The 72,089-nt window shown below is 37.1% G+C and overlaps 2 protein-coding genes across 2 annotated transcripts; both read right to left on the bottom strand.

Annotated features, from left to right (window-relative positions):
* Nucleotides 1-14,452: 14,452 nt before the first annotated feature.
* Nucleotides 14,453-45,853, bottom strand: RBM46 (RNA binding motif protein 46). Its single transcript, XM_090288824.1, has 4 exons — nucleotides 45,703-45,853; nucleotides 44,286-44,753; nucleotides 43,003-43,785; nucleotides 14,453-14,652 (listed from the first exon to the last, which is right to left on the bottom strand). The coding sequence occupies exons 1-4, from the start codon at nucleotides 45,851-45,853 to the stop codon at nucleotides 14,453-14,455; spliced, it is 1,602 nt and encodes a 533-aa protein (XP_090144950.1).
* Nucleotides 45,854-64,032: 18,179 nt separating this feature from the next.
* LRAT (lecithin retinol acyltransferase) lies at nucleotides 64,033-69,242 on the bottom strand. The gene is made up of 2 exons (XM_090288892.1): nucleotides 68,703-69,242; nucleotides 64,033-64,586 (listed from the first exon to the last, which is right to left on the bottom strand). Exons 1-2 carry the CDS (start codon nucleotides 69,240-69,242, stop codon nucleotides 64,434-64,436), a joined length of 693 nt encoding a protein of 230 aa, XP_090145018.1. The 3' UTR covers nucleotides 64,033-64,433.
* Nucleotides 69,243-72,089: the final 2,847 nt, after the last annotated feature.

The raw sequence follows: 72,089 nt of genomic DNA, 5'->3' as shown, positions 1-72,089 counted from the left end.
TCACCACGTTATGGCACTATATGTGGAGGAGGGGTCCTAGAGGGAGCAATGCCACCTGCCCAGCACTTGCCCCCTTTCCAGGCACCTCTCCCACTTCTGCACTGGACTGGCGCCCCTCTAGCTGCTTCCCTGGCCGTCGTTCTCAGATTGGGTGGGTCCGTGGACGTTCTAGGACCACGGGGGCCCTTTAAACAAGCAGACTCTGCTGAGACCAGCAGTTTCCGCCTCCACCCCAACCCCCACTGGTCTACACAGTCAGAAGCAATGAGGCTTGATTTTCCCTGATGCTGGGACTGTGAGCTGTGGGGCCTAGTCAGGAGCTGGGAACATTCCACCGGTGTCCCTCCTGACTTTTTAAAACATGTGACTGCGTTTTCCACTGGCCTGCTGCTGCTGCTGCTGCCACACCACACTGTGTCATCTCCGCCCCGTCTCTGCCCCTCCTACCTGTCTGGGTGAGTATTTCTTTTTTATATCTTTGTTTGCTGGACTTCCATGCAGTTTGATTTTGTGGAACTTCTGGTTGTTTCTAGTTTTGAGATAGTTGTGTTCCTTCTTAGTTGTGGAGGGAGACACAGCATGTCTGTCTACGCCTCCATCTTTGCCAGAAGTCCTAAAATTCTGTCTTTTGTGTCAAAAAACTCATGGATGATTAAGTTGATTTTTCCAGTTAGCACACCAGGGGGCTATTAGAAATTACAAGTAAGTGAAATAATAAGCCTGACTCTCTGAATTGTAAGAATCTAAAATAATGGCATTATTCTATCAAACTAGAATGTTCTTTCATTTTGTGAGTAGTGTATCCATAGACATTAATCCAAATCTGAATCTGGTCTATGAAGTACTCCCAGGAAGGGAGATTTATGTATTGTTATAAAGAGGCAAATATTTGAAGTGAAAACAAGGCAAGTGGTCCTCAGACAACAAGAGCCTCCAAACTTGCTGGCTTCTGGAAGCTGCCTGGAAAAGTTACAATCAGAGCTGAAGCAGAACATAGTAGAATTAAAAGGAAAAAAACTTTTTGAAAATTGTATTGCTAACAACAGCACTGACATGGCTGGTCCTAGCTGTCCCGAGTAGTTCTCGTGGGAAGAAGGGTAACAGCTAATGTCTCGGAGGACTTGGGATCCTGGCCCCCCAGAGGCATTCAGGCAGGTGATCAGCAACATCAATAAGCATTAAAGTATGTAAAATGCAACAATAAATGGCAAAAATTAATGGGTTGGTCACCCCCAGAAGACTAAACTTGACAAGGGACTGAAACAGGATTTATGCAACAGAAGAACCAGAGCCTTTGGCTTTTATCACTTCTCTGAAATGTATTTACCATGATGAAGGGGAGACAGGGGTCCTGCAATTATTTTTTTATTCACTGATTCCTCTAATCAATAAACATTTTAAGACCATGTGCCATAGTCAGAGCATGACATACACAATCTAATGTTCACTCAATCTTTTTTTTTTTTTGTCATTAGTTTTAATACTCATACCTCCTTTCCAGAGAGCACAGTCCAATTTGAGGAATTGCCTCTGCAGTCCAAAGTCTCAGTGGTACAGTAATTCTGCCTCTGGACCTCTTTCCCTAGACAGAAAAGGACCAAACATAAAGATGCAAGTACAAGAAAAATGGATGGCAGCCTTGTTTATAGGGCAAAATCCAAAAACAAAAGGAATATTTATCAGTGGGAGAGTATATAGATAGATTATGATTTATCCATGACATAAAATAGTATGCAACTTTTTAAGAGTGAGTTCAATACCACTTAACTTAAAGGAATTTCTGCAACTTACAGGTGACTTACAAAAGCAATGTGGAGAGACATATATATAATAAATTTCAGGTTTGTAAAACACTGACTTCAAAAAGGGCCCTGTTGTGAGTGTTTATATGCATAACTTGCATTGAGAATGATGTGGGGAGATGTACACCAGGTGGTTAAAAATGACAAGGGGGGAAGGAGGACATAAAAACAAAGATTTAAGATGTCATGTGAGAAAAAAATCCAATATATATCATATATAGTTTAAGTAAAATTTAAGGTGTGTGTTGAGTAGGCATAAAGCGTTAATGGTAGTTATCTCTGGGTGGTGGAACTTTAGATGACTTTCATTTTCTTCCTTATGCTTTTAAGTGTTTTTTAAAACTTTACAGTCTTTTTAAGACTTGAATATTACAAAATTTAAAACATTTTTATAGTGAGTCACCAGGCCCCAGGTTCCCCATACTAGAGTCCCCCCCAAAAGTCCTAAACACTGGAGTGCTTTCCATATTTTCCTCCCCCAGCAAGATGTAGGCTGATGTCGCTGATGCTGATGCTGATTTTGACACTGGACATGTGACTGCAATATTACACCACCTTCTACCCACCCTATTCAATTTCACCTTAGCGCTTGCTTGGACTTAATTTCACTATGGAAACCAATGTATTCATTAGATTTTATGTAAATTTTAATCACAAAGACTGGAAGACATCTTGCAGTTGTTTTCCCAGACCTTGTAGCCCCTAAGTGATCATTCTGCCAAAAACAAGCCCAATATTTATGTCCCTCAACCCCTGCCCTATACCTCATAGGACAATGTAATGGCAATCTCCCGTTGATAGTTCTGAAGATCTCAAGGACCTCAGCTAAGCATGCATATTCCAATGGTCATAAATTAACCAGGACCTGATTAGCTTTGCAGAGCAAAGTGGTAGAAAGTGTCATTTATTTTGTTCTAAAAGAAAGAATTAGACATAATGATAATAAAAGCTTTTTATAAATGTTAAAGGGAACTTTAGCTTTTCATAAACATGATATAGGGCAGAGTAAAGAGCTTAAACATTTACTCAGACTCTTCATACTGGATATAAACCAAGTAATCCAAATAATTTCCCACCAGATAGGGCCCTGGAGGTGTGTTTCCAGGGATTTGAAATGCCCATGAATACCCAGCAGTACACCAGAAATAGGAAGGACTTTAGCATTAGACCTCATTGGTTCTGTTCCAAGAGTAAACAGTTTAAAACTCAGAGGCCAAGTGGCCCCTAAGGTAGTCTAACCCATGAAAATTTACAAACTAAATGACCTATCTTGCTTTTTAGTTTTCATGGCACTTTTGTGTACATCATCCTCCCCTGACTTCAACACATTTGTTGAATATTTAACTGTGCCCTAAGTATTTCTTCTTCACAACAGCCCTATTTTATAGTTGACGACACTGAGGGAGACAGGTTTACTAACTTATCTAAGTAAAACAGCTGATAAGGTATATCCAAATTTGTTGTCTGTGTGACCTTTGCAGAATCTCCAGAATGCAAGCTCTGTGTGGGCAGTGTTATTGTTCATTAGGTTCACTGATCTGTGGCTAGTGCCTAAAACACTCACCAGCACCTGAGAGGCCTGCGGTATCTGTTGGGTAGATGAATGACTCAGCCACTGAATGACTCCATCCACAGTATTGTCCTTTACAGTCTATTAAAAACTTGAAGAAAGACTATCAGTATGGGCTGTCTAGGGTCTACAGAAAGAAACGCAGAATAGATTAAATCACTTATTTTTAACTCCAACTTCTTGAAATGCAAACATTTCCCACTGATTAGAAGACAGAGTTGTAAAAAAAAGATGACACATTCATTTTGATGAGATCTTCTATTTGACCTCCTTGTGCACATATCTTTATAATAATTCTCATAAGGGAAAACTGCGGGGAGTCCCATGGCAACAGGACCTAAGCTTTGTCAAGAAGAGATGCAGGTTTCAACATCTGGGGATTTAATTTACCCATGAAGCAGAGAAAAGGAACTACAGAAAAAAGTTTAAAAAAGAAAAAATCAGAGGAAGGCAAGAACACTCATTATCTCAGTGAATCACTGATGTTTTCTGGGTGGATGCATCCATGAAGTTAATAAATTGGGAGGCAGGCTTGATGGATCGCCTGCTTGCCCACTGCCTCCCACAGTTTAATCAGTGTCCTGCATTTTCCTGCTGCAAGCACGGTGAGACACTCTTCCCAGCCCAGGCAACTCCCAGTGCTGCCCACAACAATGCCACCTCGCTGAGCGGTCACAGTGGCCTTTGGCTTCTCTTTCTAATCTCCCCAGTGCCCTTCCTGTCTTTTGGTCATTGCTCCCCGGCCCATCTGCCTCCTTGTCCTCTAAATGCCTTCATCCTCCAAGATACCATCACATATCTCTGCATCTGCACCCCAGTTCCCTGCCCAGGGATCTTACCCATTGCCATAGCATCAACACTTTCCAGACCTGGATCTCTGGCCCCACCTCTCTCAAGGGCCCAAGGCATGACATCTTCCAAGAATGGAAGGTAAACCACAGATCAAATGCTGCAGAAAGGGGCACAAAGGGAGATCTGAGGTAACATTACTGGTTTGGGGATCTAGGAGGTCACTGATGTGTAGAAAAGCATTTCTGTAAAGTGGTAAGAGAAGCTATATTAGGAAGGTATGTACTGTCCACCCAGCCATAAAGAAACAACTTGCCTAACTTATTTTTTTTCCTTAATTTTGTTAGGTTGATTGGGTGACATTGGTTAATAAAATTATATAGGTTTCAGGTGTACAGCTCTATAACACATCATCTGTATATTGTATTGTGTATTCACCACCCAGTTGTCACCTTTCATCACCATATATTTGATCCCCTTTACCCTTTTTTATGTCCCTCCACCCCTCTTCCCTCTGGTAACCAGTACAACTGTTATCTATATCTACCAGTTTTCTGTTTGTCTTGTTTGTTCATTTGTTGCTGTCAGACTTTTGTAAACAATCAGTACTTTTAACTCGGATTCACAGAGCATCCTTTGTTTGAGTAAAGGGAATCATAGAAGTTGTGATGCTTCCAAAGCCAAATATTTAGTAAATATCAGATCTGATAGCAGAAGTCAGGTATTCAGACATCCAGTTCAAACCATTAATGTGTGCTCTCTGATTGTGCCATTGGAAAAAGATCCCCACAATGGGTTCTCGCAGTTGGCTCCAGCATACCAGTGAGTCCTTCTCTATTGGCATTTAGAGACAGAGACACTGGTCAAAAATCAGAAGAAAGGGCATTTTATCATTTATTCTTCACCCATGTGTGAGGCATTACGCTAAGTGCCCACCCACATGATGGAGGGCAATCTGCTTTACTCGGTCTGCTGCTTAAATGCTAATCTCATCCAAAAATGCCCTCACAGACACACCCAGAACAATGTCTGACCAGATATGTGGGCAGCCTGTGGTCTGCTCAAATTGACTCATAAATGAACCATCCCAGTATTCAATTAGGAGAGATTGTGATGAAGAAATTGTAGTTGGCAATCAACACTTGAGTCATTCCTGGTTTATTGAACTAATTGATTTTTTAACTTATGAAAAAAAACACACGCTGGACTCACTTTCACATAATAAGACTTACATTCATGTCCATCATAAAACATTGAAACATTGTTTCAATACAGAAGAACTAAAGGCCATTGAAATAAATTTCAAAGAAATAAATTTCACTTGTAAGAAATAAAAGAGCATATATCCCTTCTAAAAATCAAGTATCTGCAACCAGCTTCTGGTTGCTTGCAAACCAATTTTGTCAAAGATGACTAGTACTTAAAAAGCAATCCACTCATAAGAATAAGTAAGTCACAGAAAATCTGAAAACTTTCTCCTTTGACTTCTCTGTTGGTGATTCTTATTTCTTCTCTGCTCTGACTTTTGCTCTCTTTCCTTCTATTTCTTTTATTTTCCTGATGTTTTAAGAAGCTGAACTCATAGCTTCTTTCTAGCATCTCTACTTTCAGGCAGACACACACACACACACACTCTCTCACTCCACTCTTGGGTGGAGAATTGAAAACATTTGTCCACAACAACTTGTATATGGGTATGTATAGTAGCATTATTTTCAACAGGCAAGAAGTAGGAAAAACTCAAATGTCCATCAGCTGACAAATGGATAAGCCCAATGTGATAGAGTAGTCCCTTTCTATATCGCGGTTCATTTATTGCAGCCTCACTGTATTGCAGAATTTTTAAAAATATTATATTTATTTATCACGGATTTTTCGCTATACCGCGGGATTTTGTGGTACTGTATATGTATGTTGTTAAAGTTACGTAGGTTTAAGAGTGTAGAATATGTTTAAGAATATAAGTAGTGTTTATAAAAGTGTGGAAAAGATTAATAAGGGAGTGGGAAAGGTTTAATAAGGGACTGGGAATGGTTTATAAGTGTGTGGGAAGGGTTGATAAAGCCTTAAAATATATATAAATACTAAAATAAATGTAAGGTTCCTACTTCGTGGATTTTTACCTATCACAGGGGTACCTAGAATGTAATACCCATGATAAGTGAGGGAATACTGTACATCCATACCATGGAATATTATATTATGTTATAAAAAGAAGTGAAATTCTTAACACATGCTACATTGATAAACCTTAAAAACATTATGCTAAGTGAAAGAAGCCAGACAGAGATGGTCACATATGCTATGATCCCATTTACTTAAAGTATCCAGAAGAAGCACAAATATAAAGACAGAAAGTAGACTAGTGGTTGCCAGGGGCTGGAGGGAGGGAGGATTGGGGATTGACTGGTAATAGGATTTCTTTTCAGTGTGATGAGTATTCTAGAATTAGATGGTGGTGATGGATATGCAACTTTGTGAATATGCTAAAATCCCTGAACTGCACACTCAGAAGAGTGACTTTTATCTCAATAAACCTGTTATTTAAAATATAATAATCTATTGTGCTTGCCCTCCTTAGAGACATTATGCACTTAAAAACTTTTAAATATAGAAATAATTTGAGGAGAAACAAAGATTCAGAACATCAATCTCCCACCTAAACTCCAATCAAGTATTTCTAAAAATATTAATAAATACATCTAAGGAACAGTGTGGGGGGTATTAAATTTTGTTTTGTTTCATGTTCTCATTCTTAAAGGAGACTCAAAGTTTAATAAAATTCAAAGACTTCAGGGTCAGACTGACATTAATTCAGTTTTTAAAAACTCAATCTTTGTTCACTGAAAATGTAGCACAATGTGGTAAAGAGCATCATGGCTTCTGAGCCTCTTCTAGAAAGCAGTAGTGAGTGGGAAACTTACCTCCCGGCCCAGGGGCGGGGACTGTGCTACTTGGCAGATGTGAACAGGACTGGTCACTTTATTAGAAAGGCTGTCCTTTCCAAAACTTCAGTCCAATTTCTGAGGTTGAACTATTGAACTGCTGAACAGCTCCGCATTTGGACTGAAATGCCTTATCTTTGGAGAACTGCCCCTTATCCTCGGTCTGGGCAGAACGAAGGAGACACAGAAACAGGACTCACATCTGATCAAGGACATGCAGTACCAGTCCATCCACAGATGCAAAAGGAATTCTGTTTTTAAAGTGCTTTTCACTAGTGCTTTGCAAAATCTCTTACTTCTCTGAAATAACCAAATCTATAGGTTTTCACTAAAAACATAGAGCCTTTATTTCTCTCTGCTAGGGAGGATTATGTGAAAGGCTTATACTACTGCTTCATCGGCAGCCGTCCGTCTCGAGAGACGATGGTGTAGCTTCTTAAGAGTCTATCTGCACCGCCGAGAATGGCTGTGCAGTCCGACTCGGGAGTGACACGGTATCTGTCTCCTCCCGTGTTGAATCGACATCTTGCGATGACGCTGGAGTGTCCTCTCCAGTGAAGCTGAAGCTACAGAGCCTGGGCAGGGTAATATGGAGGGTCTGCTGTTGCCCATGCAGCAGACCCCCCCTCTCTTCGCAGCTGAAGGGTCCAAGGGAAAGACGAAGTCGATACAGCTTGGCTTCAGGTGCGCCGCAGGAGTTGCCGGTGTTGACTACAACGTCAAACCGCCTTAGGGACTCCGGCTCCGGATTTTCTGTCGGGGTTTACTCCCTTAGCCTTTCCCCTGAAGAGGTATGCTGCAAGGCAGCGGAGGTTTTTTGGAGTCAGAGTTTTCCTTCTCTGATGTGCCCTGACTGGAAGATCGAACCAGCGACACTTAGCTCGCAGGCCGACGCTCAATCTACTGAGCCAAACCTACTGCTTACTTCTACCATATTTGTTCATTTGTCCTCATTTTAATGATGTGACTAATGCCTCAAAAATAAGAGTAAGCATTACATGTGATTTCTTGCTTTGTGGGCATATATTCCTTTTTTTCCCCATTAAAAAATAACAAAAAGACCACTGCTCTGTTGTGGCAGTCCCATTTGTGTCATTAACTAGTTCTGTGACCTTGAGCAGGTCACATATACCCTCTCTAGGTCTGTTTCCTTTGCCATAAATAATGGACATTGGCTAGATGCTCGCTAGTTCCTACAGAGTACAATTTTAATTCTGCATTTTGTCTCAGTGGCTGCACACACTGGTCCAAGCCACGTGGCCTGTGGCCTGCAGGAGGGAGATGTGCTTTTGCGTTGCTTCTAATCACCAATGCTTTTGCTTTGTAGTGTGCCTTTCAGAGCGTGGCAGCAGTGAGGCAGTCACAAGCAGCAGCAGGCCAAAATGAGCAAGTTTTGCATGTGTTTTCACGTGTGAAGTTTTTTCTTTCATTAATTACTTAGCAGCTTAGAGCCTTATCTGTTCTCCAAAACGAAGGCCTCAGAGTTGGCCTTGGCAAGAGAGAGTATGGATCCTGTCATTTGGGTAGGGGGTAGGACTCTTTCTATGGAATTAGGTAAAATTTAGTGGAGCAACTTGAAGAATTGCTGTGAGTGTTTCTGAAGCCACAAGAACCCAGATCTGACATCCCAATTACTGTTGAATCGCCCCTTAACAGTCTCATTCCATCTCTGAATTTCCAAGCAAGTTTGAATTCTGTAGTTCCAAAGGTCCATTTGCTTAGGGATCCTTCTAAGACCTCAAATTCAACATTCCAAAAACTGAACTTATTTTTTTTCTCCAACACAAATTCGTTTTCCAATCCTTGATGTCAGCGCTTGCACACACCATAATCACAGGTCTCTCCTCCCCTCTCAAGCCCTTCAACGCTCTGCTATTCCTGCCTGCACTGCCCACCACCTGGACTCTAGCACAGCTTCCTAGCAGCTCTGTCCCCACTGTTCTTTTCTTCTTTCATCCTCTGGCCATAACCATCTACCCAAAGCCTAACTTTGATAATGCCACTCACTGTAAACCCACCCTCACGAACTACCAAAAGTATACCCGTCTCTGCGATCCTGAAGTTGCACCGCTACCTGGCCTCAGGCTGCTCCTGCAAACCACCCACCTTCACTGGAAACACCTAAGGCTGTCGGGCTCCTCACCTGGAATCTCCCTCCCCTCTGTCTCTAGAAACAAATGGCCTAGCCTGTTAGTCTCTTAGATTTTTACTCTTCCTCACAGCTAAAACTAAAATCTCCCTTCTCTGAAATCCCATGAAACCTTTTCCATTCTGGTCTTCTGTGGTATGTTATTCAACCATAAAAAATAAAGATATTTGCCATTTGTGACAACATGCATGAACCTTGAGAACAGTATGCTAAGAGGAGTAAGTCAGAGAAAGACAAATACCACATGATCTCACTTAGATGTGGCATCTCAAAGTAAAACAAAACAAAAACAGGGACTGAGAGATCCAAAGGACAAGTTAGTCTTTGCCAGAGATGGGGCGGGTTGTAGTTAATGAAATGTGTAAACGGGCCAAAAAATAAACTTATAGCTATAAAATAAGTAAGTTATTAAATGGAACGTACAGCATGACTAGTTAATATTGTATATTTGAAAGTCGCTAAGAGAATAAATCTAAGTTCTCATCACAAGAAAAAAATAAAATTTTGTGTGGTGATATTAACTAGATTTCGCGATCCTTTCATTATTTATTGAATCTATAAGTATTAAATCATTATGTTGTAACCCTGAAACTAAAGTTGTATGTGAAATATATTTCAATAAAAAAAACTTCTGGAATTTGATGTCCATATTTATTTTTACTTAAGGTGGTTTGCAAATTATACTGTCCTCTAGTTATGCTGACGCTGTGGATCATGTGTCACCTTATTTTTTTTCTTGTTCTGTATAGCTTCTGGAAAATTTTGTAAAGAAATTTAGTTTTTGGTGACTTCCATTATCCTTAGGGTACCAGGTCCCCATTTTTTCCCTCAGCCAACTGATTTTAGGAACCTCCATGATACAAGAAACTGAGTAAGGGGTGGGAGGATGGTACAGAGTCTTCTGGAATGTCATAAACCATTTCCACTTGATAGGTGCTCCTGGACATGCTCAGCTTTATTTGGCAATCAAGCAACACCCAATTCATGAGGGCCAGTCTCCATTAAGCCTAACTGCTGGTAAGAGCTGTTTCTCTGAAGGAAGTGAATTATTTACCTAAAGGAACATGACTTTGTTCCATATAAGAGATTATACATGCGTCATACACACACATCACAACTAGTGACACATTTCAAGTCCTTTGGCCCGTTGAGCCAATGTGGTGATGTGCATGGCTGTTTGCATCGCTGCATTTACCACTAGGGTTTATTTTGCCCAGGATCCCTGCTCAGAACCTGTGAACTTTGGAGTAAATAGATCAGCATAGGTTTCCCTAATGGGCAATTTGGTTCACTAGAGATCTTCATTTTGTATCCGAGAAGTTGTATCTTTTTACTTAAAAATTTCTACATAGGCTTATCATTGCACTGTGGCTGGAGTAAAGAGAACTTTAAAGTGTGATCTCAATTGCTTTCCTCATAATCACTTAGGTCTTTTTGTATATCCTCCCAGTTTTTGTTTGCAAATATATGCACACACAGATATTTTCTACTTCTTCATCCAAAATATGGCATAGTCAGTCACACACATATTCCTGAACTTGGCTCATTTTCACTTAATACTTATCTCTTTCTATATTAGGAATAGTGTCCTTATTCTCTTTTGTATAACTTTTTAGTATGCACCAATAAATGTATTAGTTTAATTAGTCCAGTCAGGGCACATCAGAGAAGGAAAACTCTGACTCCAAAAAACCTCCGCTGCCTTGCGGCATACCTCTTCAGGGGAAAGGCTAAGGGAGTAAACCCCGACAGAAAATCCGGAGCCGGAGTCCCTAAGGCAGTTTGACATTGTAGTCAACACCGGCAACTCCTGTGGCGCACCTGAAGCCAAGCTGTATTGACTCCGTCTTTCCCTTGGACCCTTCAGCTGCGAAGAGAGGGGGGGTCTGCTGCATGGGCAACAGCAGACCCTCCATATCACCCTGCTCAGGCTCTGTAGCTTCAGCTTCACTGGAGAGGACACTCCAGCGTCATCGCAAGATGTCGATTCAGCACGGGAGGAGACAGATACCGTGTCACTCCCGAGTTGGACTGCACAACCATTCTCAGCGGTGCAGATAGACTCTTAAGAAGCTACACCATCGTCTCTCGAGACGGACGGCTGCCGACGACGACGAGTCCCAGAATGATGGTTATATGGGTTACAAACATGTTTTCATAAATACCCTTTTACATAGATATCATACACACACATGCAAGTGTGTCCCAGAAGTAGGATTGCTGGGTCAAAAGTTGGAGTATTTGTAATTTTGGATAATCGGTGGCCAATTGTTCTCTATGTTATACCAATTTATAATCCCATTGGCAATATGAGAATGTATTTCCTTAAAGGTTTACTGCAAGTTTGTCAGAATTTTAATTTCTGCATCTCTAAACTTTTAATTTGCATTTCTATTATGAGATAAAACATCTTTTTATACTCTTAAGGACCATCTGTCATTTGCCTATTCATACATTTTATCCAATTTTGGTATCTGGAAATATTAGAGATTAGCCCTTTGTGAAATGACTTCCAAATATTTTTCATGTTTATCACTTGTCTTTTGACATAACCTTTGGTTATGCCATTCAGGCTTTTCTTTTTAAATTGGATCTACCAGACTTCTCTATTATAGCTTCTGGAATTTAAGTCATAGTTAGAGAAATCTTTTCTACTCCAACATTGTAAAAACAAAAAACTGGAGCCTTGGCTGGTGTGGCTCAGTGGATTGAACATAAGCCCAAGACCAAAAGGTTGCCAGTTTGATTCCTGGTCAGGGCACATGCCTGGGTTGCAGGCCAGGTCTCCAGTCAGGGGCATGCAAGAGGCATCTGATAGATGTTTCTCTGGCACACGGACATTTCTCTCCCTATCTCCCTTCTTTCCCCTCTCTCTAAAATAAATATTTGAGAAAACTGGAGAGATACTTTATAAAGTTGCACAAAGACTTTGATAAAGAGCTGTCTTTAGAATTGTTTCCCTGCCCGATGAGCTACATCATATAGCTAAGAGACATCAATAACAGTTTGTGACCAACGGGCCAGGGAAGCTCTCATTTGAATTAAAGGCCTTTTATACATCCTAGGCTATAACATTTAAAGCTGCAAATAACTAGTACCTACATTCACAATATCATAAGCAGTATGACAAAAATTAACTGCTCAACCATAACTTCATTGAAAGGGACAGTTTTTGACCTGGATGTAGTAATTTCTGTATTTCTGGTTAAAGGGAACAGAAGAGATGAAAAACTGGTACAATTAAATGAATACTGCTTTATACAGGGTGAGGCCAAAGTATGCTTACAGTTGTGAGCACACAAAACACAAGAGTTTATTCTTGTATTATTATTAGCTATTGTATTATTTTCCATACAAACAACTGTAAACCTACTTCTGCCCCATCCTTTGTAATGATACCAAAGTAGTATTGGCTACCACTTGAGTGCCTTCTATCTGGCAGGTGAGTCTCATCATTTTACAGAAGACGTAAAAATATGGCTCAGATATTAAAAATTGTGTGCAAGTCTAAGAGCTGTTACTTGGCAGGAGTGGTAAGCAAACCTGATATTAAAGTTTCCTATCACATTACCATAAATCTCCTCAGTACACTGTGTAGTTGATAAGCCCTCTCAATGGTTTGAGTTATTTTTCAGTGAAAAAAGCTATATGGGACTTTGTAATTATGATTTGCGCCATTCCCAACATCTTTTAAAAAAAATATAATGGAATAATGGGTCTTTTTCTTTTGATTTGGAATCTGAGTCACCTCTGTATCCTGAAAGTATTACCACAGTAACTGAAAAAATAAACACTCGATGTGCATTTGCTGAAGGAGTGATGTGAACCTGAGTCACGACAATTAAATTGCAAAATTTATGCAATTCACACAGCAAAAAAATTAATGTTGATTAATTATAATACCTATGCTCATTTAAATTTGAAAAATCTATGGCAGTAATCTGGAAAATTAAGTACTGCAATGGTTATATGGAATGAACTTTCCTTAAAGAATGAAAAAAAAAGAGACTAATTTACTCTCCATATAACTTCTGCTAGAAACTTTAAGTAGAAATATTTGTAACCATCTAATATTCTATGTATGAAAATCCTGTCATACAACTTACACAATGAGTTGATCAACAAAGTTAATGTCAGCATCAAGAGTGAATTTTTGTCTCAATTATGTAACCATCATTAGAAATTCATAATAATTCATTAATTATTCATACGTAAAAGGGGGAAACTTCACTGGGTTCATCAACAAAATATTTCTATTGGCCTTTGAGAAGGATTTTTATTACTATGCTTCATAAAACTAACAGTTTTCTGCAATATCCTTTGTTTTGCTCCCATGAAGACCCTGAGCCTATGGCTGTATATCCAGGAAGGGAAACTCTTCTTAAGAGAAGGTCAAGCTGATTATGAGAGCTATGTTTTTTTGTGTGCAAAGTAATAAGAAAAATAAAACACATGCATATTAGAAACATCACATATTTAATGTTAAAGAATTTGAATTCAAGTACAAAAATTAAACAACACATGATTTCAACATTAAAAAAACATAACTTATTACTCAAACAAAAACACAAATGAAGCATAACTATTAAAACCTTAAATACATTAACAGCAAAATTATAATTTATTTCTATAACAAATAATTAGCTAAAATATTTATAGCTATTTTCAAGGACCACAATGGTAAATTTTTTTTTCTCTAGTACTGAGTAAAATTTGTATCTTAATCATTTTGCCCTTCATTTCTTTCTACATAATAGTTAGATGCTTCTGATCATATAACTGTTCTAATCTCTAATACAGTTAGTGATCCTTGGTAATCTAATCCAGTGTAACAATTGTCTGCAAGTGCTTTATACTGTGAAATCCTATATAGCAAACTTATTATGCAAAAATTTAACATAAACTACTGGGTTCTGTAGCTCACTCAGGAATTAGAAGTAGTTAAAGTTCCCAAAGTTTAAAAAGAATAGTAGTTTGTAATACCTTTATCAAGAGAAGCCAGAGTAACTTTTTAAATTTACCATTTTTACAAGTTCGACAACTTTAGTTTATTCTGAATTATGGCTGATGTTTATTTTACTATGTTGAAATATATAATTTTAAAACCAAATGTGCAAACTCAATTCTAAAATAAAACAGTATTTTAATTAGCATGCTTTACGAAGGAACTTTCATACTCATGTTTACAGTATTTTCTTCAGAAGAATGAGGCCTGATTGGAGATATATAGTCGCTGTCCAACATGGCTGCCATTAGGAAGTGATACTGTTGTTGACAAGGGATAGCTTGGATAAGAATAAGGCCTTGAAGTATAAGGAAGCACGCTGGGAATCCCAGAAGAGAGAGCAGCATTAACAGGGGAAAAACTATTTATTGAGCTGCGATGGAAACTGTAGTCTGTAAATAAATACATGAACAATTATGCTGTACATCTTTATGGATACAAATTTAATTCAAAGAGACAAAGCATTAAAACTATAATCACAGTTTAACATAATGTTCTAACATTCAAAAATCCTGGTAATACTCTATTGCTGGTAAAGACTGGGTCAGTATTCACTGAGAGGCAAATCCTGACAATTTTATTAGTCAGTATTACATTGTTTTTTTTTTTCACTGACAATGCTTCACAGATCTTCCTAAAGTGCATTGTTGAATATCTATTTCTTGGTTATCTATTAATTGTTTTGTGTGTTTTTTTTAATCACACACAAAAAATACTTCTGATTTAGCTTGCTCCACAATGAAGCTTCTTTTAAATTTGCTTCTGATGCTAAGGGGTAGTTCATGAAGAAAAGATGAAACTCAGCAAATTCATACCAGCAGAAACATCCACCCCTGGACTATAAAAACTAACTTCCTAATATTTCATTATTTAAATATTAATATAAACATTTATATAACTCAATATACCAATTTAATATTAGCATCCTACTGGTACCATAAAACAGTAAAATGGATAATCTTTATAAAATAAACTTCAAAAAAACATTATCAACTGAAAGGATAGAAAAATCCAAAAAATAATCAAATTTTTAAAAATTACATTTGAAATATTACTGTTCTACAATAAGCAACAATTTCCTGCTTCATTTGTTGTAATATTTATAGATGCATGTGAATATTTAAGACCAAATTTGCAAATCCCATATTTTCCAAAAACTCAACTATGTTCTTTATTGTAGAATAAGTCATAGGTGTGGCAATAACGATTAAATGATTATTTATAAAAGTTATGGTGTTTCTAAGAATGAACAAAAAGGAATAAGGTCATCTAATGTACAGGTATGGTTATTTTTTTCTATATTTTCCTGGAAATAAAACAAATGAGCATTGACTTAATGTTGTCATGGGACTTAATATTTGGCCAACAGGAATGAGATCAACTGCAGAGAGTAAGTTCAAGCAACATCAGAAAGGACCTAGTTAAGAAAAAAATAAAAATCAATTAAATACAGGTGTCATTTTCAGCATTATAAAACTCTAATTAGAATAATTTTATAACCTTTTGTGTTTTTATCAATGGTGCATAAGATTAATAAAAAGGAGTTTGTTCCAAGAATATATGATTACATTAAAAGCATCAAGTTCAAAATATTTTCAGTATTTTAAAAATGGTGAGGAATTACTTTGATACCAAACTAAGAAACTCCAGGTATCACACAATACTTCTCTGAAAGGATCCACTTTGCCTGAAGGGTTATGGTATTACAGTAGTCCCTCTCTCTATCATGGTTCACTTATCGTGGCCTCACTGTATCGTGGGATTTAAAAAATATATATTTAATTATTTATCGCAGATTTTTCGCTATATTGCAGGATTTTGCAGTACTGTATGCATACATTGTTAAAGTTACGTACGTTTAAGAGTGTAGAATAAATGTAAGGTTCCTACTTCGCAGGGGGGTGTCTAGAACATAATACCCGTGATAAGTGAGGGAATACTGTAAAGGGTTATGGTTGGTATTAAGTACAAACAGATAGTTAGTGTTCCCATTAATTCAAATAATTGCTTTACAAAAGGATCTGGTTCTCTCCTCCTAAAGATGATTACCCCAATACAGCCGATTCCTTTTAGACATGTCTCTATGGCACAACTGGCTCTTTCAAATTTCAACAATGTAGTCATAGACAGCAAGATTTAGAAGAGTAGATCTTTAAAGAGTTATACTTCTTTGGATGGGAAAATGTTTTTCAGAGAAATCACTTTCACTTTGGATTTATATCCATCCAAGAATTACTGCAGCCTATTCATGAAATATGGATAGAGAACTATCTTCACAGGATGGTTTCACAAAGACAGCCAGACAACTGGCTAATGTCATAGTGCTTAGGTCTGAAAATGTAGGTTCCTGATAGTACCCTACTGTAAACCTTTAATTTAAAAATATACTAATCAACTGTTGTATTCTCACATTTAAAAAAAATACTTTATTGATTATGCTGTTACAGTTGTCCCAATTTTTTTCCCTCTGCTCCCCTCCACCCGGTGGCCCCCTCCCTCCAGTTGTCCCCCCCTTTTAGTCCATGTCCATTAGTTGTGCATATAGTTCTCAGCCTCTTCCTAACTACTCCATTCCCTCTTGCTATGCTTCATAACTCCTGTACCATCTCCCTCCCTTACCTCCGTACCCCTCCCTGCTGACCTCCCCCCAATATATTCCCCATACCTATAGTTCTTTTTCCACTCTCGTTGCCTATTTAGTTTGCCTTTGTTTCTATTCCCTAGCTTCTATTGTTGGTGCTTGTGATGCAGTTTTCATTTTAATTTCATAGCTTCGATCCTCCTTCTTCTAAACCAGTCCCTTTAACATCTCATATAACAGTGGTTTGGACCTAATGAACTCCTTCAGTTTTACTTTGTCCTGGAAGCACTTTCTCTGCCCTTCTATTCTGAATGACAGTTTTGCTGGATAGAGTATTCGTGGTTGTAGGTTTTTGCTTTTCATTACTTTGAATATTTCTTGCCAGTCCCTTCTTGCCTGCAGGGTCTCCTTGAGAAACCAGCTGATAGTCTAATTGGGACCCTTTTGTACATGATTCTTTTCTTCTCTCTTGCTGCTTTTAAGATTCTCTTTAATTTTTGACAATTTGATTATAATGTGTCTTGGAGTGGTTCTCCCTGGGTCCAGTTTTTCTGGAACTCTCTGTGCTTCCTGGACCTGTAAGTCTATTTCCTTTCCCAAGTTCAGGAAGTTCTGCTTCATTATTTTTTCACATAATTTTTCAATTTCTAGTTCTGCTTCTTCGCCCTCTGGCAATCCTATTATTCGAATGTTCGTTCGCTTAAAGCCGTCCCAGAGGTTTCTGAGCCTCTCCTCACTTTCCTTACTTTTTGTTTCCTCTTTCTGCACTGGTTGACTGTTCCTTCCCTATGTTCCTGTTTGTTGATTTGATCTCTGGATTTTATTTCCTCACCACTTGTCTCGTATGTGTTTTCACTTGTTTCAGTATGAGTAGCTTTCATTCCTTCCCTGTCTTGTTCCAAATATTTTGTTAATTCTGTAAGCCACCTTATAACTATAGCTCTGAATTGAGCCTCAGAAAGGTTTTCTATTTGTTCGTCTGTCAGGTCCTGCATCTGTTGCCTGGTGAGCTGCGTCACCGAGATTTCAATTGTTGTCTCCTTCATTCTGACAGACTTGTGTTTAGCTTTGCTTCCTGGGCAGGCTATAGGGGGCGGAGCCCCATGTACTCATCACTACCCGGTGACTGGTGGAGATCAGCAACCTTTTTTGCCACACTGTGGCGCTTTGTGTGGGGGTGGGTGTCCAAGATGGATTTCTGCCGTTACTCTCCACTGAGAGACCGGGATCCGTCCCCCTGCCCTCTGAGCCTCGCCATCCAAGGCAATGGGGGGACTGCCTTTCCCAGTGTTGGAATTGCAAGCTGCGGGGTCTGGACTGCAGCCAGGATTGCTCCCCTGACATTTCTCGCAGTCCCGCCACTAACTCCGCTGTTACCACAGACAGGACCGCGGTTTCTCGCCCCTCCTACTCGTCCGGACGAGCACCGCTGGTTTATAACTTCATACGTTGGGCTTCAATGTAGTTTTATTTTCTGGAATTTCTGGTTATCTTTTGTTTTGAGGTAGTTGTATTCCTTCTTAGTTGTAGAGGGAGACCGAGCGTGTCAGTCTAAGCCTCCATCTCGGCCGGAAGTCCTAAAATCTATTCTCACATTTTTAAGGAGACTAAATAAAAATACAAAATTAGAAACTGACACTGATTACTCCATTCATATAGGATAAATCAAGAGAAGAAAAATTTCCCCAAATACTACAAATATTAGAAAATAAAAAGCCTCAGATGTTTGTAAAATTTACAAGTACTTCATAAAGTTGTGCAACCAACACCATGATCCAGAACACTTTCCTCACTCTAAGCAGAAGATACTCGGTAGCTATTAGCAGTCACTCCCCATGCCCTCTCCCCAGTCCCAGCAACTACTAATTTTTGTTTCTATAAATTTGGCTATTCTGGACTTTTCACATAAATAGAATCATAAAAATTATGTGGTCTTTAAAATTTTTTAAATTTATTGTGTTTTTTTGGAGGGGGGAGAGGAAAGGTGGGGGAAGGGGAGGGGGAGAGATGGGGAAGGGAGGGAGGGAGCGGGAGAGAGAGAGAGAGAGAGAGAGAGAGAGAGAGAGAGAGAGAGAGAGAGAGCAAGAGAGAGGGAAAGATATCAATTAGTTGTTCTACCCACTGTTTGAATCTTGTATGTGCCCTTACCAGAACGGAACCCACAACCTTGGTGTATTGGGACCACGCCCCAACCAACTTCGTAACTGGCCAGGGTTTTACATAGTTTTTTAAAACTGATTTCTTTCTTTCTTTTTCTTTCTTCTCTTTTTTTTAAACTGGTTTCTTAGCAGAATGTTTTCATGATTCCTCCACGTTGTTGTATACATTAGAACTGCTTTAATTTTATATTCATTGTATGTATATACCACATTCTGTCAAAGATCATTTAGGTTGTTTCTACCTTTTGGCTATTGTAAGTAATGCTGCTAAGAAATAATTTGTACAGGATCTTGTATGGACATATGTTTTCAATTCTCTTAAGTAAATACCAAGAAAAGGAATTACTGGTATATATGGTAAGATTATATTTAACTTTTTGAGGTACTACCAACTATTTTCCAAGGCAGCTTATACTACTTTACACTCCCAACACCAACCTATGAGAGTAAATAAAGCATCTGGTATTTTGATCTATGCAATATATTTCCCATACTTTTGATACATATTTTAACCACTTCTTTAGATTTTTATAGGATATTATAATTTTTTTAAAAACTGTCATTTCACCATTTTATTATTTCAATTGCTAACATTCAAATAGCCATGACTGAAATAACTCAATAGCTTTCCTTCACTGAACCATTAAATTTCATCTGCAAAACAAAGTTGTTTTTTTAAATAGCACTGTATATACCCAGAACCTAAAATATAGCTAGGTTCAAACATGAAGATTAAAAAAGAAAAACTTCTATATTAAAATATAAATAGCATTTATCATGTATTTGTACTTTCATTCCTAGTACAGAAAATCAAAAGCTAAGTGTGAAATAAAAGAATTTTCAGAATTGCTACTTATTAAGCAACTTAAAACCCATGAAATATTTAAAAATCATTAACTAGAAGTTTTCAAGTGATATTTTTGGCTGAAATACGTAATATCAAATTCACGTGTTTTTTTAAAAATCTCATTTACTTCCCCTATGACTATTAAGGACAAAACTTAAAAAGGTATTTTTGTTCTCTACTTAATTTTTCCTAACAGGCAATTGACAGCAAAGGGCACAAAGTAGATAAGAAATGACCAGCGTTTTTTTTTCCTAAGACTAGGCCCCACAGAGTAGCTTAAGCCAGTCTTTCTGTTTTAAGACGATTTATAGGAGACTTTGAGTATGCTAATCTTAGTAATGGATGACTGGATAAGAAAGAAAGCTGTTGTTCATAACTGCTTCCTTACAAAGTTCTAGTTGGTTAATTCTCTTTTTATTAGTGTGGTTATATTTTTCAGATTCAATTTCAGGAAAAAAATCATGTTTTTCATTTTAACTAAATTACTGTTTAAATTTGCAATATACTATCCCATGCAATTTTGAAAGAATGATTTGGGTTTTAAATTTTTACTATGAAATTTTGATGATTTATAACAGCTATCATAAACATAAAATCTGTCAGATATCTGTATTTTTATTTTTAATAAATTACAGCTGTTTCATCTTAAATTAGCTGAGGATTATAACTTAAAACTTCAAAAGCAAGGGTTTGAAATTCCAGAAAATACAAACTACAAACTAATCTATAGTGACAGCAATCAGATCAGTGGTTGCCCAGGAAAGAAAGCAGGAGAAATGCATTACATTCGGAGTGATGGAAATGTTTGTTTTCTTGATTGTGGTGTCATTCCACGGGTTAATACATAAATCAAAACCAATCAAAGCGTAGATTTTAAATATGTGTATTTTACTGTATTTCTCTGAGTTAGTTTCAGTGTTTCCCAAACTACATCCCATATAATGGAAATACCTCAAAATAAGAATCTCTTAACCAAAAAAATCTTGGGAAAAACTTAGGAAAGATGAGTTTAACAGTTAAACAGGTTGCTACTACAATTATTCAATATGCTAAAATGAATTATGATTTCCCAAGGGGAGTGGGCAGTATTTCCCAAACTTGTTTGACCTTAGAAACAGTTATTTCACTGAAGTACTTTATAAATCGGTTTGGGAAGGGCTTTTAATGGAAATAATATATAGTATGAAAACTTTAAAAGCAAAACAGAAAAATTCTTGAAATATGTTAAACGGAGAGGTAACACACTCAGATGCCTTCACAGGCCACAATGTAACAAATGAAAAAAAGAACTCAGAGAGAACCAAATGGAAAATAGGTATCTAGCCTATTTGTATTGAAATTAAGCCTCGCTGCTTTCCTCTCAAAAAAGTTTAAGAGACTAAACAAATCATATCTAGAGTTTTCAGCCTGCTACCTTTGTATAAAGAGATTAATTATGTCAAATTTCTTTTAATGCTAGTCCCTAAACCACTTGGAAAGGAAGTGATAGAACAGCGTCCTACAGGAGAAAAAATTATGATCTGTACTGCTAGAACCCAGGCTTTAGAATAGCTTGAAAATTGTAGCTCACTAGAAACACTATCTAGTCAAAAGTGAAGAGAAGATAAAAGCCTGTGTAAGATAACTTTTAAAATTTCATTTCTATCAGTAAAATTAGTCCTCATAATTCAAAATTTCAAATATAAAAACTTGTCAGAAAAGGTAGTTCTGAGAATAGCATCACATATTTGAATTTTAATTCTAAGATTAAGATCTATAAAAAAAGTTATGTCTCAATCCTAACAAATTTATTTTAGATCTGCAGTTGAGTTATATTAATAAAAGTTAATAATTATTGAGCACTAAGTGCTAAAAATAACTATAGACAATCAACACTATTTAATCCTTACAAGATAAGTACTATTATTTGCCTCTTTTAACAGTTGAGGCACACAATGGGGGGAAAATGGGGACAACTGTAATAGAACAACAATAAAAAAATTTTTGAAAAAATAAAAGAACTGGTACATGGTTTGCTACCCATAGGACTACAACATTCCTTTTGCCTTACATGTAAAAAGGAGTTTAGATAATCTTTACCCAAACTATAAACTATCTTTAACTTCCTACAAAAACTTATCCTAGTTCTCAGTACCATGTTAAAAAACTAAACAGTGAGTCCTCATAAATGTAGTTTTTATTTTAAATTGTATCAACAATAATTTTGGATTAATAAATTTGAATAAATTTGAGTTCTATTTTCAGATTAGTTTTAGAAATGCTTGATAATCTATATACATAGCATACGCACTCCAACTACATCTACCTGAAAATACAGTTTACCATCTTGATGGTTTACAATGTATACTACTATCATGTTAAAAGTTTTGAGAAGACCTAAAATATAATAACAAGTTTAACTTCTTAAAACTTTGCTTAATGAGTCTATAATTAATAAAACTATAATCAAAATATTTCACAAGGTTTTACTGGAAATTTTTAATTACTTATAAGAATAATAATTTATAACTGGCTTTCTGAAAACTAAATATATCACTTAATTTTCCTAAGAGACTTTTTCTTACCTGTTTATTTTCTCCAAATCCTTCTACATAGGTCCTGGCTGAAGAGATTGTGTTCCCTGTCTGTAAGCAGTGAAGACAGAAAGAAATTGAGTCTTTAGATTGATGTTATCCCTATCTTGGGAGTGCATGGAACCCTTGATAACTTTAGTTAAAGACCTTTTGATCATAAATAGGAAAATAAATTTAGAGAAAAGGAAATAAGTGACAAGTAGTTATCATTTCTGAAGCTATCATCTGCAAAGATAAAGACAAGTACTTTGCTATTTGAATTAAAATTGAGTTAATACATTATCAGAAAAAAAACATATCTTTCTATACAAATTAAGCCCTTCCTATTTGGTTTTTCTAAGGAAGACTACTCTAGTAATAAAATAGAGAAAGGATTTTTTAAAGCAAATGAAATTACTCAGTTTCTGATAAGCAAAGAGCCAAAGACTCTTAGTGAATTTTAAAAATATTAATATCTTTTGCTTCTGTCTTAAAAAGAGATAGATGACTAAATAAACACTAAGCTTAAAAAAAGCATTTTGCTTGTTAACAGCTAAACTTACCTACCTGAAGCCTAATTTAAGCATATACAGTAAATACAACTCTGGATATTATCCATTTTAGTCATTCATCTCTTTATGTGACTTAGAGCTTTATGTTAGAAATGTGTACCCAACTCTATGCTACAAAACAGTGCATAAAAGTATAAACAAATAAAAATGGTTGATGATCTAACATAAAACTGTAGATTTTTATATTGCCATCTTAAAGATTACTGTATATAACTCAGAAAAAAGTAGTCACAATATTTTCTGATTTTTACATGATCAGACAGGTAACTAACTAATCAACCCTCCCAGTGATAACTTGAAAATGTAGACGCTTACTATAAAAGCAAAAATATCTATCTGAAAGCATTGAGAATGAGCACAACAGTGAAGAATAATGGGATCGAGATCCATAGACAAAGGAGGAAACTCAGAAGTGTGCAAATCTTTGAGGGGAGCGTTTTCCCTAGAACAACTGGCAAATTCTGAAGAGGGATCTTAGAGGCAAAAAATAAATAAAAAGACAGAAAAATTTCTGAGGAATACGAGGATAAAAATTGAAAATGAGAAGCTACTGATGAGGCATGCCTGGAACCCTTTGTAAAACTAAAATAGAAGTAGACAAACTTTGAAGGCAAATAAATTCAACTTCAAATCTTCTCAATTCCTGCCTGAATTAAGGCAAGCGGGGATCGCCAGTTACTTGGGGCACCTTTCTGAACAAAAATAAATCATCTCTGAATAAAAATAGCATGATAGCTTTCAAATTATCTCTACATTTTTTCACATACAATATCTGTCATTTAATTAAAAATGTGACCTAAAACTAACAATATAACAACTGTGAAGAGCAACAGATCTACAGAAAAATTAAAGTTTTCAAAACTCTATATTAAAATAATGATGTCTTAATATGTTCAAGAAAATAAAAAGATAAAATTTTTGGACAAAAAATGGGTATGATTAAAAAGAGTCAAATGAAATTCTAGAACTGAGAAATAAATCCAAATAAATAGTTTTATCAGCGTGTTATACACAGAAGAAAAAAGTATTCATGAACCAAAAACAGCTCTAAAGAAAATATGCAGACTAAATATACAAATAAAAAGTACAGAAAAATATAATAGATATGATACAGTAAAAAAAGTTCTAACATATATTTAGAGTATCACACAGAAGAGATATAATGGGACAAAAGCAGTATTTGAAAACAAAATAACTTAGAACTTTCTAAAACAGGTGAAAAATATTGATCCATAGATTTTAGAAGTAGTGAAATTTTAATTAAGATAAAAATTAAGAAAAGTATAAGTCCATCATAGTACAGTTCAGAAAATCACAGATTAAAAAAATATTAAGAGTAGCAGAGGGCAAGATAAGTTTATTTTAAAGGAGTAATAAGTAAATTACAGCTGACTACTCAACAGATACAATGGAAGCCAAAAGACAGTAAATGGAATGATAACTTCAAAGCACTAAAGGAAAATAACTGCTTGTGTAGTAAAAATACTGTTTTAGCCCTCGCGGGAGGCTCAGTTGACTGGAGCACTGTCACATACACCAAATAGGTTGCAGGTTCCATCTCCAGTCAGGGCACATGCCTAGGTTGCGGGTTCATTCCCCGGCTGGGGCACATACAGGAGGCAATGGATCGATATTTCTCTCTCTCTCTCTCTCTATCTGAAATCAATAAATACATCCTTGGGTGAAGACTAAAAAAGATACTGTTTCAAGAGGCAGGTGAATTAAAGACATATTCAGTCAAATGAAAGTGAAGTAATTTGCCTTTTTCAAAGGAAATATAAATGAATGTTCTTTGGGCAGAATAAAGAAACAACTGTAGTGGAAGCTTGGAAATGTAGGAGAAATAAAGAGCAAAGGAAATCATAAATATGTAAATTGTAAATGATACAAATGTATATTCACTAAAAACTATTATGATTAGATATGTGGGATTTAAAGACATAGGATTAAAGCATATGGAAATACCAAGACACCATATAAATTGAAAGAAATAAGAGAAGTTAAAGTGTACTCAGGTCCTTGCATCGTCTGGAATGTGATAAAAGCACTAATTAATATTAGCCTTCAATAATTAAGAATGTATACTGTAGTCTACAGTGTAATCACTAAAAAATAGTGAAGACTTTATGACCAATACAGCTAAAAAAAAGAGGAGAAAAAAAGGCGAAGAAGAAATCTATCAAAAGAAGGCAAGAACCCTGGATGGGTGGCTCACTTGGTTGGAGCATCATCCTGTACACCAAAAGCTTGCAGGTTCAATTCTGGTCTGGGCACATACCTAGGTTGCAGGTTTGATCCCCGGTTGGGGCACAAATAGAAGGCAACCAATAGGTGTTTCTTTTTCACATTGATATACCCCCCCCACCGCCTCCCACATCTCTTTCTAAAATCAAAAAACATATCGTTGGATGAGGTTTAAAAAAAAGACAAGAAAGGAGAAATGCTAAATAGAACAAGGAGTAAAAAGCAAATGGCGAGATGAGAGACTTAATTCTAAGCATTATCAGAAAATACACTAAATGCAAGCTGATCAAGCACTCAAAGCACAGACTTTCAACAAAAACAAGCACTAACAGCAACAACAAAAACTAACTATATATTGGGCTCATCTTAAGGCTAAGATATAGGAAAGGTAAAGTTTAAAAAGAAAAAAATATGTAACATGCAAACTCTAACCAAAAGAAAGCTTATATGTTAACATCAGAGGAAGTACACTTTAAGGTGGTAATGCATGACAGAGAAAGAATGACACAGTATAATGATAAAAGACATACTTCACCAGAAAAATATAACAATTCTTATTTGTTTCTATGCACCTAATACATAACCTCAAAATATATAAAGCAAAAGTTCACAAACCAAAAGAATATGAAGGTATAAACATAGTGATTTTCATAACCATCTCAGCAGGTAATAGAATAAGCTTATCTAGTAAGAATCATGAAAGATAAATTTCAATATTAAAAAACTTGACCTGAGATATCTGTGTACATACACATACATACCTAATATATGTACACAATATACATATATACATACATTTACATACACTTACTTACATAGGTTATGAATTTAATTATGTGCCCAAAAAGATATGTTGAAGTCCTAACCCCTAGTATGTTAAAATGTGACCTTATTTGGAATAGTCATTAGATAAGATTAGGTCATACTGGAGTAGGGCGGACATTTAATTTAACATGATTGGTATCCCTATAAGTATAGAAAAAAAGAATGTGCGCCATGTGAAGACAAAGACACACAAGGAGAAGATGAACATGTTACAACAAAGGCAGAGACTGAGGTAATGTACACAGGCCAAAGAACTCGGGACTCTTGGCATCATCAGAAGCCAAAAGAGGCAAGGAAGCCCTGGCCTGTGTAGCTCAGTTGGTTAGTTATCATCCTGTGCACTGAAAGGTCTCTGGTTTGATTCCTGGTCAGGGCACACGCCTGGGTTGCGGATTTGGTCCCTGGTTGGGGATGTGTGAGAGGCAACTGATGGATGTTTATCTCCCTTTCTTTCTTTCTTCCTTCCTTCCCCTCTCGCTGTAAATAAATAAAATCTTAAAAAAAAAAGACAAGGAAATTCTCCACCACCCAACTTCAGAAAGAGGATGGCCTTGCCAACACCTTGATTTCTGACTTCTCGCCTCCACAACTGTGGCAGAATACATTTCTGTTGCTTAAAGCACCCAGCCTGTTTGATTGTGTTATTTTGCCACAGCAACCTTAGCAAATTAATACACTCCAATTAACAACTGCAAATTCTTTTTAAGCAGGCATGAAATATTTACTTTTATTGGTTCTTAAAAAACAAGTAGTACTAAATGATACATAATGTACTTTCTGGTCACAGTATTTTAAAATAAAACTAAAAATACAACTACAAGAATCTCTGTATGTTCAAGAAATCAAAACAAAATATTTTTGAAATAATGGTAACAATAAATACATCAAAATATATGTGGTATAGTTATAACCATATGTAAGCAGAAATTTATAGCCTGAAAATAAATATATTTTAATAAAAGGCTGAAAACTCTAAATTAAGATAACTTCTTAAATGATACTCAACAGAGTAAAAAATATGCAACACTAATCTTATATAAATTATTCTATACAACAGTAAGAGAAAAAACTGCCCAATTGTTGTCACGAAAAAAAGTATGTGCCAATCTCACTAATGGACAGATGGAAAAACCCTAAAGAAAATAAAAAACCAGATTCAGCGATACATAAAAGATAATGTAACACCACCAAATTGAGTATACTTCAGAAATATAAGGTTGACGTCACACTCAAACACCAATCAATGCAATTCACATTAAAAGAGTAACAAACATGAATCTAATTATCTGAAGAGATGTTGAAAAGCATTTGATAAAATTCATCACCCATTCCTGATAAAAACTCCTAGCAAACTAGGAATAGAAGGGAATATCCTTAATGCGATAAAGGGCTTCTATAATAGAAGCTAAAACAAACATCATACTTTAATGGAGAAATACTGGAAGTTTACAAGGATGCCTTCTATCATTTGTATTCAATGCTGGCCAAGCTGCTGCAGCCAATGCAATAAAGCAAGAGAAAAAAGAAAAGTATAAAGACAGAGGAAGAAAAAGCTCATTATATGAAGCTGACATGGCTGTGTATGTGGAACTTCTAAGAGTCCAGCTATTAGAATCAAATAATTTTATTCAATATAAAAAAATTACATATTATAAAAATGTCAGTTTTTTCTAAATTGATCTACAGATTCAATTCAATTCCAATCAAATTCACAACAGGGTTTCTTTTCTTTTTAAAAAAAATTATTTATTTATTTATTTATTTTTAGAGAGAGAGGAGGGGAGGGAGAAAGGAGGAGAGAAAGACTGATACACAAGATACATCATCAGTTGCCTCTTGCATGCCCCCAACTGGGGACCTGGCCCACAACCCAGACATGTGCCCTGACTGGGAATCGAGCAGGTGACCTTTTGGTTCGCAGGCCAGTACTCTCAGTCCACTGAGGCACACCAGCCAGGGTCCCAACAAGATTTCTTCGCTATCAATTTACAATCTGATTCTAAAATTCATACGGAACTTTAAGGGCCGAGAAGAGCCAAGATAGTTCTAAATGAGAAGTGTGAAGATATTCCCTACCAAATATTAAGACTTATCATACTTATGTAATTAAGACAATGTAAGATCAATCCAATAAAATAAAGAGCCCAGAATAAAGTGTGTATGTATATACAGGTGTGCATGTGTGTACATAGACACATATACATACATACATACTTGAATTAGGCTAAAGGTGGCACTGCAGAGCCATGGAAAAAAAGGCAGTCTTTTCAATAAATGGTGGTAGATAAATGATTATCCATACTGGGAGTAAAAAAAAAAAAAAAAAAAAAAACAAACTTGGACACACCCTCACTTAATTTAAAAGATTAAAAACTTTCCTAAAAGATAATATAAAAGAAGGTAAGCTAAAATTTCTTAAGCAGGAGTTAAGAAGTATTAACTTTAAAATACTAATAAACTGAACCATACTAAAATTAAGAATGTATACATTTTTTTCTAAGTGTAACATGAAAAGAGTAGAACAGTAAGCCAAACAGTGGAAGAAGGTATTTGTAAATTATGTATCCAAAAAGTTTATATCTCAATTTTTAAAAAAACACCATAATTCAATAAAGGGACTAAGAAACTTAGAACAAGAAAGACTTCATCAAGAGGACATCTTAATGCCATATAATCCTATTGAAAAATGCTCAATAGCATTAGTAAACAGTGATATAAAAATTATAATCTCAATGAGAAAGAAAAATATACTAACCAGAATGTTCAAAATGTTAAAAGAATGGTAACACCCAAGTGTTGGCAGGAATGTGGAACAACTGAAACCCATATATTGCTAGTGAAGTTTAATTGGTATAATCACTTTGGAAAACTGGCCTTATCTACTAAGTTTTAAAAATATGACTCACCACATGTTACTCCTAATGTATTCAAAAAATGCATCCAAATGAGCACCAAAAAATGTACAAGAAACTTCAGAGCAACATTATTCTAAGGGCCCAAACTGAAGGCACTCAAATCTCTAATAGAAACAACAAATAAATTATATCACATCAATGTAATACATCACTGGGAATGAATGAACAATACTTCTATGTGCAACAGCATAGACCAATCTCACTGTGCTGAAAGAAGTCAGACGAGAGTATATATAAAATGTTATATTAATTGTGAAACACAGAAATCAGAAGGTGGTTTCCTTTGAGAAGAGAAAGGGTAATATCTAGGTGGAGGTACAAAGGAGCTTTCTGGGGGTATATATTTTATGTCTTCACATTGTGGTTAAACAGATGTGGCCCTCTCTAGTAATACACAAAGCTTATAGTCATGATTTGTGCACTTTTCTGTTTGGATGTAATGTAATAACTTAAGAATAAAAAAGAGGAAATTACCAAAGCTAATATAGTGATATACATAACTGACAAGTCGATCATTTATAATTTTGAAAAAAATAAAACTGATTATAAAAAAAAGTTCCTATCAAAATACAGTAAGAAAAATGGTAAGAGTAATTTAAAAGCTATAATGTTGATTTTCAATAGATGATAAATGTAATTACTATAAAATATCAGTTTTCCCTCCCGAATGCCTTCATATACTACCACTTCAAATTCTGCAATTAGTTGTTGTTAATCTTTAATTTGAAAAAAATTAAGTTTAACAAGAAAAATGTTGGAATTTAAGTTACCAATCTAGGACAATTATGTTTCTGTTAATATACAGAATAGATGGTGATGATCCTGAAAGCAAAAGTAAAAACTATCAGAATCTCAATTTAATGTCAAACACAGGTTATTATAGTGTTGCTTTACTCCAGTTTGTCATTTATTAGTGTCGTTCCATTAAAAAAAAATCACTAATTGTTTAATAATAAACATATTCTGAGAAATTATTTTAAAAGGGATTATTCAGTAATCAAAGCACAAGAAAGACACTAGGAAACAGAAAAGGTATGTCGAAAAGTTGAGAATAAGAATCCTCTAAACTTCAAAGATCAGAGACGGATTCTTGCTTTTTTTTTTATACAACTAAAATCAGAAAGACCCTGAAGAACCTCAACAGTCTTGAGAAAAAAGAATAAAGTTGGAGGTATCACAATACCTGACATTACACTATACTACAAGGCCACAGTAATCAAAACAGCCTGGTACTGGCTTAAGAACAGACATATAGATCAACGGAACAGAACAGAGAGCCCAGAATCAAACGCACACCTTTATGGTCAATTAATATTTGATAAAAGAAGCAAGAACATACAATCGAGTAAAGACAGTGTCTTCAACAAAAGACAGGCACATGCAAAAAAAATAAAATAAAACTAGACCACCAAATTATAGCATAAACAAAAAATAAACTCAAAACGGATAAAAGATTTAAATGTGTCTCAAAACAATAAACATTCCGAAGAAAACATAGGCAGGAAAATCTCAGGCCTCCCTCATAGCAACATTTTTGCACATATATCTCCTAAGGCAGTGGTTTCTCAACCTTCCGAATGCCGCAACCCTGTAATACAGGTCCTCATGTTGTGGTGACCCCCAACCATAAAATTACTTTCACTGCTACTTCATGACCGTAATTTTGCTACTGTTGTGAATCGTAATGTAAATATCTGATATGCAGGATGTGTTTTCATTGTTACAAATTGAACATAATTAAAGCATAGTGATTAATCACAAAAACAATATGAATTATATATGTGTTTTCCAACGGTCTTATGGGATGGACCCCTGCGAAAGGGTAATTTGACCCCCAAAGGGGTTGTGACCCACAGGTTGAGAACTGTTGTCCTAAGGCAAGGGAAACAAAGGAAAAAATAAACAAATGGGATTACATCAAATAAAAAGCTTCTGTACAGCTACAGAAACCATCATCAAAATGAAAAGAGAACCCACTGTATGGGAGAACATATTCACCAATGATATAGATAAGGGATTAATTTCCAAAATACATAAAGAACTTATATAACTCAACACTAAGACGACAAACAATCCAATTAAAAAATGGGCAAAGGACCTGAAAAGACACTTCTCCAAAGAGGATGTACAGATGACCAATAGACATATGAAAAGATGCTCAACATCATTCATCATCAGAGAGATGCAAATTAAAACCACAATGAAATATCACCTCACACCGGTCAGAAATGCTGCCATTAATATATCAAAAAACATGCTGGCGAGGATGTGGAGAAAAGGGAACCCTAGTTCATTGTTGGTGGGAATGCAGACTGGTGCAGTCACTGTGGGGAGCAGTATGGAATTTCCTCAAACAAATGAAAATGGAACTGCCTTTTGACCCAGTGATCCCACACCCAAGAATATATCCTAAGAATCTCAGAACACCAATCAAAAAGAATATATGCACCCCTATGTTCATAGCAGCATTATTTATAATAGCCAAGAGCTGGAAATAGCCCAAGTGCCCACCAGTAGATGAGTGGATAAAATAGCTGTGGTACATTTACACAATGTAATACGATGTGGCTGTAAAAAAGAAGGAACTCTTACCTTCTCCAACAGCATGGATGCACCCGGAGAACGTCATGCTAAGTGAAATAAGCCACTCAGAGAAAGACAAATATCATATAATCTCGCTTATATGTGGAGTCTAATGAACAAAATAAACTGACAAACAAAGTAGGAACAGAGGCATGGACACATGGAACAGACTGACAGCTGTCAGAGGGGAGAGAGGAGAAGGGACTGGATGAAAGAAAGTGAAGGGATTAGCCAAAGAACATTATGCATAACCCATACATACCCACAAGTGTGGTGATGGCCAGAGTGAAGGGGGTGTGGGGGCTGAGTGGAGGGGGGCAAAGGGGGGGGGGAATGAGGACATCAGTAATAGTGTCAACAATAAAAGTCATTAAAAACTGGAATCATTAGATGGGTTATTTTTAGTCTTCTATTCTGTAATAAGATACAAAAAAAGATCAACTAGGTAAAATTTCCACTAATTAGGATATTAGTTCTCATTATTTCATTAAGACATAACAGTGTAGATATGTGACTTGGTCTATAAAGATGTGGTTTTAAAAGTTACCTCAAAACTAATTGTACGTATAAGCATACTGTATATCTTTGAAGATTTTACTGGTTTTCAGTTTGAAGAACAATTCCGTATAAATTTTAAAGTAACTGGTATGAAAGATAAAAAGCTTTTTCAGACTCTCAGGTAAGTCATACTGCTATTTATTCTTTTGAAAAAAGAACATAAAAACACACAAAAGTCCAGTATGTCCCAAGTAAGACTGCTGTCTTAGCATCCTGAATTTGTGGGGCCTTTCCTGCCTTTAGGCAACTAAACTGAGAGGAAGAGCGCCACCTTCTCAGTCTACACCTGTGTAAAAGGAAGAAGAAATGCAATGCTGCTGTAAACTAAGTTTAGCAACAACAACAGTAAGCTATTGCTAATTATTTTCCATTGTGAAGTCTAAACAAATGTTAAACGTGACACTAAATATAACTATGGCTTATATAATGAACTTAAGAAGCTATCATAATGTTCAATAAAACTATAAAATTGTACTTATATGATCCATTATATTCTACACAACCATAATCTCTCCCATTCTTCAACTATCCAAATATCATTTATATATACACATATATAATACATATTCAGTATAAAGTAATCCATATGACTCAGTCTGTATTTCAAGGATTTTATCATTTCGAAATACTTGTTTCATCAGCATCTTAAGTTATACATGTTTCTACTTCAGTAAAATATGCATACATATCCTGTTAACCATTCATAATTTTCCTGTGTCTGTACCAACCAACTCCATATATCAGATATTTCTTTTCCAACCCATTCATCTTACTGCTCAAAGCACAGCCAAAATTGATCTTTCCTCAGAATACTTACCTTTGAAACTTACAGTATTTAGATCACTTTTAATTATTTGAAAAGCACTACATGTTAAGTATTGTTAGGAGGAAACAGTACCGACCTATTCAATAAAGGGCATAATAGCAATAATAACTATACTGACTTTATAAACCTGATTGTTAAAAATTATGTAATAGTAAATAAACAGTAACATAAAAATTACTAAATTGTTGAGTAATATTATTAAGGAAAAGGTCATGCTTGGTTATTACATCCAAGAAAACATTAATAATATAAGAGATTAAGTAGATGACAATGAGTAGAAGAATATTCCAAGCAGAGTGAGCAGCACTAGGAAGAGCCTGGAGGTACCAAAGAACACGGCAAGTTCTTCAGATATTCTCTATGGTTAGGTTAGATGGGGCTAAGTAATAGAGCATGAACAGGAGAATGTAGTGTTCAGAGGACCTGATTACACTACATTAGCAACCCACTGCAGGTTCCTGAGCAAGGAAATAACAGTGAAAAAACATAGACATAATCAGAGTGATAAATTATGTACTGAAATGTTTTGAGTATAATCAGAGAGCAAAATGAGAGTACCAAGCAACAAGGGATATGGATATAACAAATTCTGCCTATTTGACATACTAATATCTGATGATGAAAAAACACGTATCACCTGCCACCTTGACACATGCCTTCCAGTGGCAATGCTTATTATAGCAATAAACCTAAAAATCCCAAAGCTAACTGTTGACAAAATATGTTCACAAGATCTTTGTAAGTTATAACGATTCATTTAGGATTTGGTCAGATGTCCTAGGTCCACATTATACTGTACTCGTCTGGTTTATAAGCTTATAGGACTGGTGAGGATAAAACAGTCTCTCAAAAGAAAGTAAACATGGCACAAAAGCCCATCTCGTATTTTAATTTTTAGAAGGGTAACTTGCCAATAATGCCCCACAAGTTCACAGTCTGTGATCAAATGTTTAACATTAGACCAAGGTCAGTTTTTCATTGGAATCATATGTGAAGTTAGAATAACAGTTAAGACCATAGTCTCTCAGCTAACTAGAGTTCCTGGGCAAATTAAGCTACTGAAACCTCAGTTCTTATTTGTTAAAAAAAAAAGTGTAGACATTAAAACAATATCTACCTCAATTGTATCACAATAATGTATTATATTCCCTGCCTTGTGTGGCTCTGCTGGTTGGCATAGTCCTGCAAAGTGAAAGGTCACTTGTTTGATTCCCAGTCAGGGTACATGCCTGGGCTGTGGGTTTGGTCCCTGGTACAAGAGGCAACCGATCAATGTTCTGCTTAACATCAAAGTTTCTCTTCCTCTCTTCCTCCCTCCTTTCCCCTCTCTCTAAAAATAAATAAAATCTTTAAAACAATAATGTATTATATAAAGGCATTTAGCACATTACCTAACATATAATTAAGTATTCAAGTAATAATATTATTATTAATGATTGGAAACTCCAAGTTCTTGGCTTTGTTTTCTGAATATTATTCTTCAGTACTTACATGGCACATTTTTAAATAAAGAACACACTGTTGTGGGCCTTTTACACAATTTTAATTCATTAAGTGCATATAATTACCCTATGAAATATTGTTAACATTACCATTTTACAGATGAGGGAACTGAAGCATAAGGAGGTTAAAACTTTTCCAAGTAAGTAATAAAGCTAGAATGTGAACCCAGGAATTCTGAGTCCAAATGTCATGTTCTTTATTCTATGTTGTTGCCTATGTGCTGTACTAAATTTAAAGTACTGAATCTCCTCATCTCAAATTAGGTCAGATCATCCAATTATACATTCTCATAACACCCTGTACATCTTCCGTGTTTATCAGAACTGGAACTGAGTAACTGTCTCCCTCAACAGAATGTATACTTTATGAAAGAGGCAACTGTGTCTGATTTACTACGGTGATCCTCAGGACCATATACAAAGCAGTGTTCAGCATTTGTTGAATTAACTTATATACAGAGTGAGGGAAAAGTAGGTGTTTACAATTGTTTGTATGGAAAATAATACAAAAATTAATAAATAATAATACAAGAATAAATACTGTTTCATGTACTCAAAACTATAAACCTACTTTTGCCCCACCCTGTATTAACAGGGATTAACAATCAGGCAACAGTCAGTTAATAAACTGAAAATGAGAACAGGAAGGCTAAAGGAGTACATAATGAAAAACAAAAGCATTATGAGAATAAGAATGCCAAAAACAAACTTCCTTAAATCAAAGTTTTCAAAAAGTAACTTTTTCAGAGGACTTCAAAATAGCAAGCCTAACATAATATAATATACTCTCAGAGATGTAAGTATGATAATTCTGAGTATTTATTTAACAAGTCATTTTCATAAAATATGAACTATTGTGTATATAAAAATCCATATAACACAGGCCATTTTTATAGTTCAAATGTCACTTGCCATGAGATAAATAATGGCACACAATAACTAACATATCTTTGGCCAAATACTATAAACTTAAGGAGAAAAACCAAGTAGTTATTATATTCTGATGATTTAAAGCTTCTAATTAGTTAGGAGATTAAAATTTTTTATTTTGCTTTCTTTTATTTCAAATCCCCATGGGAAGGTCACCATTCTTGGAGGTAATGCACTACCAGGTCTTAGATAAAGGATGTATTATTCTGGGAGATGATATATCCAAAATTAACTAATAAAGGGTAGATTCTATGTTTAATTTTAACCAAGAAGCCAAGAAGAACTGATACAATAATTTTAAGGTGATTAAAAGTACAGATGATCACTTGAGTGAATTCATCACAGTAAAACCCATTTTCTGAAACTCCTTTTGTCTCCATTTACTAATTCATTCATTAAAATATATTACTATATTATAAGCAATCACTGTCTACTAAATATTAAATAGGAAGCAAAAATAAAAGTATAATAGGCTAAGGACATGTGCAGCTTCTCACATAGATCTTACTGATTCTAAACCTACCAAAATAAGTAAGCCACAGAGGAGAGAAAAATCAAAGTAACATTGAAATTCCTTTTAAGGCCAAGTTAAAAAATATATTTAGGTGACACCATGTGGCGAAATTATGAATTGCTGCTGACATCTAAGAATGGAACCTACAGGCAAAATTTATTGTGGTACTGATACAAAAGGGGAAATTTTACAAACCATTATTTTCTAAAACACTAAATGATAAAACCAGATGATAATTTATGTATTAATAAAGCAGTAGCTACTGTTAACACTAATCTATTAGAACAAGTGTTTTAGAAAAGTATTGAGCAAAAATAGTAAGAAATTATAGAAGAGGATCAAGCATGACTAATGTACAAAAGTAAATGAAATAACATGACCAGTTTAGCCAGTTAATAACTATGAAAAAATATTAGTCAGATGAAATGTTTTAATACACATAATTTTCCTAGTTTCTCTGCTACAAAAAGAAAATTAACTTCAAAACTTTTAAGTAAATTAAGTTGTTTTATATAACCTTGGTTTTGATTGTACAGTAATTAACAAATTCAGGAAAGAGCCAAAAAGCAACTTCTTGTTCATACAAATAAAACAGGTGACTGCTCTTTTAATCGAGTTCTGCTATGAAGTAGACAGATACAAGCTTTGAATTGTATAAAAGGATTAAACTGATAAAAGAGTTAATTCATGCAAAAGCAACTCTTAATTTTAATCTATTTGAGTATGTAAACCTGATAGACAGTTTCAAGTATTATTTTTGGTACTTAATAAAATTTATAATCATATTTTAAACAAAACCATGATTTACGGGGATAAGAGAGTTCTTCGAAGTAAGCAAATAAAACCCTCATATTTTAGATGTGAAGGCACTGAGGTCCACAAAGAGTAAACGATTCATTTGCCATTCCAAGGTCACAGTTTGTTGGTGGCTGAAACTGTAGGTTCTTGTACTTCTGATTATTCATTACTGTATTAAATAAGCTGCTTCTTGCAGAGTCGTCGTCGGCAGCCGTCCGTCTCGAGAGACGATGGTGTAGCTTCTTAAGAGTCTATCTGCACCGCCGAGAATGGCTGTGCAGTCCAACTCGGGAGTGACACGGTATCTGTCTCCTCCCGTGTTGAATCGACATCTTGTGATGACGCTGGAGTGTCCTCTCCAGTGAAGCTGAAGCTACAGAGCCTGGGCAGGGTGATATGGAGGGTCTGCTGTTGCCCATGCAGCAGACCCCCCCCTCTCTTCGCAGCTGAAGGGTCCAAGGGAAAGACGGAGTCAATACAGCTTGGCTTCAGGTGCGCCGCAGGAGTTGCCGGTGTTGACTACAACGTCAAACCGCCTTAGGGACTCCGGCTCCGGATTTTCTGTCGGGGTTTACTCCCTTAGCCTTTCCCCTGAAGAGGTATGCCGCAAGGCAGCGGAGGTTTTTTGGAGTCAGAGTTTTCCTTCTCTATTGCAGAGTAGTAACTCCATAATAACTATGGTCTGCTAATACAAATGTTAGTAAGATAAAAATTATGAGGAATACCACATGGTGGTCTTGCAGAAAAAAATATTTAAGTTTCAAGAGGATAGAAATACATTTTCATGAATACTGGTCCCTCACAGAGGGTCAAAGACACATAGTTGAGTTAATGGAATTTTTGTCTTACCACTTAATCACAGGAAACAAATTAAAGTATAAAATGTTGATGCTGATCATACTTCTTATTTATCTAAGTGAATTTTAAAGCAAATTTAGCAAATTTTGTTCTTTAATATACCAGTTTGAAATACTATCATTAAAATTATATCTGTAATTAACACTGGAAAGATTAACGTTCTAAAACTATAATTATTTTTCTTCTACTTATTTATAATTAAAATTTTCATTATAATATATCACCTATATATTATATCTAGCCTAAGAGTCTCCTAAAATTATTTCTTAAATTAAAAAGAAAACTGAAGGTTTCTCTTTGTTTCAAAGCAATTTATTGGCAATTTTTTAAATCAAAATTTGATTTTTTGTATTTCTGCCCACCAATCTGGAAATAATGATAGCTCATGAGAAAAAAAGCACCTTATTTTTCACAGTAAAACTTCTCAGAATATTATACCTTCCCCCTGCTGTCTTCTATTTCATAACTTTCAACCAAGTTATAAGTGATAACAAAAATCAAAACCTAACTTAAATATTAAATAGAAAACATTGATTGGGGTTATCATGCTTAAAAGATATATACTAATATTTTACCACTCAATGACCAGAAAAAAAGATTCTAATAATGTTTGTCATTAAAAAGTCAAATATGAGAAGCAATATGCAAGCCAGCCACAAAATGAATACTGAAAAAAGTACAGAAGATATTAAAAAGATGATTATTCATGCATAAAATGTCCCACGTAAATCAAAATAAATTCACCTAGAAAAAACTTACTTGCTCAGAGGAAAAGCAAGTAATATAGTAATAGTTGTACTTAAAAAAAAAATACTTGCCAAGTTATAAAAAGTAGAACTGATGAAATTTCAATTAACTGAAGTCTACTCCCTTTTAATTTCTAATTCTTAAAATCTGGCTGAAATCACCAAAGTAAATATTATATAGAATTATTTGCCATTAACCCACCATTAAGCTGTTTTTCTAAGTGTTTGTTTATGCTGTAGCCTTTTCTGACCATAAACTCTTCTCATGATCTACAACTCAGATGGGGTGGGCAATGTGCCCTTCCTCTGAACTCCCCAAATAACCTACGCACAGAGTTTGTGCTTGCCTTCTTCAGTAGACCATGAGTCCTTAAGAGCAAAAACAATGTTTTATTCATTGTTAGCTCCTGATTGCTTAGGAAAGTACACTTACAAAGGAGAGGCATTCAAAAAATATTTGTTCTTTAATTAAACTTCATTTATTCATGGCCAAAACAAAAGAACACTCAGATAAAATTAAATCAATGGCACAAGCTGGTTTGTGACAGAGGTTCTTCACCCCTGCTTAAAACCTTAGGGGGTCACAAAAGTAAAAAACTCCCACTTCATCCCTATTACAAACTAAAAACAAGATATGTCTTGCCTACAATTAGTTGTTAATAAATTAAGTTAACAAGGTGAATTATCAATACACACTGAGGTGACCTCCCTCCTTCCAGCAAGAATTCTCCTTCAAAACCACAACTGTGCAGAACTTTTCTTTATCTCCTTGGTTTTTGCTTATTCCACTCCTGGATGGCAAAAGATCCTCCAGGAGAAAGCAGTGGCAATATTGGAAGGCCCAGATTCAAAATAGAGGCAAAGTTTTAAGAAAAACCAGATTATTCACACTGATAGTCTGACCTATTATTAAAGATTCAAAATGATGAAACAGAGAAGTCTTATTTAACAAGATGATACTGAAAGACCAAAGATGTCTCCATACATCAAATATTTGGTATAAAACTACCTCCTGTATCCCAACTCTATTCCACCCATTAAACTTACTGGGTATCCCACTTATTACAAGTTTCTAAATATAATCTGGTAACACAGAATTTCTTATCATTTTGGTTGAGGTTAGGGAGATTATTCTCTGATGTTATGAAGATGAAGATAGTCCCAAAACTTGAAATAAAAAAAAAAAAAAGAGGATTCAATTTGGCATTAACCTCAGCTTTCAGCTTTTCTTCTACTTAGGGGCATTTAGCTTAAAATAGAGGTCCCTTTAAATGGGATCCCCCCCCTAAAAAAAAAACCCAAAATATTAAAAAAACTGATTTTAAGGGACTGTCCACCGAGAACTTCTGGGATTCTGGTAAGAGTACTAAATGGTCACCAGAAGTAAACTCCTTGATTTCTAGCCCTCATTTAGATGCCCTTTACCTCTTAAAAAACTTTCTATTTTCCTCATAACACCAATGATAGTCATTTAACTAAAGTCTAATTTTTCTCTTTTATTTTTCAAACTTGAAATATGGGCATGGTAATGCCAAAACAACGTGGACATTAAAAGTACATTCTTAAAGAGCTCTGAAATAAAAGGTAAATGATTGTTTATATCATAATATAATAGTCAAAGATCATCAAGGTAAGATTGGATAATACTCAAAATAGCATCAAACAAAAGATTAATAGAGGTGTATTAAAGCAACTTTTTAAAAAAAATTACTATACCCAAAGATGGCTCTAGAAGTGCTTAGCTGTCTTTAACTTCATTTGAAACAATTTTGTTAAAACAATTTGTCACAATTTTGTGACTGCTGTCATATCTGGGTGCTTTTAAAAACATCTTATCAAAATTGGTGAATTTTTGTGTAGCCACTTTAATACTGAAGATAGAAGAAAATACGCAACATTTTAGCATATTATGCCTTATTATTTCAAGAAAGGTAAAAACACAACTGAAACGCAAAAGAAGATTTGTGTAGTAAATGGAGAAGGTGCTGTGACTGATTGAACATGTTAAAAGTGGTTTGCGAAGTTTCTTGGTACTACTGACATTTTGGCCAAACCATTCTTTGCTGTGGGGCCGTCTTATGCATTGGAAGATGGAAGATGTTTAGCAGCACCCTTGGCCTCTACCCACTAGAAGCCACTAGTGGGAGATAGCTGACATACTGAAATATCCAAATCAATAAAGTTATTGGTGAAAATGAAAAAAAAAAGTGTCTTTTATTATATGAAGAAAACTAAATGGACTTTTTGGCCGACCCAATACCTAATGAACTCCATTTGAGGAACTCCAGGAACAAACCAGTAACAACCTCTCAAGATCTCAGAAAAATCCAAGCCTTGAAACATGTAACTACTTTGCAAGATATCAATAACAAATATAACACTCCTTCCCCTCAAAAAACACACTACTACCACCATAATCTCAACCTTGAACCATTCAGTGAAAACCACGCAAACTTTATCTAAAGAAACTCCATGTAAAAACACATCAACTTTTTAAAGCCCAGAGGCTCCAGCACTAACAGAAGGAAAAAGCCAGCCAGATCATTGCCACAATAATAGTAACGCTATACTTAACCTGCCAAGTGGCAACATGTAACCTGGCTGTCTACAGCACCTGTCATTATTCAAATGACCTCTGAAAGTCTGACATTCATTTTTCGATCAAAAATTCCTAGATCTTGATATCTATTCCATATTCCACATCCCTGAATTCTCTCTCTTCTTCTCCTCAGCTGCCTCTTACTCAACTTCACTCATAATTCCTAGACAATTATAACATGGATTTTTTTGTTCCTATCTGTAGACAGGGCCTCAGGCTTGTATACTGCATCTAAACAAGCTTTTGGCCTCTATTTGGATCTTAGATCTTTTCTCTGATGATTAATAGAAACTGAGAAAATGTATAAAACACAAATTGTTCAATGTTTTATTATAAGCAGCTTTAACGTAAGGTTGTTAAAATCCGAAATAGATAACTATAGAGCAAGTTGCCTGTGCCCTCTTAAGACTTTATTTATAGAAGTTAACTTTATCCTTAATTAACATAATCAAGCTGGGAGTATAATATCTGAATGGGGATTTTCTTTGAGAACTAAAAGCTACAAAAAGTTAACTACTGCCCTAGTACTCAACTAAAAACAATGTTTAATATTAAATTAAAAGCTGATGAAAAACGTCTGGTTTCATACAACATCTGATCTTCTTTATGGGATAACCAAATGGGCAAACCATGTCAAAACAGAAAATCTGACATAAAATAAACCAAGAAGACTATGTTTTAAGAACCTTGGAACTTTAAGCTAAATTTGTAAGGTAAGTGAGTGAGGTTAGAAATAAAATATATTTCACCATTACCATGTTGAATCAGACACAGGTATCCTAGGAAAATCTTGCTCAGCAAAAAGTTATCAATATCCATGCCAAAAGAATAATTTAATCTATTTTTCTCTAAGAACCCTAATTTGAATTATTTGCTACCCACCTAATTTTATATTTAAGTTTGTCTTTTATTTTTAAAAATAGAAGGATTCTATAAGGCACATCAGTGGAAATCATACCTAATAATTTATTACCTTAAATGACCACAAAATTACCAAATATTTCCAAAGTAATAATTTAGGACACTACTGAAAAGTTTCTTTGAAGGGAACCCTACCTTCAGTCTAAAGTTATGAGGAGATCCTAAACTACAATCTTCTAAAAATATTCACATATTACGGGAATGGCTATAATGGACAAGCAAATCTATGCAATGTGTAGAAATTACTGTATTTCCCTTTTGGCAATGTTTTTCTTTTTTGACTGTATTCTCATAACAAATTTGAGGATACCAATTTTAAATAGATATAAGCTTCAGTATCATGGTTCTGCAACCAAATAACAAATCAATTTTAAGCTAAGAATTTGACAATTACAATAAAAAACCAATTATAATCCTTAGCAAGTGACCTTTACTTTTTACTGTTGATTTTCAAGAAACCACTATTCTTCTAATTATTATTTGAAGGACAAAGTCATCACCAACTGAAATATATAGCTGCATTTAAAAAGGAGACAAACTATGGCAAAGGGGCACCTAACAATACAGTAAAAAACAGGAAAAGAAAAGTGGCAAAGTGATATTACATCTCTTCCTTTACAATGAAAAATATTTAGTTAGCAGATGGCCCAAAGCCTTTATTAATTATCCCTCAAATGCTAGAGAAACTTACTTTTTCTAAGCACGAAATTTAAAAAGAAAATGGTCATAAACATCTTTTAATGATGCTTTTTGTCTTTCGAGAGTGATAATGACAAATTTCCAGATTGGTGAGCAGAAGGCTGTGCCTGCACCTGACCCATCTGAGATGCCTCTGATGTTACCACCTTCCCACCCCTACTGGGTGGGCTTCACCAAAGGTGCCGGGACACGTGTTAACTGGTTTAAGTCACAAATCCGGTGACTGATATACAATAGAAATTACATCAAATGAGAATGAGTCATTACAAAACACCAAACTAATGAAACAGGATCATGAACTCTGAAGTAAATAAGTAATGTTTTAAAAAGCTAAATATAATAAGTCTCCATAGGAGAAAAGTCTCAAAAAAATTTACTACAAATTCATAGAACTGAGGTAAAATTTATGTTAAATACTCACCACTAACGTTGACTTCAAATAAATGAATTTCTAAGTAATCTATAATAATATTTCATATTCTACAATATTATTTAAAGTATTTCTAAACTTACCCAAATGAAGTAATGTAAACTGAGCTGCCAGTTCCTTTGCATCTTCTAATGTAGTACAGAGCTTGTCAGGCATGAAGTAACTTGGGGATCCATTTGCAATAGCAGGAATAACAATTTTATATACCAAGAGTAGTTTCCCATCTTGACTTGTTGTTGAATATAAATAATATTCTGGTGGTGCCCAATTATTTTTGTTGCAGTAATAATCCAAATGCATTACTGCAGAATTGAAATGATTTGATTTTAAAGAATACATACTAATTGGAGTAAGCTTTGTTCCAGGAAAAAATGGATAAGTGCATCTATCAAATTCAGGGGGGGCTGGGCTATGCTGACCATTGATACGAGCTGAAAGAGCTGGTGCCTTGCCTAGAGTTTTTGGATGACTCTCTTCTTTGTTAGCAAACACAATCAAGTTTTCAGAATTGGGGGTAATCTGACCATTAAGATGCTGTTTCCAGGGGTTTTCTTTATTTACTGGTTTTGCCAGTGTTACCTCAATACTTGCTCCATCAATGCACTTTCCATTCATAACAGACATAGAAGCCACTGCATCTTCTCTGTTGAAAAAGTGAACAAAAGCATAATCTCTAAGTTTCTTTACTCTTTCAACTGCACCAGGTTTGAATTTATTGAATTCTGCTTTAATTGTTTCCTCTGCAGTTGAGATCATTAAATTTCTAACATAGAGAACTTTAACTCTCTGCATGGTTTCTTCATCAACCTCTTTCTCTGGGTCGGCCCAATCTACTTGAATGGTATGGCCCCACAGTTGGAATGTTCCTGTAAAACAAAATAAATTAATCTGAAGACAATTAAAACAACAGTCAAAGTAAAACTGCTTCTCCAAAGAAGCATAAACTCAAATACATATCAACATATTTGGTTATGCATTAGTTTCCTACTCAAACAAAAATTTACTAAGACAAACCTAATGAGAACTTATGGTGAAACTTATTGTAAGAGTCAACAAAGCAAATATATTTCAAGAGAGATCTTTATCAGAAAAATTAGGCACTGTCTTTTGGCTTTTTAATCAAACACAAATAACTCAATATAAGTACATCATTCAATAATCAATAAAGTGTTATGAATACTGATGCATTTTATAGAAACAATTTATTGTTTTTTAGAGTCATGTGGTTTACTTTCTTCCCTTCCTTAATCCTTATTCCTCTTTAAGGGCATTACATATCTTCATAGTATTGCTCTATGAGGTATGTACTGTCATATTTTCATATTTACAATAAAAGGAATATAGAAAATAACCAGGATAGGCTTACCTGGAATTAGTTTTCTCCGGGCCATAGCAGCAGCTCTGTGAGATTCATATTCAATGAATGCAAAACCACGATTTTTAGTCTTATCAGTTGCACTTGGATAGACAATGACATCTACGACTCCTTCCGTAACTTTCTTCATTTCATCCAAAATTTCTTCTTTCTTCTTTTCCTTGGGAATAGCTCCAATGAATAATCTGCAATTATCCAAGCTTACACACACACCAATAAACTTCCCTGGTCGAATCTCATAATTATTAAGAATTCTGATGGCTAACTGTGCTTCTTCTTTTGTAGTGTACATCACAAAAGCATAACCTCGATTTTCACCACTAAATTCCATCATAAGTCGAAATTCATATATCTTCCCAGCTCTTTCAAATACAGGGACTAACTCATCTTCGTACATATCACGAGGTATTTTTCCTACAAAAACTTCACAGCCTCTAGGTGGAGGTGGACCTTCCCAACCTGAAAGACAAAAATAAATAAATACAGATGAATTCTAATAAGATATTTATATTCACTGCTCAATCCTTCATTCACTGCACAAAGGTACTGTGAGCCTTCTTTGTGTCATGCACTATTCTAGATGCTGGGGGATACAACGGTGAGCAAAACAGAAGCCTTTCCCTCATGAAGCATATAGTCAATATAGAAAGGAGACAATGAGTGGTGAGTACTATGAAAATACAGCCACAGAAGGGTCCATTTTTTTGGTAGTCAAGTAAATCTTCTCCTAGAACAAGAAATTTAAGCAGACATCTGAATGAAATGAGGGAATGAGCCTTGAGGATCTATCAGGAAGAAGAAAAAGCAAGCGTGTTACACATTAGAACAACTCAGAGAACTCAGGCCTGCATGGCTGACATGTACTTGATGGAGGGGTAAAGTGGGAGGTAACGTGGCCATCAATGTAATTAGAGGACACGATTTCACTTTAGTTAGCCGATTTCACAGAACGTTTATTGAAGGGTTTTGAGCAAAGAAACTGCATTGGTTATTGGTAGAAAAGCAAAACATTATGTCTACTTACCTGTTTGCATCTGATTTGCGTCTAGTATAGACATCACACGTCTACTCACTGCTCTTTCAAATTTCTCCCTAAACAACTTCCCCTTTGTTAGCTAGAGTACCCTTTTCCCCAATGACCCAATCCTGACTTCTAAACCAACCTACCTTCTTTCTCAACTGCTTCTTAGGCCAAGAGAAGAATTGAGAAATATAAGGGTAAAACATGCAAAACATTAGAAAAGCCACCTCTTTTCCCTAACATTAAAAATGACAGCTAAGATCTTAAAGCAGTTACAAAGATTAGAGTTATTGTTTGGGATACTTGTGAAGATATACATATAATGTAAATGACTACGCTAAAGATTTGATTTTTTGTTTGTTTGATTTTACATAAACAAATCCACACCTGGAGGAGGACCACCAAATTTCCTTTGCCCGTTTTCTTGAACCATGTTGTAGCCAGTCTTTTCCATCAAAGCAAGTAATGCTGCTTCATTCTGAGTACCAGTTCGGACTTTACTGCTTCCATTTGTTGCATCTGTATTTTCTTCATTCATGGCTGCAGTTCCTAAAACGAAGTATAAAAACAGTGACTATGACATGGAACATCAGGAATCTATGAAGCATTTCTTTGATTGCAAGAAATCAGGGATAGTTGCGGTTGCAACATTTGGTGATCACTGCAGTCCTGCCCCTCAAAGTTCTCTACAATGGAAGCTGCAAACTTGTTTTAATGTCAATTAATCAGTACCTTTACAAGACCTAAGCTAAATAAAAGGGAGGTGAGAGCAGGAAAAAACCACACACACACACAAAACAAACAACAAAAGCAAAAGTGGGTAAACAGAAGTAAATGAAAGAGCTGGAAAAGAAAAAAATCAGTAGGAGTAACATAATAAAAATATTGCTGCTGTCTATGATCACTATCAATCTATACATCCCAAGATTTAAGTTATTTTGTCATATAAAGCCTTTAGCTTTAAATGAATGCTAACTATACAGTAGTTCCTCTCTATATTGCGGTTCACTTATCGTGGCCTCACTAAATCGTGGGATTTTTTTAAATATTATATTTAATTATTTATCGCAGATTTTTCTATGTATTGCGGGATTTTGTGGTACTATATACATATGTTGGTAAAGTTACATAGGTATAAGAGTGTAGAATATGTTTAAGAACATAAGTAGTGTTTATAGAAGTGTGGAAAAGGTTAATAAGGGAGTTGAAAGGTTAATAAGGGACTGGGAATGGTTTGTAAGTGTGTGGGAAGGGTTTATAAAGCCTTAAAATATATACAAATACTAAAATAAATGTAAGGTTCCTACTTTGCGGATTTTCACCATTTGCGGGGGGGTGGGGGGGCGGTGTCTAGAATGTAATACCCGCGATAAGTGAGGGAATACTCTATCTTCATTAATTTTAAGCATCCTAACAAGTTAATAAAACTGTAACTTTTCAAATGTATACTGCCTTTCAAAACAGAAACTGTATTAATGAAAAATGTAAGTACAACTTTAGAAAAATATAAATGAAAATTATCATTTATCTAGCTCAAACTACTTAATCTGAAACTTCATCTTCTGAATTACTACAAAAATTTATAGAGCTTTTAAAATAAACACTTCATAAATTTTACTATCATTTTTAAACTGAATAGTAAAAAACATTAATTTTTAATGTATCAGAACACTTACAGAAAGTACATTAGATTTTTATGGCATTCCTTAAATTACATGGTATTAAAATGCAGATATGTTAGTTTAGTTGTTATTGAATATGGAAGTCATTTTGATGACAGACCGCACTATAACAACACGGTTGGAAAATGGAAAGAATTAGTCAAAAGTATAATGATATAATGTAAGTCTAACACTCCAAAATAAGATAGTGTAGATGAATCAGTTCAATACCTTTTAAAATTATTTTTACTAAGGAGTGAACACATTTTTATTTCTCTAAGTTAAATATATATACAAAAAGTTTTAGTACCAGGTGTTTTACAACCTCTAGTAATACTATGGAGAAAAAGTTTAAATTAAAAAAATATTTAATCGAACTATTTTATAAAATAATTGTAACTAATATATTTTTTAAAATATTGCTTTGAAAACTAGTGTAATGCTCTTTGAACTTCAGATAAAAACATAACCAAAATTCTTGTACACCATGACAAAAAAGTACACCACTATTCCTCACATAGTTTTCTATAATCTGTCATCTGAAATCTGTTAAAATTTGAACCTAGACATATTTTCTTCCCTCTTTTTCTTGCTTCACCAACCATCAGGTATTAAAATAAAATGGGGAACACCCAGCATTACTTTGAAAATCGAAGCAGGTTCTTCACCAATTACTTGATGTGTACTCACAAACCCTTCGTATAACAAGATGTCTTATTTCCTAACAACAAAAATGACACCATTAAAAATATGTGGCTTAATTTCAGTCCATAAATTAGACATAGTCTTATAAATAATTTTAAGCTCGTAATATATCTAGGGATACATATGTTTATATTTCAAGTGTTCATACCTATAATAATCTTTGGCAACAATGTTGAAGTCCAATATTCCACCTTCTAAAGTGAAAATTAGCAATTAAAGCAGTGCCTTACGCAGAAACTAAGGCAATGCAAGTATTTAGTTATTGCAGCACTAATAGTCATCTTCATGTCTATAATGCCAGAGCTGCAAACAAACTAATTTTAAAACACAATGTTTTAAATGTGTACCCTGGGCAAGGAATCTATCATTAGAGCCCATGAGATGCTTTAATTCTAAAAGGCTCCAAATGAAGTTTGTCCAGCTTCTCAACTACACATTGTAGTGATTCTTGAAAAGAAAATGTCTTCCCATTACCCAAATAAGCAAAATTCTCCGACATGCAAATATGTTTATTGTTAAGTTAGTATTATACGCACAACATCTCCTGCTTCCTGGTTCTAATGGCCATCCTCACACACAAAACGGCACATATTTATAAGAGAAGCCAAGTCTGCTGCTGATATTCCATTACCCTTATTAGAATCATATATTATAAAAGCTATCGAATATTTATCAAGAGTGTGAGAGCTTGAAGAGACTTCAACATTAACTAAACTAAATGACTATAACTGGTGCCCAATAAACCAAGGGGCTTCACGAGCATCTTAGAAGTAATATCAAAGCGAGGATTAAACCGAGGTTTCCTGAATCCAGGTTCAGTGGAGTTTCCGGTACCCCAAAGAAAGTATTCTACAAATTAGTAACTCAACTCAAACTGTCTGATATTAACAATGACGGTACTATTGGTTGCCATCCGGGGGCCAGGGGTCCGTTATGTTTGCCGTTGGGCCGCCCACAGCCCTTCGGGGTCCAAAACCCAGCAGACAAGAGAGGAAGAGTCAAAGGCAGAAATAAGCTCGAGGCTCATCAGCAGTTACAACGCAAAGAAAACCACGACGTGATCATCAAATCTCACCAAGCAGGCAGGGTGCCCTGACTGCTGTCCCAGAACCTCGAGGGGGAACATGCAGATGCGACAACGGCCGTACAGCGGCCAGAAGGTATAAGGCGCGGGCCTGACCTGCAGGGGTCGGACCGGAGGTGGTCGACAGCGGAGTTAGAACATGGAGGGCAGTAGGTGGGCCGCTGCCGGAAGGCTGTGGGGGAGAGCGGAAATGAGGGGGAGAGAGGGCAGGGCGCTGAGGAGCGGAAGGAGCTGTCGACTGCCCGACGAGTCAGGGAGCTGGGGCCCGGCCCAGCGTGAAGGGTGAGGGCAGGAGAATATACGGCGGGTGGGGATGGGGGTGGAGGGGGTGGAGGGGTGGCGAACTCTGCAGACCCTGCCTCCAGCGGGGAGTGGGTCCCCACTGCGATTTTGGCATGACTTGGACCAGGCTATTTGCGGTCGGGAGGCTGGGTCTCCCGTCATTACCAGCTCTTTGGCAGTGACCCCGCTACTCCCATCCCCTCCTCACCCGTTTGGGTCTTCAAATGTTGGTCCTAAATCCCTGGGCCAACGACCACAAACCGCCGCCACCGTTTCGTGGACGTGTCTGTCCGAACTGGGATCGCCGCACGGGGGGAAGGGAGCCCACCAGATGCAGCTCGCGCTGTCCTCGCGCCTAGACTCCACTCCCAGCGGGCCCCGCGCGTGGTGGTATACGCAGCCCCACGCGGAGTGGCGCCTGGACCAATCAGTGACCAGCCCCGGGGAGGAGCAAGGGCGAGTGGGCGGTACCGTGGTATAAATCCGAAGGCTCTTAGGAGGAGAGTAAAAGTGCATGGAGTGACAGTCACTTTAGCCAATTGGAGCAAGGAAAGCAAATTTTGGTGGATGGTGGGGATCAAGTGATAGGAGAAGATCCTGCGTGCTTTGTTAGTGTTTAAAAACATGGCTATGATCCGTTGGACCTACTTCTCTTACTTAGGGGACAATATAGATGCGTTGTAAAGATTCTTTTTTCTCGTCTGATGTTTTCAAGTCTTAAACTTACGGTTTTACCCCAAACAACCATATATCATAACTATGGACCCTTTTAAATAAGGATATGGGGGTTGGGGAAGGGGAGGAATAAGGCTAAAAGGCTGATTTACAAATAGTACTAAACTATAATGGACAGTACTTTAATAATAAGCTGACTCTACCTCTAATCCGTTTGTAGAAAGATTTGGCTGTGGTGGAGCTGAAGAATCAGGTTCAATGCTTGTCTAAAACCAACTTTACTGTTACGGTTATGTGGTATTCTGCACACGTACCGTGAATTTTGCTTTCTAATTTTGAAGATAGAGCTCAGAATTAAATGGCAGACAGAGGAGAAGATGACTTTAGATGACTCTGTAAATTCTTAGACTTACATAATATTAGAACTGGAAAGAACCTAGATCATGTAGCTTCTTTAACATGTGAGAAATGATGTCCAAAATAATCCACTGGGTTACGTACACAGTGACACAGGTCTCCTAATTCCTAACCTCAGGGTGCTTTCGTCCACAGTAACTCGTGATTTCATTTGTTGTCTCTATATGTTCAGGGCACTAATGACATCTTTTTACTTTTAGCATACTCCAACAGTAAGGAATTAGCAGACTTTGGAGTCAGACAGATCGGGGCTCAAATCCCTATATTATCTTTTAGTGGTTGTGACACCTTGGGCAAATAACTTCTCTGAGCCCCAGTTTAAAATAAGGATTGTGAGGATTAAGAGATAAATAATGTTAACAAATAATGAGCACTTACTATATGTCAGAGATAACTCTAAGGGATATTCACATGTTAGTTCATTTAATTTTCACAGTAGCTTTGGCAAAGGTACTTGTCCCATGTTGCCCCACTTCACCGAGGGAGAAACCGAGACACAGAGAACTAAAGTAGCTCAAGGTCATACAGCAAATAAGTTGCCCCAAGTTGTCTTTGAGACCTACAGATATAACCACTATGCCATACTGTCTCAAAATGTGTCAAGAAACAAGTGGTGCAATACCCAATGCACACATGAAACTCAACAAATATTCTTTCCTAAACTTTCTTCCCTTGAGTCAGTTAATACCATCCCACTTATAGAGGCTGCATATATCAAAATAAAGCAACTAGAAAACCTAGACTGATAGAATATACCTATTTAGCTTTTTTTTTTTTTTTAACGTCATTTCTCTACCTCAAGAACTACAAGGATGGTAATTGTTCTATCACATTGATTACTATTTGTGGTTACTTGTCCATTTTCCCAAAGATTCATGTTGGTGCCTTCTCAATTCCCAGTAATTCTAAATATACATTTAAAGTTAAACTAACTGAAATTGTGTTAAGCATGTTAGTCTGAGAGGTCCAACAGAACATATTTTTAGGATTTACTGTAGAATCCTTAAAACATCACTAGGTGGAGATATTATCTTGTGAGTTGCAAAAGGTGTTCTTGGAAGTAAGTAGCATGAAGGGTTGCACATTTCCAGTTTCTTTTTCCTCCCTGCCTCCCTGCAAGTATAAAGAAAACCAAATACACAAAGGCTTCTCAATAGGCATTGGAGTCAGGCCAAGAACCCTACTTTAGAAAAGACACTCTTATGTAAAGACCATTATAGTACTTAGGTCCTTTGGGTCAGATTCCTTCTAAATCTTTTATTATCCATAGTGTATAAATGGATGTATATTTCAAACGCTATAAAAACTATGTTCTCTACATGTAAAATTAAAAGAATTCCCTAAGATCTGAACTATACCAACTAGGATTATTTTTTCAGGAATAAATCCCAAAGTAGGGTTTGTAATAAATTTATTTGCAAGTTTATTGGAAAAGGTGAGCCAAAGTAATAGGAATAAAGAAGATCCACTTGTATGTACAATCTCTAGAACAACCCTGAAATCCCTGGCCTTTCATGTTTTGCCAGCTTTTACTAATTTTATTCCAAGTCTCAATCAAGATACATTTCCATCTCAAGCTGTCCTGTCTTAGCACCACTGAATTACTAAACCCTTATGACCCACCTCCACCCCAAAAAGGACTCTTGTTCTGTCATAATAATGTATTTAAATGTAAACTGTGGAAACAACTACAAAATATAGGATCCAAGAAGGTAGAGAGGTTTTTATCTATTTTATTCCTTGCTCTATCTCCAGTGCCTAGCACAATGCCCTTAATAATTATTTGTCAAATGAATGAAAGAATGAATAAAATATTAAAATTTTAGAGGTAGCTTATTTTCCTCTCAAGTTTGAATTCTTGAAGTGGCCTAATGACAGTAATTCCTGAATGATTTCCCAAATTACTAACACGTAGAAAGACATCATCTCCATCTCCCTACTTCTATAGAAAACTTAGTGTACTTATTTTCAAAGTATGAGTGCAAGGACTTTTATAATGTCAGGCTGAAATCTTTTGAAACTGACAGAAATTTGACTCCAAAATTAGCTTTTGGGCAATTTATGCTGCTCTGTTTATTTATCCCTTGATGTAAAATTGTGGTGAAGCTTAAATTCCTGCAGACCCCAAAGGAAATTTACAACCAGCTTTCACTTTAGCCTCTAGACCAAAGGACTCTATCCTTTCACTAACCCCAGAGGAGCTTAAGGGTGTGGGCAATTTGTTTAACAAATATTTGTCTAATACCTACTGATTACTAAGCACTTTAGGAAGTCTGATGAGTTGTATTTCAAAAATTTTTTTCTCTCTGAGGAACAAGGTAGAAATACAGTGGGCTTTGGAAAGAGTCCAAATACTGGCCGTGTAAGTTTGGATACAAATTTTTTAGTCATCCAAAGACTCCATTTTCACACTCATTACATTTATAACAATATTTCCTGCCTTGAATGTTGGTTGCCTAGAGTAAATAAGATGTCGTACCAGAGAGGCTAGATTACACAGCAATAATAAACAATCCCACATACTTCAGCTTAAAATACCAAAGGTTTATTTCTCTCTTGGGCTACAATAGCTGTGGCTCTGTGCCCATTCCTCAGTTCTTAGGAACCCAGAATGGCGGAACCGTACTAGATGTTACATTGCAAGCAGCCATGGCAGAGGGAAAGGAGAGCTCTGGACCATCTCATAGGGGTAATTACATGCCAGATTCTAAACTGATGCATGTCCTTTCCAGTCACATTTCATTAACTGGGACAGGTCACATGGTGCCACCAGCAAAAGGGTCTAGGAGGCATAATCCTAAGTACCCAGAACATGGCACCTGTATTTTTGCTGAACAGCACAAAAGACTCCCATGGACATTAAATATAAAGTGTCTGGTATAGTATCCATCTCATATCAATGTCTTTCCCCTCACCAAACTACTTCCTGTATGTCCTCTTGTTTATAAAATGGAGCTACTTATATTTCAAAAACATCATCCTAGACTTCTCAAACTGTGTTCAATACAATGCTTGAACCAGAAAATATTCCTTGAAATAAATAGTTGTGTGATCAAATTAATTTGAAAAATACCACCTCTCCCTTCATAGAAATTCTCAGTGCACAATAGCTTATAAAATTTCAGAGATGTCCTGTGGAAAGGACAACTGTTTAACTCTGTTTAACCCAAGGCTTATTAATAACCTGAGAAATACCTATTGAGTACTTGTCAGAAAATGCTGCTCCAATGAATGTAAGACTAGCCTCACTGAATTTCCAGATGACAATGAAAAATATTACTCTGAAATATATTACACATTTCCTAGTATATTTATTTAAAAATAGTTTTCTATCACTATATAAATAAAATAATGTTAATTACTTTATTCAACAAATATTTATTAAGAATACAATTCTACTACTGGTACTAGTACAACTAATACTACCATTCGCATTTATTGATACCTCCTGGAAAACCAGACAGCAGGTATGGTGGGGTTTCAAGCAATAGAAGGCACAGAGCCGCCAGTGCTGGCCTGGCTACTAGTTTAGGCATTCAGACTTTTAGCTAGGATGGTAGGAGTGTAAGGTTTACTTGCTCATTCAGTCTTAACACTAGACACAAGATTGGAAATAAAGTCTAGCTTGTAATAAAGACTGGGTAGCCCTGGCTGGTGTGGCTCAGTGGACTGAGCGCTGGCCTGAAAACCAGAAGGCTGCCAGTTTGATTCCCAGTCAGGGCACATGCCTGCATTGCAGGCCAGGTCCCCAGTTGGAGGCATGCAAGAAGCAACTGATTTATGTTTCTCTCCCTCTCTTTCTCCCTCCCTTACTCTCTCTAAAAAGTAAATAAAATCATTTAAAAAATAAAGAGTGTGTAACTGTCTATGGTTACTTATAGTTTAAGAAGGTCTTTGGTTCATAAACACAGACAGAAGTATGGTGGTTACCAGAAGAAAGGGGGTTAATAAAAGGTGAAGAGGGTTGAGCATAGAGTGACAGAAGAAGACTTGGCTTTGGAGAGTAGGCACACAATGCAATATACAGATGATGTGTTACAGCAATATTATGTTGCCATACTCTTGTTAATTTTAGAGATGTTGGAAACAGGATATGGCAAATGGCTAACTTTGACTAAGTAATTCTGTTTTTCTCCTTTATTGAAAACCTCAGGGAATAGATTGTAAACAATATATTTAATAAAGTTTCACAGATATGTTATCTTCTAGTCAGAAACACACAATGAAGCTGAAACATTTAACAGAAGGAAGAATTACCAGTAATGGTAACATCTATTGATCATTTTGTTCAGGCACTGTGCTCAAAACTTAAAATGCTTTATCTTAATTCTTCTCCACTGAAACTTGATGTTTTTAAATATTTACTTATTGATTTCAGGGGGAGACAGAGAGAGAGACATTGATTTGTTGTTCTACCCATTTATGCATTCATTGGTTGGTTCTTGTATATGCCCTGACTGGGGATTGAACCTGCTACAACCAACTGAGCTACTCAGCCAGGGCCAACTTGACTTTTTTTAAAGTACTATTTTTAATCTCTGTTTTACAGGGAAGGAAATGAAAGCTTAGAGAGTTTAGGTTGTGTTGTTTTTCTACCTTTGGTATTGTGGCAAATATTTATAGATCTGAATTTAGCAATCAGTATCTTCAGGCATCCTCCTATGATGCTAACTATAGAATCTCTGGCACTAGTTCGCAGTAATGTATGCTGACACTACCAGAGCAAAAGGAAAAGATGATAACTTGGGTAAGCTGACAGACTCCATGTTATAGGAAATCTAGAAATACGGGCCCAAAGAGCAGGACTTTTTATACCCTTTTAGAAAAGTTGGGTAATGAATGTCTTGAAACATGTAGCTGGGTAATTTCCAATGTGCTTAGTGAGAATATTTGATCATTAACATACATCATCTTTGACTTCTGAGCAGTTCTAAATGAAAAAATATAACAACTTTTCATTCACGTCACTGGCATTTTCATTAGCATAATTTATCACAATTATTAATTGTCATAATGTTGGAGGACATATAATATATACCTAGAAACTTGAAAATTTATTTTGTTCATAAAATGATGTGTTTATATCCATATTGTTTACACACACACACATGATCATTAAGCAGCATTTAATTGCTTTGTGTCTAGAACTGGTTTTATTCCAGATGAGGCTAGTAGCACTGAAGGATTGAGTAGGACTGTGGGACTCATACCATCCTGGTAACAAACTCTGGAAGGGATTAGGTCAGCTGCATAGAAAAGAACATTCCAAAATAACTCTAATTGCCTGAAGAAATTAGCAGCTTTTTTCCTCTGTAGAAAGACACTCCAGATATGATGTGGTGTCACCACATAGACCCAAGATTCCTTCGTCCTGCTTCAGCACCCTAGGTGCCTGGTTCCTATCCACAAAGTCACCTCATGATCCAGAATGGCTGCTGGCACACTAACCATTGTGTCTGCTTCTAGACTGGCAACAGGAGAAATGGGAAAAGAAAAAGTGCAATCCTTCACTTTCAAGGAGCATTCCTGGAATTCCTACACACCACTCTGCTTTCAGTACATTGGTCAGAACACTGTCACATGGAAAAGAAGGCCAGGAAATGTAGAATTCTAATAGGTGTATTGCTAACCCTAACTAAACAAGGCTCACATTACTAAAGAGGAAAGGAACAATGATGTTTTGATACTCAACTAGTAATCACTGCTCCATTGCATGTGGAAAATTGCCCAGGAACCTGCAGTTTTAACAGGTTTCCTGGATGTTCCTGATGTAGGTGACCTGTGGCTTGCTCATTATAGAACACTACTATAGGAAATCAGAATAAGGAGAAAATTATAATTGCCTGATATTAAGGTTAAAAAAACAGTTTATTTGATGGAGGCGATTAAGCCTAATGAAATGCATACCTTGAAAAGAATGCTCTCATTTATTAAGAATGCTAGAAAATGGAAGGTGGGTGTTAATAAAAATTTTTAGTTGGCTAATACTGCAGTATTATTATATATGGATTATTATTTCCAAATACTTAGAATAAACAGTGAACACACACACATACACACCACTGGAAATTTACAGTGTGTAGACACAAATTGATCATAACCGAATTCTTAAGAATCATGAATGTTATGATCATAATTGAATCTTTGCTTCAGGTGGCATCTTGAATACTATAACTCTCCAATCAATGTGATTGCTAATTACAACTGAAAAGTTGTTTTAACCTTCCTAGGTTCTGATTTCGAGACGTTGGTGTTCATTTAGAATACAAACTCTGGTTTGTATTCATGGCCTCCGTGTTAAAAACACACTCCCATTTTCCCTCCCTCTTCTTTTCCCTGGCTGCTTTCCAACAAACTTTCCTGTCACCCAGCCTCTACATGAAAAGCTCTTTACTGCCAGTAGCCCTTTCTCTTCATGACGTCCTTACTTTAAAAGAGCAAATACACCGAGTTGCTGTAAGCCAGGCCAGTCTGACCATGACTAGGATTTCTCCAAGGTCAGCAGCTGGGGCACATCATTTGCATGGGCAGACTGACTGCTAAACAACCATCAGGGCCTTGGGGCCTGACCACTTCTCCAGCATTGAAGCCCCACGTGGCTGCCCCAGCACCCCTCTGGCCTGGCTGTGTTCCACAAAGACACAGCAGCAGGGAAGCCAGGCAACTGCTTTGTTTCTGAGAGCTAAGTTGTGGTGCAGAAGCTGGAGAACAGAAGGAATTGATGTGTTGGTACCAGAAGGAACTGTAAAACCTAAAAATACTGTTCAAGGTATGGAAGACGCAATACTAAATATAGACCCATGGTTACCATTCATTAAGCACATCTATGTGCCAAGTCCACTGGAGGGCTCCACATTCTTTTACTCTATCCTTCACAGTAATCTTGAGAGGTTAAGTAATATGGTCCCCTATTTATATGTCATAGTTGACTCCTGGACAATACGGATTTGACTGTGAGGGCCCACTTATATGCAGATTGTTTTCAATAAATACTGTAAATGTATTTTTTTCTTCCTTATGATTTTATTGACATTTTTCTTTAGCTTACTTAAGGGTAAGACTATACTATATAATATATAAAATATGGGTTAATCAACCGTTTATGTTATCAGTAAGGCTTCTTGTCAACAGTAGGCTATGAGTAGTTACATTGTGGGAGAGTCAAAAGTTCTATACAGACTTTTAACTGTGCAAAATGTTGGTACTCCTAATCTCCACATTGTTTAAGGGTCGACTGTACTTGAGAAAATTAAGAATAAGATAGTTTTCTGGAGACTCCAGCTGGTCAGGAGCAAGATTCAAAGGTAGACTTTTCCATTTTTTCACAGAGGCTCCCTGATGGAAACTGAATAGAATTGTGGGGGGAAAGTAAAGTCATGATGGGAAACTGCTAATAAATGTAATAATGTTTATGAAATAACAGGAAAAAAAACAGAGGATTAAACAAAAACAGCATTTCCAATATAAATATGATAATTTATTCCTATTAAATCTAGAAATAAAATTATTTTGATAATCTCCCATTAAATTAGATGGCAGACAAACAAGAACTTGGAAGAATAGATAATTTTGCAAATGAGAGTAGTTAGGGAAAGGCATCACAAAGCCATGGCAGCCAGGTGGGTATCAGGCCCACACCCAGGAAAGAGGTTGTACTCTGAGTCAGTTAAAAACACTTCCAATAGGTACACACCAAACAAAACCTTATTTAAAAAAAAAAAATTTTTTTCCCTGGCTGGCGTGGCTCAGCGGATTGAGTGCCGGCCTGCAAACCAGAGAGTCGCTGGTTCAATTCCCAGGTGGGGCACATGCCTGGGTTGTGGGCTGGGTCCCCAGTTAGGAACATGTGGGAAACAAGTAGTCGATTTTGTCTCCCTCTCTTTCCCTTTACCTCCCTTCTCTCTAAAAATAAGTAAAAAAAATCCTTTAAAAATTTTTGTTTATTGACTTGAGAGAAAGACAAAGACAGAGAGAGAACATCAATTTGTTGTTCCACTGAGTTATGCATTCATTGGTTGATACTTGTATATGCCCTCACCAGGGGCCTAATCCACAACCTTGGAGTATGAGGATGATCCTCTAAACAACTGAGCTACTTGGTCAGGGCCCAAAACCTTTTTTTGTATATTAGTTATCTGGGCAACAAAAGAAATTTAGAAATACAGAAGAAAAAGGAATTTTTGCACCTTTAACTTAGGCCCAAGACCTAAGAATGAGGATTTAAGATGTCAGATGAGATGGTCTATAGAAATAAACAAAGGATTTAACAGGAAATTCACAACACATAGTGAGAAGTGCCATGTTTCTGCACATACACTGCAGCCAGATGAATATCAGCAGATTATGAGAGAGCACAGAGTCACCCTCAGCCACCTGATAGTAAGAAAGATGTGGTGCCTCAGTTTTCACATCGATTGCAAGTAAAGACATGCACTTCCCTTGCATTTGGGTGCTCAGTGTATACGTGTTAAAGGGAGGAAGGTAAAAAGAAAAGGAAAAAAAATGGCTAGTTTGATGTTTGAGTAAATCTGCTGTGGAACCAAAAAGGAGAGACCTTTCTTACTTTGGCTGTTGCCTATAGGGGGGAAAAAAATCTGTGAGACTGAAATTGTGCCCATTCTTTAGAATTTATTGAGCATTATACTAGACACTTCAAAACACTTTAAAAGAGCTTTTAGTTTAATTGGCTAGCAGAACGAGGCAAACCCATGGATTTCAAATGGCAGCGGGAAGTGTTTCCGGACAACTTGGCCTTTGAGCGCAGCCCCAGGCCCCATTTTAGAGTCACAGGTAATGGAAGCTGCTGGGCCCGCATCCCCTGGCATCCCCCAGTTCGCTCCCACTCAGGAGGGGTCACTCCAGGAGTGGTCTTTGTGTGTGCTTCCTCACCCTTCTGCAAACATTCCCTCTGGCACTTAACAGGTGTCTGGGAGGGTCACATGCAGTCTGGAAGCTTGTCTTTATGAGAGTAAGCCAACCTCATGACCTTGTGACAGACACCATCCAGAGCCATTTGCCCTGCCTGTCTCCCACTTCGCCTTCTGACACATGTCCCATCTCCTAGCCCTCCAGGAGCCCTGAATGTGTTATCATTTCTGATTTGGCAGACCATCCCACTGAAAGTTGCCATGGCCAGCACTTCGTACTGATGATGCTTTACCAGAGTTCAGAAGTGATCATGACCTGAAAATTCTCCCCTATGCTTGGGCATCTAAGGCTTTCCAAGAAGGTTTTGCTCCCATCCCACTGCTGTGAATGACATTCACTATTAGTCACTTAACTACAAGTCAGCATTGTTACCTCACTGCAGTGTTGAGTGTTGTAGTAGACAGTTAGACAGGCAAGGGCAGAGCAGGAAGCATAGTCCAGGTGCAGTCAGTCACCGGGGAGGAGAGCTGCGGGTGCCTAGCAACGGGCAAAACTACAAGCCCTTGCATGACCCCTGGAAGGTGACATCTGGGCCTGTTGTGTTTCGGCTCCAGGCCCAGAAAAGCAGGAAAGCCAGGAAAAGTGATGCCACGGTTGACATCAGGACCAGCTACATTGACTCATGACCCCCTGCTGTAGTGCATATAAATCAGTAGAGACCAAATCCCAGAGGAGACACACAGAGAAAGCTGATGGGTATCCTCCGAGACCTCAGATTAAAGCCCTCAGGATGGAGGGCCCAGCAAGGCTCTACGGAGCAAGCCTACTATGCCTTTCCCCTCCCCCCTTCTTTCTCCAGGGTTCTGTGTATCTATCTCTCCCCCTCCCTACCCCCCTAAGCTTCAAGGGCCCTTCTTTTGCTGCAACTTGTTTCCTGAGCCCACTTATTCTATGGCTCACTTCTTCTACCTCTGTGACTTTCTAAATAAACTTTCTCTTATAATTTGAGTCTTGGCTCTGAATTCTTCTCTTAGCCAGAACTCAAGAACTGAGGTTGCTGAACTGAGATTAACACCTGGTGCTGTTTTTTCCGACACTAACAGTTTCACTATAAACCAGCTTGACACAGGCATGGTAACATTCCAAAGTTTCAGTATACTAATTAAATAAATCTTAAAACTCATGTTCTGGTCTCTTGCTGAGTGTTCTTGCTACATGTTGCATCTGCTCACCTTACACTGAGAGGACCAGATGAGCAGGTGGAGCCCTTGAGACCTAAACACATAAGACTAGACATGATGGCAAGATGAATACACAAAGTTTTCTCCTAAATAAGATCAACAATAAAATAAAATAACTGAAAAAAATACAGATGACATTCTGAGAATGAAAATTGACTCTTTTCAAGTGAAAAAGTAAAAATAAAATAATAATAAAGGATGAAAAGGAAACCAGCACATTTACAAATTACATTTAATTGTGCTTAATCTATAAGGAACTAAACTTCTAAACTCTTGCACAACTCTTCCAGTTCAAACCACATAGTCCTATAAAACCATGACTTAAATGTGTACTTCTGCCTCATTAAAAGAAGACAAAGACTGCAACTCATCTACCCATCCATTTCCATTCTCTAGTACAAACCAAAGAATAAACCTACTTTTGGGGGATTAGTTTGAGGCCTTGTGGGAACCAAGGAAAGGGCCATATTCAAAGAATCACTGTTCTTAAAGAAAGTCTTTGTTTCTCCACTTGTCACTGAGGTATGTAGAGAATACATACAAAATGTCCCTTTTCTCAAAATCTCTCCTGAGAAAAGATCTCCACTTGGTTCCAGAGTGGTTCATTTCAAATACGTGTTCAGTAAAGGAAGCTTTTGAGAGGCAACAATGTTAAAATAAATAAATAAATAAGTGAGCTACTTTTTATGTATTTCAAATTCAAAGACAAGAGAAGACAGTATGTAAAATTTATTTTATTTAATGTACACATATACTAAATATAAAATCAGTTGAACTGACAGATCTAGGTTGGGTAAAACTTTCTAAATAGATCATATAAAACAGAAGATTAGCAACTATCATTTCGTATGTGCTTCTCATCTATAACAAGAGTTTTGCCATTGGTATAAATTTGATATTGTGGGAAAACATTTTTATTTCTATTTGACAATAGTAGTATGAAATAGAAAATGGAAAAATAAAAAATATATCCATATTGTGAAAAACTAATATTTTAAACAACAAATCCTTACATATTTGCTTGTCCTTAGAAAAAGATATCCAGCAGAACAAAGATCTGGAATACCCAATATACACACAATCAGTATGTTAATTTATTTTTCAGGAACCAACTTTCTGGCAGGAATCCATGCACGATTCTTCCATGACACCCCACCAAGAGTTACTCACATAAGGATTTGGCTCAAGTCTGTTGACACTTCCTTGACATGTTTGCTCTCCACCCTCACAATTATAAGCCTTTGAGAGATTTAGGACCACAGCTAGTTTCCTAATAGATTGCCTCCTCCTGTCTTGTCCCATACCCCACCCTTCCCTCATGCTTTTGTGAGTTACCTTTCTGAACTCCAAATCTCCATTGCCTGTTCATGAAGTCCACACTTCTCAGTGTACACAGACTCCCACCACCTGATCGTGGCTCTCCTTTCTGACGTCTCCCATCACCCTTGCTCTGCTCTACCCTTTGAAGCACTTGCATTTGCCCAAATACCCCATGCCAGTTTCATGCTTTCAGTCAACTAATAGTAGAGTACCACACACTCATGGGCCAAGCATGTTTTGGGCAGTTTTCATGCATTTGTTCATGCTGTTCCTATTGTGTAGAATGTTCTGCCCAAATATGTCCCCTGAAAAACATCTCATTTTTCCAAGTCTCGGTAAGTCTGACCAGTTCAAACCACTTCTTTTTCTAAGCTTTCGATCAGCTCCATTGTGTAAAGTCTTAGTACTCCTATGTCCATGGGGCCATAAACTATGATGAAAAGGTCCCTAATTCCTGACTCTTGCATTATTTCATCTTAGCCCCTAGGAATCCTATTTGGCCTTCACCTGGGTATGGCAAAGAACAAAAAAAGCAACAAAAAGCTGCATCAGGTACTATTTGATTACCATTTCACAAGTTAGAAGTTCAGTAATGAGACTTGCAGGATCATAAGGATGAATCTTAACTGATGGTGAAATTCATTACAGTGCACATGAATGGTTCAGGGTTTCTTCCACAACCACATTCAGAGATATTTGCATTTTTTTTCTAAAAACTCTCCTTTCTCCTAAGTTCAACAAATTCCAATGTTGTAGAACCTTTAGTAAATAAAACCTTCCTCCAGTTCTCTCTTTCTCTAAGTAGGGAAACAACAGATCAGTGTGATAAGTTCACCTCTAACTGTTTCTCACCTTAATGCTGGCATTGCCTCCTTCAGAGAGATTTCTGACAATTTAATGTCTTCTTCCACTCTCTTCCCATGGCACTGCACACACTTTAATATGGGTATCCAAAATGATTAATTCTAGACCATGAAATTACAAGCAGGTCAATACCTGGCACAGAGTGAGCACTCAAATGAATGATGAATTGAATCTTGTTTTAAGGATATGAAGTGAGTGACTCATTATGTTATTTTCAATCTTATGTACTTCCCTTGGCATTTAATGAGGGATCATTATCTTTGAACACAAATTTAGCGACAGGGGTTTTTGCTACCTGCAATACTAAAGTTTGCAAAAAGGTGTTAATTGTTAATGAGAATACCATATTTTTAAAAAATAAATTTAAATAATTGCTACAAGGGTAAATACAGTAAGTGAAGAAAACACTAATACAATGGATTTCTTATCATGGTTGCTTTTATGCATACATAATTAAAATAATTTTAAGTGGTTGGAATAGACCCACAGAACAGCTTTATTCTGTGGTATTGCCATTTCATGTTTTAATAATATTGAAACAATTAAACACAAAATTAAACTCCAACTGAATTTGTTGTGGGTAAATTATTGCTAAAATCTGACCTTAAATTTGTTCTGATTGGATCACCTTCCTTGTACCACTCATTATATGACATTATTTTGTGATCCTTGATAGTTTATAAAGTAACACTAATACTTGAAATGCAAGTCTTGCTTGGGGCTTAATCCTAGAATTTGGTAATTTTGGAAAAGTACTTGAATGCTTGCTTTAACACCACTACATCTCAACTCTAATATTAAAACAACCTCAGTATAATCAATTTACATGCCTGGAGGTACAGAGACACTTTAAAAATTATTTCTAATAGTTATTTCCTTTGGTCCTACCTGTTTGGGGTTTACATTCTGCTATGGCATTCTCCTTTTAAGGATGTAAGCTATACTTACTTGGCAATTAAATTGGAGAAAACTGACTAGAAAACAAATCTGAGGGCTTTTAAAAATTATATAGTACATAGTTAGTGCTTTAAAAGAGAAACCATCCAATGTCATGTATACAAGTTATATCACAGGCAAAGGCATAAGAAAACGGACTAAAAAATGCTGTAACAATCACCTCTACAAATGCTCTATAGTAACCACATTGGTAGGATAAGAAAGCAGTCAAGAACAAACTTAATTTGTCTCTAATCAGTATGTAGATATCAGTGTGCATATTTAATTGGTACACATACATTCCAAATATCCAAATTATTTCTACCCTATATCCATTTACTGCTCAAAAGTGTTTAAAGTAACCATAGTGACACATAAAGGGGGGGAAAAAAAGGATGCCAGGCTTCCTATTAGGTAAAAATGCATCACATTGTTCAACTGATGTTATAATAGCTATTTCTGTAGGAAAACACGTTTTTATAGTTCTGCTCAGTTACTTTTTCAGTAAACCTTAACTTCATGTCATGAAATATTCTTGACTCATTGCGAATTATAATACATGAAAAAAACATTTTTTTTTTTTGGCCAGTCATCAAACATGTTTTCATCTGAACAAGGGAAATTTTCTTAGTTTAATATAAGTTTTCCAATGAAACAGGATAAATTTACAATTAAGTTGGTGATCTCATTCAATAAGTCTTCCGATCTTCAAATTCAGGCCTAAGAGAGAAGAGCGATGATTACAGGAGAGAAAAATGTAACTCAAATAATCTCCCGTGGCCATTGTCTTAGAGGCTGGTTTTCTTGTAATGATGAATTCTACCACAAATTTTCAGTTTTCCAAGATGCACACAGTGTTTTAAAATGGAACTGCCTGAGGAAGATTCAGAAAGCCCCTGTCTTGGGCTTACACAGTAAGCACTTTGTGTGATTCTTAATCACATTTTTATCCAGAACACAATGCTACAGGTCACATTTTTCTCAACGATGCTTATACTGATTTGTGCTCTATAAATATAAACATATTTACACACAGAATACACGCACTGACACAGGGGTATGAAGTTAGCCAGCCATCCATAAGCAGAATGGAATAAAAATTGCAGGAAGAGCAGTATATGATGCCAAGCCCAGACAGACTATAGAGGCCAATCCCAAGAGTGCCGAAGCAAGAACACTTCTCTCATCACGAATAATTATCTTCAAATTCTCACAGAACTGGAAAATAAAATTTAAGACTGTTAGAAAAGGTGGCTAAGCCTAAGAAGAATTACCATACATATACCAAATAATAAAGCACAATTTTCCCAGCTATTTTCTGTCTACCCGAAAAACTGGACTTTCTCTTATGACTTATGAAAGAATTCGGATGTTAATGGCTAAGCTTCTTGATCCACATCCCATTACAGCCAGCTGAAATGACACCTTTGGCAACTGGGTTAATAATGGCAATTGGCTTTGTAAATGCATAACTTTTATAGAAAACTACAGAGAATGTAACCACATAAAAGTTCAGGATTAAACGTTAAAAGCATTAAACTGCCAATAAATAACTATATTCTAAAATTAGGTGGGCAGAGATCTGTAATTTCAAGTACATAAATTGTCCACCAATACTGGTGAATTCAACTCCTACAATTAACCATTCTAAAATTTGGTGATATAATGACAACTTGTTAACTTTTAAAAAAAATTGTTATAAATGTCTTATAAGTCTCAATATTTAAAGGCATAGAAAATCTAATTTATTGCCCTATCCCATTCCCTGCCTAAATAAATTAAACAAGTTCACAAATCAATTATGAGATATAAAACTGGCTGAAGAGATAAATATGATCCTTAATTCTAAAGAGTGCATTCTTTTAATATGTGTGATTTTTTTCTTAGAAAACTAATTTTACTCAGAATTGATGGCTTATGTGTCAGTCCAGGATCTACCTCTTATTAGTGGTGTGACCTCAAGTAAATCACTTAGCTTGTCCAGGCTACCCTCTTCCTCCATGGAAATGCTGAGGTTGTTGTGAGAATCAAATAGAATATTTTATGCAAGAGTTCTCTGCATTTTTCTACGCACTATATAAATGTAAAGTTTTACAATGATTATTATTACTGCTGCATCTGCTGACAATTTTTTCAACCTCATCACTGTCAGAACAGAATTTAGCAATTAATTGCCATTTTTATATATGAGTTTTACTACTCACTGGTTTTAAACTCCTTTTCCAGATAATGACATTGTATATGATGCTGGGTCTCCTACAGTGGCCTACATAGTACTGGACTAGGTTTCCAAATTCTTAATAGAGGGTTTCCAAATTCTTAATATTGGACTTGTGCATTCTATCTTGATTGTAAGGCTATCTCTGTCTGAACCTTTACACAATAGCTAAACAAATACAATGTTGGTCATTTTAGATGTCAAACACATATTGTATTTTTTTTCCTTTTACTAAACTAACAAGACATTAAGTAACAAATACACAATCTTTAATTGGTAATGATCAAATTGAATGAAGTTTCAGAACAATGAGAAAAGTTGCTCAGCAAATAGTGGTAGATATACATTTAGATAAATAGTAAGTTGTCTTGATATAGCTATATTTCTACCTTTTTCCCAATAATATTCAATTAAGGCAAACAAAATCATTGTGGACGCTTTTCCTTACAAGCATATTTTGTCAAAGAACATCCTATTTCTAATGTCCCCCTCTTGTTTACTTGGCCATTAGCCCAGGAGGGATCTTTAGTGGTGCCCAACAGTAGGAAATGTCTTAACATTTCTAGGTGTTAAGAAGCCTATAGGGGCACTTTTTGAGCATTGAATCCCCAGATATTAAAAGGGGCATTTGCATTCATTTTTGGCAATGAAAAGCAATATTATCGAAGTACAACAAAACAAAAAACAGAGTGGAAAAAGCATACGGGGTAAGTTACTAATTAAAGGGTTTCCGCCCTGACTGGTATGGCTCAGTGGATTGAGCTCTGGCCTGGATTGCAGGCCGGGTCAGTGGTAGGGGCATATGCGAGAAACAGCTGGTCGATGTTTCTCTTGCACATTGATGTTTTTCTCCCTCCCTTTCCCCCTCTCTAAAAATAAATAAATAAAAACTTTTAAAAAATAATAAAGGGTTTTATAGTTTATGAAATACTGAGATTGTTAACAGTAATATACAGGATGGGGCATAAATAGGTTTACAGTTGTGAGTACATGAGTTTATTCTTGTATAATTATTTATTAATTATTGTTTTATTTTCCATATGAACAACTGTAAACCTACTTTTGCCCCACCCTGTAAAAATCCCAGAATTTTATGATTTCTAAACTTGTAAAAAAAACAAAAAGAAAGAAAAAGGGCATCACTACAAAGAAGACTCTTTCAGTTCATTTTCCAATTAGATGCAGTGTTTTCATGTAGGAAAAATGCTCTTGAAAGTTTTTACAAACTCAAATTTAAGAGACAACTTTGCAGCTCTAGTGTTAAACTGGTAATAGTTGTATGTATGGAGAATTCAAAAATCAGATCCAGAATCAAGTAATTTCTCACAGTTTCTGAAAAGTAGAAACCAGTCCTCCTTCAGTATTAATGACCTACTTCTCAGAGCATGTTCAAAAACAATTCTAAGAAATGGAAAAATTGGGATGGGGATTTTTTTCCCCCCCCGGGGAAATCTACTCTGTGGCCAAATTGTTTGTTAGACCATTCAAAGTGAAGACAAAAACTCAAGTTTCACAAGAGGTGCTATGCAGCAACAGCAATTAAAATCCTTGTCTACTTCTGTAAAACTCTACGAGGTTTCCAAAGACGAAAATCTACTCCAACTAGTTACTTATGCATATTAAATATTTGACTACCTTAAAAAAACCACTTGTATTGTTTTTCTGTAGAAATAAATAATACAGAGCTATATGTGTTCCATGAAAGGGTAACTCCTAATTACCAGATAGAAATACTGTTTTCCTTAGAGAAATGATTTGCTTGGTTTCTAAGTAAAACTGATGTGTTTCCTTTTGTACACTTTTGAAGTCTGTGTTATTAATTGTGGTGAAGTTCATTTCTAAACAGGCCTGGACTGGAGCTGTGATTCTTGAATCACTGCACAGTGTTCTAACTGTATTTTCATTTTACTTACAAAAGCATTCCCAGATTGAGTCTGTTGTGGCTCTTTAAATAATCACAATAAGTTTCATATACCAATATATAAAAGCACAGTGCCTTCATGCTATGCCAGTGGAAGGATTTTCCCACCTCAATAAATTAAAATATGGAGCATTTAAAAAATTGGTTACATGGACTCAGATGCTTTTTGGACCAAAAAACAAAAACAAAAAACAACAACAACAAAAACATTCCTAAACATGAAGTCAAACGTGAGGGTCATTTTGTGATTACCTAGGCTTCCAATGTCAAGAGAGAACATTAACAATACCTCTTTAACAATTGCAGAGCAGGCTGAGAAAGCTTCTAATTGCAAGTTAAGTTAAAAGTTAAGAGGTTTTGAACTAAAAATCCGTTTTCCCACCTTTGGACTTGTGGCTATTTAACTATTTTAATTATGATTTTTTTTTTTAAAGCATGCATTAAAATTACCTTCCAACAGCTAATGGCTCTTCTTGCAAACCAACTGTTTTGATCTCTGGGGAATCCATCAACACCCTAACCCACCACTTTTGGGGCTAATGGGTAAAGGATGCTTAACAATGAGAAAATCCCTAGATGGAGATTAGAGTCAACACAGAAAAATTCCAAATACCCAGGAAAAGATGTGACTGAAGCCCAGACACAGGAGTCGGAAGAAATCTACCAGGGAGGTCTTCTTACTGGGAATTTTGATAGTTCATATTAAGCAAAAGGAATTCACTCTCTGCGGCTTACAGAGGAACAGTGCAAGCTTCCTTAGTTTAAGTGCACAACATGTTGTACACCGTTTTATGGGTTAAATATAAAGCCTGGGATCAAGCATTGAGTTATAGACTGAGTAATGAATGCTCTGGTGTTTCACCTTCCTTCCAGTTGCAATTCTTGGGAAAAGTTGCAAGCACAGGGCGGATTTTGTCATTTCAGCTACGCTGGATGGACACCCTGACCACCTGGTCAGCCATGACCGGGCTGCTCTCTCGGGTTAGCAGGCAGGGGGTCGGCACTGCTGCTCCTTCTTCTCGCCTTTGGAGACACCCTGCAGAGCAGCTACATCGCCACTTACTCGGCCTTCCTTAGAAACACCAGAGCGTTCCTTACTAAATCTATAACTCAATGCCTGCTCCCCAGGTAGAGAAATTGGTTAGGGCCGGGAGGGTCGTCCCCGCCCGGCCCACCAGCGAGTCATGCGTCGTACCTTGTCCGCCTGGGGGCTGACCGCGGTGCCGAATCTGCAGTAAGTCACGAAGTGTTCGCAGTTGTTCCACAGCAGGCTGTAGGTAGTGGTGCCCAGCAGCTTCTCCGCCCTTCGCGCCACCTCTTCGTTGAGCAGCGCCTTCTTTTTGAGCGACTTGTCCAGGTGATTGACCAGGATTTTGGCTCCGTAGGCGAAGTCATTCACTGTGTCCACGCGGATGCTAGCCACCCTGCCAATAACGCCCAGGATGAGACGCTTGTTGGAGACCACCTTTTTCGTGAGCCCCTTATTGTCCGTCAGAGCCAAGAGGATGTCGGGCATCATGTGAGCGACACGATTGTCGCCCAGATAGATGCCATAGTGGGTCAGGTGGGTCCGGGGCACCTCCAGGACGTCACCGCGTTGGAAGGAGTTGATGTCATGGAAACTGTTCCTCTCCTTGTCTTCACCCGGGGCGTCCGAACTGAAGAGCTTGAAGTTGTAGATGAGGAGCCACTTCTCCAGCAGTAGGGACACCGCCTCCAGCACTGGGTTCTTCATCCTGCCGGGAAATGAGTTTTAGGGGATCGGTGCACTGGCGGGTCCTGGCAAGGTGAACTCGCCAGACGGGGGCGCTGCACTGCTGCTCACGGCAGGCCAGCGGCCCGACGCCGCGGGGAACGGCGATTGCCGAGGACAGAGGGAGAGGAAAAAGGAAAGGGGAGAAGTGTGGAGACTGGATTGGTCGTACCGCACTGGGGACTGAGGAGGGTGAGAAACCGGCGGCGGCTGACTGTGGGGACCCCGAGACCAGTGTTGTGAGCAGCAAGCAAAGAAGCGCACCTGGATTCCTTCGAGTGCCTGGGCGTAGGACCGCGCGCGCAGCGCAGCCTTCTAAGAAGCCTTTTATCGCCGTCCAGGGGGGCGGGGCCAAAGCCGCACAGACCCGGCGAGAGCGCTGATTGGGCGCCGGTAACCGGTCGCTGCTAGCAGAGCAGGACGCGCGGGACTATAACTCGGCGGAGAGGGGCAGGTCGCCCCCGGGTTCCGGGGTTTTGTGCTGTGACTCCTTCCAGACGGGTTCCCTCTTGCACTCACGACCTAAGCGATTCTGCTTTTGAGCGACCGTTTTTGGAGAATAGAGGCCGAGGCGTGGTCGTGCGAAAGGTTTTGCACCTGTCTGGACCAGGGCACCTTCCGGGTACCTCGGAAACGTTTTCAGTAGAAAGCCCGTTCGGGCGAGATTTCTGTCTCACTAAAGGGTTGGAGACCCGGAGACCTCGGTAAGCTGTTTGCATTTACTGGGCGAAGAGTGCGAGCCTCGAAAGCCTGCGGATCCCTTCTTAAACTCCTAGAGCCATAGGCCACGCCCCACGATCTTCCTCTGGAAATGCCACGAATCCCCTTGGTTTCAGCGGGCGCGCTGGTTGGCTAGCAAACAACCGGCCCAGGTTCAGGTTCCGCGCGTCCGCGATCAGAACCCCAGGCGGGTCCGGGCTCCGAGGCACCAATGACGGTTGAGCGCGCGGTTCCCAACGGTCAGTGTGAAAACGGGGAAGTCCCTAACGTTCTCCTGGAAAGCTCGATTCACCTCAACTTTTTTTCTCCCGCTGCAACGAACGTTACAGGGACCGGGCTTCGGTTTACCCATCTGAACTTTGCCGCTTTCTTTTAAAGTGCCTCGGTTCAGAGTTGGCCAGGGAAGGATCAAGCGCCGAGTTCCTTTCCAAGCGTCTGCACCCTGACTGAGGTGCATTAAGAGGGTAGGGTCAGGGAACAGCTGGGCATGCAGTGTCCCCACCCTGCGCTGAGTTCCCTGCTAATGCATTACGCCAGCGATTTTCAACCCCCCCCTTTTTTAACCTCACGACACACATAATTATAAAATTTCTGTGGCACGCCAAAAAATACGATTTTTGCCGATGTGACCAAAAGAAGAAAAATAGGTATAATTTTGATTCATTCACACCGGATGGCTATTGTGTTGGCCATTGTCATTTTTTTATTTGACAGTCTAAGGGAAGAGGTCAGTGCCCCTGAATAGTCAGGTATTGCATGTTTTAAAAATGCCTGGGGCACACTGGTTGAAAATCGCTGCATTATGCAAATACCTACATTTCGCGAACAAAGACCACAATGGAAACCTCCTTTGGGTCCACAAAGTCGAACAGTTCGGGGCCAGTAGGTTCCATCAACCAGCAGATCCTCTGCTGGTCTGGAAAGGGGGCTTGCTGCGAGTGATGGATGAAGGAGGCCCGGCCTTTGCCCCCACCCCGGATCTGCGCTCTTTCCCTGTCGTCCCGTTTGCCAGTGTTCATTACACAAACGATCCCGAATCACATTAGAGTCCCAACAAGGAGAAGAAGATTCCACTTCCCACAAACGAATCAAAAGAAAAAGGCAGAGAAGAGGAGAGAGAGTATGGACATGGAAACTTAAAACCATGTATTTTTCCAGCCCTGTCCCCCACCTAAAATTTTTTTAAGTGCCGAGCTATCGAGTTGCTAAAGCGAATCAAACCCCTCTGCACACGGGCGCTTGTCAGCTTCCCGCAGCACACCGGCTCAGCTGCAGGATTTAAAATCTGGGGAAATTTTTTTAAAAATCTGATCAAGACCTTGGCATATGCGGTACTGTGGACCCACGTCGGGCTTTTGGGCTCTGGACATGACAGTGGCCTCCAGCTCAGAGAAAGCGCCGGGACCGGATCCTCTAGTGTCAAGAGCCAAATGGCCCAGGGAGATCAAAGAGGACTTGGTAATTAGCAATTTCCGTCTTTGGCGGTCGCTAACTCGGTTTATAACGCCTGCAACTGTCGCCACCCCAGGAATCTGCGGGAGAGTAAAGCATGGAGGACTGACCGCATCTTGGCTCCACAGAGGCCGCTTTTAGGGCAAAAACTATTAAGGAGAGATCACCTAAAGACCCCCAGTAGCTGCAACCATAGGGCGATTTGTGAGCAGCAGGCAGAGCCAAAGTGCTTTGGCTTTGATTTTTATTTCGTTCCCGCAGGGTTTAATGTTACTGCCAACGACTCTGGAAAGGGAGTCACTTAAAGAAAAAAAGGAAGGGTCCTGGCTGATGGGACTCAGTGCATTGAGCGCTGGTCTGCCAAACCAAAGGTCCAGGTTAGATTCCCGGTCAGGGCACATGGAAGGCCTGCAGGCCAAGTTCCCCGAGCCTATTGATGTTTCTCTGCACAGCAGGGTCTGGATGTCTCTCTCCCTCTTTTTCTCCCTCCCTTCCCCTCTCTCTGAAAATAAATAAATAAAATCTTTGAAAAAGAAGGTGAGATCAGTATGAGGCATGCATCATTGTAGGCTGCACAAGATACAGGCATTCTGCTATCTTTAGAAATGAATCAGGATGGAGAGTGTCCATAGTTTCTTGAAAGTTATTTTTGTCTCT

This window comes from Furipterus horrens, unplaced genomic scaffold, assembly GCF_987537825.1.
Source record: "Furipterus horrens unplaced genomic scaffold, mFurHor1.1.pri manual_scaffold_10, whole genome shotgun sequence".
NCBI classification, from domain to species: Eukaryota; Metazoa; Chordata; class Mammalia; order Chiroptera; family Furipteridae; genus Furipterus; species Furipterus horrens.
Note: the sequence above shows the minus strand (reverse complement) of the source record. Positions and strands in the feature narration are given on the sequence as shown.

Coding starts and splice junctions, on each gene's coding strand:
- RBM46 (XM_090288824.1), bottom strand. CDS start 45,853: ATGAATGAAGAAAATACAGATGCAACAAATGGAAGCAGTAAAGTCCGA. Junction 44,754..45,702: donor ATTTGGTGGTCCTCCTCCAG/GTGTGGATTTGT, acceptor TTTGTCTTTCAG/GTTGGGAAGGTCCACCTCCA. Junction 14,653..43,002: donor GTTTACATTACTTCATTTGG/GTAAGTTTAGAA, acceptor ATTTATTTACAG/ACTACAGTTTCCATCGCAGC.
- LRAT (XM_090288892.1), bottom strand. CDS start 69,242: ATGAAGAACCCAGTGCTGGAGGCGGTGTCCCTACTGCTGGAGAAGTGG. Junction 64,587..68,702: donor TCAGCCCCCAGGCGGACAAG/GTACGACGCATG, acceptor TTTATTTTCCAG/TTCTGTGAGAATTTGAAGAT.